Here is a 57,058-nt window from a genome sequence, read left to right as displayed (position 1 = left end):
AACTTCAACAAAGGCAAGTGCAGGGTCCTGCACTTGGGGAGGAATGACCCCAGGCACCAGTACAGGCTGGGGCCTGAGCTGCTGGAAAGCAGGTCTGCAGAGAAGGACCTGGGAGTCCTGGTGGACAACAAGCTGACCATGAGCCAGCAGTGTGTCTTTGTGGCCAAGAAGGCCAATGGCATCCTGGGCTGCATTAGGAAGAGCATTGCCAGCAGGTTGAGGGAGGTGATCCTCCCTCTCTACTCAGCCCTGGTGAGGCCACATCTGGAGTACTGTGTCTAGTTCTGGTCTCCCCAGTAGAAGAGAGACATGGAGGTCCTGGAGCAAGTGCATTGAAGGGCTACGAAGATGATGAAGGGACTGGAGCATCTCTCCTATGAGGAAAGGCTGAGAGAGCTGGGCCTGTTCAGCCTGGAGAAGAGAAGGCTCAGGGGGGATCTCATCAACATGTATAAGTATCTGGAGGGAGGGTGTCAAGAGGATGGGGCCAGACTCGTCTCAGTGGTGTCCAGCGACAGGACAAGAGGCAATGGACACAAACTGAAACACAGGAAGTTCCATCTGAACATGAGGAAAAACTTCTTCACTGTGAGGGTGACAGAGCATTGGAACAGGTTGCCCAGAGAGGTAGTGGAGTCTCCTTCCCTGGAGATATTCAAAACCAGTCTGGATGTGATCCTGGGAAATATGCTCTAGAGGACTCTGCTTGAGCAGGGAGGTTGGACTAGATGATCTCCAGAGGTCCCTTCCAACCTAAACGATTCTGTGATTCTGTGATTCTGTGAAAAATAAAAACAAAAGGAGAGAGAGAGAAAAGGGAAAGGGAAAACTCTTCCCAGTGACTGGCTGGGAAGAGCAGTGACAGAGTCCTAGATGAGCATCCTTCCCTGGGGGCGCTCTCTCCAGTGCAGCAGGTGGCATCCATGAAGATGATGAGAGTGATGGTGACTTTCACCATGCTTTTCCTCTAGTGCTATATACTTTTTATTGGGACCTGCTCAGATCCCTATTGGCTGTTCCTGTTTATGATGCTATTAGCGCTGATTGGAGTATGCTAATTAGGTGCACGTCACACATTTTTGTTGTTAATCTTCTGTGCACATATATTATTGGATAATATTTATTGAGAATTAAAAAAAACTGTCTACTTTGTTGTGCACTGTTTGGGTATCTACAAAACAAAAGGTATGGAAAAAGGGAGGGGGAGGAAAGAGAGGCACTTCTCATGCCAGTGGTAGTTACGTCCCATGAGAACCCACCATAACAACACTATCAGGATTTGCAGGTGCAAGTCCATGAAATCAACAGCACCAGAATAACAGCATGAGAACAAGAAGGGAGAAATACTGCCACAGAGGCTCTAGAACACACTGCCTCAATGGCTTCAGGGAAAGGTTACAGAGCTGCAATAGCAGGCCCTTAGCATTACTGACGCTAAGGCACTCAGGTACCTAAGGCATCATGCAGCATCCCTGTCCAAGTCTGCTAGAGCCAGGTTGCTGCATTTCCATGTTCTCAGGTCTGGCCAGTAGTGACGCTGAGCAGTTATCCCTAATACACCTTTATTGTCTTGGTAAACTTGCATTTTTGCTGCTACTCCTCCCCCATGTATATATAGCTCTACTTCTGTAGGACATATCTGGTTTTGTCTGCATATGTACTTTTTGATAGAGCTTTTCTCTGAATATGCCTTCCTTTCCTTCAGTTAAAAACTGGTCTTTTTAATGGAGCTAGAATCTCAGAAGAGAACTACGCTGATAATCAGCAATTGCTTGCTGCTATGACTGTATGCAATAGACAACTAGCAGTTAAGGAAAATATATATTTTGTTGGTTTGATGTCTTCAAATTCCACCCTTTTAATATGCAAACAGATTGAAAGTTCCAGGTTGAAAGTTTTGACACTGTCTCCCATAGACAAGCTTGTGAAGTATGGACCAGCTAAGCAGTCAGTGAGGTGGACTGAAAACTGGCTGAACTGCTGGGCTCAGAGGGTTGTGATCAGCAGCATGAAGTCCAGCTGGAGGCCAGTCACTAGTGGTGTCCCCCAGGGGGTCGATCCTGGGGCCAATATTGTTTAACCTCTGCATTAATGACCTGGATGATGGGGCAGAGTGCACCCTCAGTAAGTTTGCAGATGATACTGATAGGCGCCACACAGGCAAGCGTGGGACTCAGGATGGTGCAGCCCGTAGAAGAGGGGTTTGCTCTGGGGTGCTCCCCAAGAGTTTAGGAACCCCGGGTGCACCACGGCCAGAGCCACCACACTGTGGGGTTGCCGTAGCCTCATGAGTGCAGAGCACGAGTGCAGAGCAAACCGAGTCAGCAAAGGAGAAGTGACACTGCAGACTCACACTGTAAGCATCTAGATACCTTGGAATTGCGTACTGATAGCTGTTGAATGTGCGTACTGATAGCTGCTGACTGTGCGCACTGATAGCTGTTAAACGTGCAACTGTTAAACATGTGCACTGATAGCTGCTGAATGTACTGATAAGCATCCTGTTGACCATCCTGTTGGCATCCATACTGTTATCACCTAAGACCATCTGTTCCATTGTCCAGCTATGGTCTGGCACTGATTAATGAACTAAGCCCGGGAAGGATAAAAGGAAGTAAGCTACATACCTCTGTGTGGACTCGGACTCACTGTCAGCTGGCCTGCGGACCCGACAACCCACCCATCAGCGGGGACGCCCCTGATGCCAACTGCCAGAGAGAACCTGAATCCTCTTGGCGCAGCTCGAGTGTGGTGAGAACAATCCGGGGAAAACTATACCGGAGGGGTGGCCCATAAGGACAAGGAAAGGGCGAGAGCGGTCATTATACCGTGCATCTGAGAGCAGTCATTGTACTGTGCTTCCATGGCTTAACCATAGAGCTCTGATATGTGTCTGTTTTTAATTCTTTACTATGCTTCTTAGCTTTGTTATACTTGTAGATTGTCTGCTGTTAATGGTTTAGTGTTGTCCAGTGTCCGTCATATGCGTAGAACCGCTTAGATCTAATAAATTCTTACATCTGACAAAGAATGATCTCTTGAGTTCAGTGCAACTAATCCCAGAATACGAAAGAATTCCAGACACCCCTCTAGTGGCGCGTCACAGATACAAAACTGGGAGGAGAGGCTGATAGATCAGATGGGTGTGCTGCTATTCAGAGGGATCTCGATAGGCTGGAGAAATGGGCAGAGAGGAACCTCAGGCAGTTCAACAAAGGGAAAAGCCAAGTCCTGTCCCTGGGGAGGAATAACCCCATGCACCAGTACAGGCTGGGGGCTGACTGGCTGGAGAGCAGCTTTGCAGAGAAGGACCTGGGGGTCCTGGTGGACAACAAGTTAAGCATGAGCCAGCAATGTGCCCTTGTGGCCAAGAAGGCCAATGGTATCCTGGCCTGCGTTAGCACAAGTGTTGCCACCAGGTCGAGGGAGGTTATCCTTCCCCTCTACTCAGCCCTGGGGAGGCCACATCTGGAGTCTTGTGTCCAGTTCTGGGCTCCCCAGTCCAAGAAAGACATGGGCCTACTGGAGCGAGTCCAGCGAAGGGCCAGGAAGATGATTAAGGGACTGGGGCATCTGTCATATGAGGAGAGGCTAAGAAAGCTGGGACTGTTTACCCTGGAGAAGAGAAGGCTTGGGAAGGGGATCTTATCAATGTGTATAAATACCTGATGGGAGGGAGTAAAGATGGAGCCAGACTCTTCCCAGTGACACCCATTGAAAGAGCAGGAGGCAATGGGCACAAATTGAAAAACTGGAAATTCCACTTGAACATAAGAAAAAACTTATTTACTGTGAGGGTGGTGAAACACTGGGTCAGGTGGCCCAGAGAGGTTGTGGAGTCGCCATTCTTGGAGATATTCAAAAACCTAACTGGACATGGCCCTGAGAAACCTGCTCTAGTTGACCCTGCTTTGATCAGGGGAGTTGGACTAGAGACCTCCGGAGGTCCCTTCCAACCTCAACTATTCTGTGAGCCTGTGAATTTGTAGTTGCTGTGATGAATGTGTTTATAAGACCGATAAATCAAGAGTTTTAAACTTTAAAACAAAACTTTGCTAGACTGACACTCATTAGCAACACACATGTTTTGGCAATGGTTAGTTCTTGTTCCTTATCACTACATATACAAAACTGTTATTCTTTTAATAATTATATGCTAAATTAGCTATGAGTAGTATACCATAGAGCTGATTCTTTATGGTTAGCACTGATGGCTATGGTTCTTGATAGTCTTAGTCACTGAGGTCAAGGTGATCAGGCCTGAGAGCTCTTGGATGAGGGAAGCCAGAACTGAAGAAAGCAACTTTGGTCTTCCCCATTTTTCCTCACTTTTATGTGTTTTTATGCTGTTTGCCCCCTCTCCTGCCCAAAAGTGGGGGGCCCATCTGCTCCTGAAGATACTTATCTATTTTCATTTTGCCAGTCATTCTTCCTGTGTATTCAGCAGAATGTCCTGCCTGTTTGCAGTTCCTTGTGCTTATCTTGTCCTTTGCTTTTTCCTTTTTGAATTCTGTCACTTGGGTCAATGTTTGCATGTTTTCCCAGTGCCTCCTATGTGCAACTACACACATCTTTCTTTGCCCTTTTGGTCACATTGCTCATATGCTTATGTAAAATGTTTATACGTTGTGTTTGATTTTGCCATCACAGTGTTACAAAATACTTTATATACTGGTTTGGTTACACTATTTTAGTACATTTATATTTGGGTTCAAGGCATGCAAATATTAATTATATCCTGATTAGTGCACTTACAAATTGTAGATGTCACAGGCCTCTGCTTTGGTACATAGTGTAGTTCTCCTTGGAAACAGTATTTTCCTTTCTTACATGGCCCAAAGGAGTTTCCTTGTTTAGTAGCTGAAGAACTTCAACCTAATTCATCCACAACATAGTAAATTCCTTGGATTCACATGACTATAAAGGCAAACCAGGAAGATAAGAGCACTGTGTTGTGGGGTTTTTTTTAATGGCTCAGGGTTATCATTGATACTATTTGCCTCTTGCTTTTCTTGAAGTTGAAAGCCTTTCCTGACATTTACCTTTTCAGACATGGTGAGAAATGAATTAGTCAGAACTCAGGTGGGTGACAATTCTATATTCCCAAAAAGGGGGCATGCACTTTGACTAACTAATCAGAAAACACTTTCTTGATGTGATGAAGGCATTGGATGTGCTGTTGGAGTCTAGTAAGCCTCAAGTTTATCTGCAAGATGAGGATGAAATAGCTTTTTTTTTTTAATTTGAGAAGAGCTGAGCAGATTTCCATCCAGTATCTGCAAGACTTGCTAAGGTTTAGGTAGTCTACCTGACAGGTTTGTGTGAGGACTGATTAATGTATTGTTTTTTAGGGATTAACTGCATGCATCTAATTAATAATGCATTTTAAAACATTGTTTTAATCTATACAGGGTGCTTGCTGTTGCTTAACAGTATATCAAAATGCTTGAATTGGTACTTTTATAAAAACGTCTTATATCCACTATAGAGCGAGTGATGACTCCCATGCACTTCTGATTTGCCAATGATACCACAGGAACTATCAAAAACATTGTTTTACAGTGGTATATTGCCTAATGTGGTCATTCTGTATTGGTGAAAGGATGCCTAATTCCAGTGAAGGTTGTATATAGTTAAACTACATTTAAATACTTTAAACTACTTCTCTCCATTTTCCCATGCTTTTTCTTCCTCCATCCACCTTGATACCTCCCTTTCTCTGCCCCAGTCTCCTCCCAAATAAACAACCTGCCTCTAATTACTTTTTCCCCAGTGGTCCCAGTTTTGCTACATCTGTACCCAAATTTGGTATTTCTGATGCCGTTCCCTAGGCACTCAGCCTTATATGCTATTAGGTTCCACTCCCCAAAAGGGCCCCAATGCTCCCTGCCAGGTATCTGTGAAGTCTGGCCATTTCTCACATCACTCCCCCTTAACCACCTGTGCCATCAGCCACACCCCCCCCCCCAGCGCTGCCTGTAACTTATATCAGCTTTTCACACTGTTATATGTCACGTCCAGCAATTTCTCATGTGACATCCAGTAGTTTTCCATGTCCTGTTCAGGTCGCTGAACCTCAGGCCAGGGCCTAGTCATCTGCCTGCATACCTTAAACCATCCTTTGATGTACTGTAGCATTACTAATCTGTGCAGGGTTATTCCTTTGGAGTTTTTATTTAGTTTTGGTTTCTAGTTGGTTACTTTTCATCATTCTTTCCATCTCTGTAGTTTCTCTGTAAGTCTATGAATCCCCTTTTCTTAAAAATCATGTGTTAGGTCCTGTAGTTCTTGCATATTTTGGCAGGCTCTAGTTTAAACAAGTGTCAAGATGATTTTGCTTTTAGATTTCATCAGGTTAATCTGACAGTTGCACAGTGGACCTTTTGTTCTTAGCTTTGTCACTAGCTCCATACAGAGGCAAACACCATTTTGTAACAAATTTAAATTAGTTGCTATTCAAAAGCAAATTATTTTTACTCTGCATGTTATTGCAATTATGTCTAAGGAGCTGATTGGTTGATTAATTCTGTCTTAAATGTGGTTTGGATGTGATGAAGGAAATCTGGCCAGTCCCCCTCAACAGTTTCTTAGACCTAAATATTGTTCAGAACAGGAAGAGATAAACGAGCTTCCCCCCCCTTTTCCTTTTTACATACGAAATTCTGTAGTTTCGTTCTAACTCTTGATTTTTTTTGGTGTGTGTGTATGGGGGAGGTGCTTTGCTTTTTTCCCCAAACTTTTGTCTTTTAACATCATCTTAAGTTATTTTTGTTGCCTTTATTTTTATCTGTTCTTTTTTTAATAAGTTTTGCCTGCCTCCTCCAAGGTATCTTGCCTGCTTTAATAGCTATGTACTGTTTTCTTTCATTATGAAATATCGTGACTTTCACATTTTAGCTTTGATCCTACCCTTTGACCTCCAGATCTGTATCTCCTTCCCTCTTCAAATATATCATAGGTGTTAGGTTGCCACATGTTTGTCAGTATTTGAAGCTCTTCCTTTCATACTTGTCAAGTCTTGTGCATTTAACTTGTGCTTTCCTTTCCCAAAGCATGGCATTGGTGTCTCATGCGTGCATAGCACAACACTGTGGCATCTGTTCTGCATTGGGCTATACCTGCAGCCAAGAGCCCCTAAAGCCATTGATGCTGCTGACAAGTTGATTCTCTGCCTTCCAAGGAGGCCTCGAGTCCTGCTGCAGCTCCTCTCCCCTCACATGACCGACCCCATGTGCCCATTTCTGAAGCCCAAGCATGCATGTCAGTCATATAACCTTGATGTGCTGAGATAGATTGGCTGTGATGACTGTAGAGTCCCCATCGTTGGAAGTCATTTAAGACCAAGCTAGACAAACGTTTGCCAGGAAGGATAAAGTTAAAGTTGATTCTGCCTTAGGACAGGGGGATAGCCTGGATGCTGCTGTTATAAGGGCCTTTGATTTCTCTGAAGCTTCTTCAAAATACAGTATCATTAGCCAATTTCACCTGCTGTCCTCTGTTTCCACAAATAAATGCAAACTAAACATGCCTGCTTTGACAGAAAATGTTTCAGCTATTCAAGATTGAAATTATGGTGTGTGGGGGGGAGATGAAAAAGTAACAGAATACTTTTACTTTTTTCAAAATGATTAGTGTTAATTAGGACCTTGTTTCCCTGTGTATTTATTATTTGGACACTGTAGGAATTCTGCTTTAGAGATATGTGTTCTGATTTTTGTTTTATTTCTAGATTATATCCAGTTACCATTAGTGCTGATGTTGATGCCAAATTCCAGTGTATGCTTTATGCATGCTGTACTTGGTGCTGTATTCCTTGGTTTCCTCTCTGTATACTCTTTCACTTTACCTTCTTAAAGTCTGCTGGGTTGTATTCTGTGGACCATGGGCCTTAGAGCTCTATTTACAGAATAAATTGCAACAGAAGTCCATCTAATGTGTTCAAGAGCATCACAGTGTACATGTGATCCTCTTGAGACATAGAGATGACATTAGGGTCTTATACCACTTGGCCCTCCTTGCTTCCTGAAAAGTAGAAGGGTTGAAGGAAGAAGGGACAGTGAAGTCAGTGTCATATTATGCCACGTGAGAGGCAGAACCACTCTTCTGAACCATATCTTCAGAAGTTCCAAACAAAGAAAAGAACTAAAGTAAAATCAAGATGCTAAATTCTTAAGAAATTAAGATGAATATTTATTTATCTATTAACTTAAGGGAGAATACTTACTTGAGGGAGAATAGTCGCTTTCATTGTCTGTCATCTATTCTGTATTCCATCTACAGTTCAAAGGTGTGACTGAAGCTCATGTAATCATACCCAAGGTAGCTTTAAATTAAGTTCCTTGGGTCCTGGTTTTAACACAGCTACTGTGGCACAGACTTTGGCCTGTTGTGAAGTTCCATGGGAGCCTGAGCTCCTGCATTTAAATTGCTGTTGGTGTCCAAGTGCAATTAGATTGCAACCTAGACTTACTCTGAGGTGGTACCACCTGTCTTCTGGGTCAGTTTGTTTGGGCATCTTTAGCCAGGCACAAAGAGACTCTGCAAGCAGGATATACACAACTTAAAGGTATAAAGCAAATATTTATTGGCTAACACACACAAAAGATAGCTAGGATTTAATGAGCTATACGCATTAGTATGCTTACCACCCCCAACATGGCCCTCGAAGAGGGGAAGGGGCAGCCTCCTTTGGGGGGGGGGGAAGAGAGAGAAAGAGAAAGAGAGAGAAAGAAAGAGAGAGAGTGAAAGAGTGAGACAGAGAGAGAGAGAGAAAGAGAGAGAGAGAGACACCAAGAGAGGAAATAGAATGGCATGACACAGTTATAGCAGAATGCCAGTTCTCCTACAGACAAAGATTTGAGAATCCCCGTTTTTCAAGGCTGATTCCAAAACCCACACAGTAGTTGCACAGCCCTGAAATTTGGAATGCTTCATAGGGTCACAAGAATAGATTAATATTCCAAGGCTGATGTTCAGCCCAGAGATCTGAAAAAACTCCTCCCCACCAACACCTCAGTATCAAACCAAAGTTTGAATTTTAACTCAAATGGTCTCAATCCCTTAACATTTATTCCACCTAGTGTATGATACTTAGCAACTCTTTGTGGAAGCAGAACTAATTAAAAAAAAAAATCTGGCTCCTTAGGGTGATGTGTGGCAGAGAAAACAAGAAAATTAGGAACAGGACAAGCACCAGCCCCCCACATTCGCTCCTAGATCTCTGGGTCATCTTTTAAGGAGGGGTATGCGAGGGTATGTCCCTCCCCTCCCATTTTGACAGGACACAGCTCTCCTACCTACTCCCCAGGCTCCCTCATATGAACTGAGACAACCTGTCTCTTTATCTAAGATCCTTTCCCAGTTCAGTCAGGATCTGTGACTCTGTGCTGCACCCCCAGGCGATCAGATCAGATACTGCAGCCCATACTACAAGGATCATACCCCATAGTACAGGGAAACAAGCTCTTCCACTTTCCATTCCCCCAGTATCCAAACTGCATCCACCAATAAAACAGAAACAACAAGCCCATTACCCAGTAAAATATAGAGGTAGGCTACAAGACTAGCTGCATTTTAAATAAACTGTTGTTTGGGGTTTGTTTGTGCTTTTTTTGGGCAGGAGGGCAGAATTTGACTTAAAGCTTATTAGATTTTTTTTTTCCATCAGACTCTAGACAACATTTATTTACTTCCTTAGCATGCTTGAGAAAACTACAAAGGAGGATTCAGTTATGTTGCAGAGCCTCAGGGAATGATATTGAAGATCTCTAGGTCAAGGTTTTCCCTCATCTCTTCTTCCCTAAACCTGGGGAGTAAAGGGGAAACACCCCAAAGTCAGTTAGGCGAAGACTAAAATTGTATGTGCCACTTGTAAGGATATGTGGAATGTAAAGACATTCAGTTTGTGAGGCTATCTGGTTAATGGCTCTTCAGCATAAAAGGCTAGGACAAGAGACAGGAGAGGTAATGAATTAAATGCCCAGATACGCAAACAGGAGGAACAGGCGATAACAGAGACAGTAACAAAGAGCAGAACTCTCAGGTCACACAGATTGACGGGACATTGAAGGAACCACTCAAAGCCTCAAGCAGGTTCAACCAGAACTTTGTAACTGATAGGAAGGAGGAAAATGAGATTATCATGGGTCTTCATGGGAAAGCGCAAACTTACTATGGGATATTTGAGGGGGCTTGTGGGATTGTGCAAAACTTTTAATGGGATGTTTTAAGGTGATTGTGGGAGTGTGTGAAACTTATCATGGGATGTTTAGGGGACAGGCCAAAGTCAGGGAAAGGGCAGGATCAAGGTGGATCAGGAAGGAATGAGCATGGGTAAATGGAGAGGAGGGGGGATAAAAGTGGCCAGTTGCACATAAACATGCTGCTGGTCAGTAGGCTTGTCCGGCCAAGCCTTGTGCCTGATCACCACAGTCTGTCCTATCTTATTAAACTTTATTCCTAACTATTTTCTGTGTGACCTTGCTCTCTGTTGTGTGTGCACATGCACACGTGCATGCATGTGGGTAAGTTTGTGATTTGCTAACAAACTTCAAGCTAGACTAACCAGTGAGTAAGAGACCAGAATGTGGAAAGGCCCAAGATCAGAGCTGGAGACTGCATAAGCAGGGCCCAGGGTCTGGACATGAATTCTGGATTGACTTATAGTCTGCTCTAGGGTTCAAGGGACCAGAACGTGAGAGTGACTGTGAGTCAAGAGGGTGAGGGTGGTGTGTGTATGCTCCTTAGTGAACTTCAGTCCTGATCAGTTGGAGAGGAAGAGCAGGATTGGGCTGTGTTGTTCATGTCTACGTGAGTGTTGTTGGTGTTTATGTGGGTGCCAATAAACACATTTCTTTGTGTTGCTCTGTTTGGCCAACCGTGTGTGCAGGCCTACTGGGCATACATGCTCAGCCTCACTACTGCCTGGACCTACAAATGAGAAGAGCAACAAACAGACTGGGGAGGAGAAATCCCCTGGGTCTTAAAGTACACCAGATCTGGCTTCTCTTAACACCACTCTCCTGCCCCTGACATTCCCAGTCCTGTTTCTGACCCAGGTAGAATAATCATATTTTAAACAAATAGAAAATGAGAGGCAGTGACAAGAGGAAAGGTGATCTTCAGGAAAACTTCCTGGTAGAAGGAAAAACAAGAGGAGGTCTGTTCTACCAAATCAGGGCTGAAAGCCTCCTCAATTAGCAAGTTAACTCTCATGCCTTCACATCAGTATTTTCACACAGTGTACAAAAAAAAAAAAAGACGATGACTATTATTCCTCAACAGACATAACTCAGAATAGCATAAGATGACATATTATGCATATACCCAGTGAGAGAAGACAGAATGTTTGGACTAAGTTATAATCCTTGTGGTTTTAGTGAGATACTTTTATGACCTGCCAGTCTCAAGTAGATCTAAAAGATAAGGAAGTAGCTGTGTTATTTCCATACCACTTTCTGCATTCCATATGCCAAACTGAAATTATGGGCATCTGGCTGCTTCTCAAATCCATACAGAACTGAACATATGGCTCTGCTTCTGGGCAACTAGTTCACATGAAGACTTCATAGCAAATGACACATGAAGACTACATAGCAAACGACTTAAGCATTTCTCAGGCATTCTATGCCTGCAAACATCTGCTCAGACAGCTCACTTCTGTTTTTTCCTGAAAGCAAGGAATTATCTGGGTTTCCCCAGAGCTTTTAAAGTGCCCCCTCCAAAGCTGACCAGGCCTGAGGTGAGTGTGCCAAGTATTCAGATGATTCTATAGAATGCTCTTCCATCACTGAAGAGATATATAAAACATATCAAAACCAGTCAACTTATTCTCTAGCCACAGAGATATATAATCAGTACCATGAGTTTCAGTGGTCTACTTACTGGTGGGTTTTAGGCATATTGCTACTCAGCTCCTAGACAACTACTACCAGCTGTTGGAATAGCCCTTCAGTTCACAATTTCTTGTCACATTCTGTTTTGTAACATGAGCCTGGAGTCTTTGGTATTCCATAGGGGTTGAAGAGGTCCAAGCACAGATGGAAGAGGAGATAACTAGGCAGGTGGTTACCAACATAACTCCTGGGTATTCAGAAGTATTACAACTGAGGGCAACACAATCATCTCATCCTCATCCACCAGAGCTATAATAAGGCTTGTATTTCTATAGACCGATTGCTCAGCCATATTCTTCATTTAGACTTAAGAGGGGCTACATCAGGCCCAGCACAGTGTCCACTCCTGTGCTAGGATGGCATATAGTATGACTGTTTTCTGAAGTGGTTATCAAAGTTCAATTAAAAAGTTAATCAAAGGGTAAGCTGCTAACTATTCTAAGAACAACAACTATGTCCTCTGACTGGATTCTTGAACAATCTTACTGAATTCTGATTGCGTGTCTCCTCATCATTTTGTAGTAATGCAGATGGCTTTGAGTTTACAGATTTGCTTGAACAAGGACAACTGTTTTATGGGCTTAGCATAGAAATGGGACTGGATATCTTTATCAGCAGCAGAATGGAAAACTCTTGGAAAACACCCTTTGTGATCTCCACACACCTCTTCCTCCCCCCAGGAGCAGACTGGCCTATCTGCTTCTATTGACATCAGCAGGAAAATTCCTGTCCCTGTAAAGTGGGAGCCAAGACAGCCAAAACTAAGCATTGCTGAAAATCCCATCTAATATACTTGTGGTACATCTTTTAGTTCTCTCAGTTGCCTTACACACCGTAGGAGGTATGTATAGGTAGAGTGCGTGGGTACGCATGGGTAGAGTGTCTTTCAATTAGTTCTTAGCCCTTTGAAAAAGATGCAAAAGTTAAAGATAGGAACTGCAGGTTTTCTTCAAGCACTTGCCTGTACTGCAAGGAGATTTGATTTTTTTTTTAATTTTTATTTTTTTAACAGAATATCAGCACATACTTTTTAGATCAGTAGGTATCACAGCAAGGACCAGTTCAATTACAAATTATTTTTGTGATTATTAGCAGTTTCTCCAGCCTATCAATGTGATGAGCATGAAAGTTTTTTTAATTTCCCCTCAAAAGCATTTGATGTGAATTTCTTGCTGACTATTGCCCAGACAACCCTCTGCTTTGCAGGAAAAACAACTGGCACAGTAGTGTGTTAAATTCTTGGACATCTCTAATCTTCCTTAGGATGTTGCTCACATTGGTTAGTGGAAGTTGACTGGCCATTCTAGTCATACCAGAATGCACAGTAGCTTTTAACATAACCGCTAATGGGTTGTTATTTTGGTGACAAGCATTTCCTTTGGCATGCCAAACTACTCTGGGCAGGCGCTATGCCACATTCAAGTATATAACCTTGCAAACAAAAGTAACAGACATTTTTTTTTAAGGTGCATCATCAAGAAACTACTTTTATGCATTTTGCATTAAAGCCACTGTGTAACTGCCTTCCTTTTATAATTTTTTTCTGCTGAAAACACAGACTAGGTATCTTGTTTCAACAATTATACCCTTAAATGTTTACTCCCTCCCAACCTAACATCCCCCTTTCCCTAACCTTTAATTCCTCTTGATCTTCATAGTCCAATGTTTTACTTTTACGCCTATAATCATAGGTATGTCAGTAAATTTTTCTGGAAGGCCTATTCTCCATGCTAATGAATAAGCAATGAAGGCAGGGCTAATGTTCCTCATGCTTACTGGCTATGAAACATTTTTTTCCTAAATTACTCCATCACTGCCATTCCTTTCACTTATGTGAGGCACTCATCCCTTGCTTTATTTACAGGCTTTGATATCCCAATCACTTTAACACTTGTGAATCCAACCCCAATTTTGAAATATCACCTTAGAGTTGCTACAGCAACTAAAGCTAGTTTACTACTTAATGAAACTATTCATACCAGTTTTGAAATAGTTTTGACTTATGCACACAAATTTCATATCTCAAACAGAGTCATCTTTGTTTTGAGTATCCACCCCAAACGGTTTTTGTTTACTGACATTCAGAAAGAGAAGTTGTTTCAGAATCACTGCAGAAGTTGAAAGTAGAGATCTTTCCTTGGACAAGAACAGTCTCAATGTTTTTGCATGTTGAACGTTATTTAAGATTAGCTTTGGTTTTTTAATTACTCACTGAACAAATTTGTTACCCTTATTTATTTGGCATCTAAAATGCTATGGCAGAACACGATTTCAAGAGTTAATTCCCTCTTAGTAGAACTTTTCCTATATTCCCAGCTTGCTCTGAATATAGCTGTTTGCTTGCCTACTTGTTTCAGGACAGACATATGGAATCGGACCAAATGCACACCTAGCTCAGTAGCCTTCTTCCAAATTTCACACACTGATGTTTTTGTATGCTCCCATCCTCTAGCCCCTTCCATGCTAATCTGCTTTATCTCATTTTCTGATCTTGCTAAGATTAGCCCACAATCCAAGCCTCCCTTTCCCACTTACTAGATTCTTAAAGTAAGAAGAGTCTTCCGTGCTGCTCCTCTTGTCAAGAAAAGAGAAGCCCCCCCCCCATAAAACACATTAATGCCACTGATGAATTCAGCTTCAAATTACCTTAAGATTCTGACACTGGGGGGTGGGGAGGGAGAAGTCCCTAAAAAGGTTGCTAAATGCTGTCTGCCAAGTTGACCAATATTGGCACCTTATCTCCTTCTACCTCCCCATCTGGCTGCATCCCTTTGTTGTGTCCCATCTTTTATTTAGATCCTAATCCATCTGCTCTGCATTTGTATGGCATCAATGCAGCAGAGTCCTGAGCCATAATTAGAGCTTCTAAACACCACAGGCAGACAAATAATAAGCTATTAACAAACATCAATACAACTAGCTTAATTCTAAGGAAAACACTAGACTAATGGTAAAAGTTACCTAATGGATTGAGCAAATCTTGTAGGACAGATACATCTGCTCTCAGAGCAGACAGCAGACAATAATTTGAGAGCAGATCTAAATCAGTATATTCTAGCTACATGAACCAAAGAGTGAATGACAGATCAGGTGGGTAAGTCACATCCATAAACCCATCTTTTCTTTTTTTTGGCCTTTACACAGATGCTTTTCCCTTAAGTGATATTTGCTAAGTGATATATACTTTCAATTTGCACAATGAATTCAACTTTTTCAACCATTTTCATCCATTTGCATGCAGAGTACAGAAATAAGTTACTCTAGCATTTAGCAAACTCATCTTTTAATTCAACAGATGTGCACAATGAAGTATGTGGAAGGACACTGAACTGATTTTGATCATCTGTCTTTATAGCAATGATATATATAACAGGAAACAGATTCTTAGAACTCTTTTGTGTTATTTATGTCAAAAGAGAAAGGTGTATCCAGTTATTTATAGCTGAAATACTTCAGACTACTTTTGCCAATTAAAAAAAAAGGGAAAAAATCACACATGCCATTTTGAATTACAGGACTAATCCCAGTTCTACTTTCTCATGATTGTCAGATGGAAGCTGTTTAAAGTGTGCTTTTATATCCTTATTATTACTCATGCTTTGTAACAAAGAAATGGACTATTTCAGTACCAGGCAGAAAACAATTACTTATTTCAAAGACCAAGATCCTACTACATCAAGTATCTTATTTTGGCTTTTTATGCCAAATATATTTCACCAAACAATTTATCCTTCCTATTCCTTCTTCTCTCCCCATGCCCCCAAAACACCAACAAAATGAAGAAAAAACACAGAATGTAGGACAACAGGTGGTTGCAACAGGCAGTCAGAGAATATTAAGAAAATAATAAAAAAAAAGCAAGCAAAAACATCTGCAGGTTGTATGATGCTGGCTGCAGTGATGGTGACAGTGATATAGCAGCGCAGCGGATAGTTGGAGAATGTGCATCAACCTACTACTTCTTAACCTGCGATATTTTTTGGAGTAAGAGTGATTCTATTTGAAAACAATTTATTGTAATTTTTTTTTTGTTTCTGTGCTTTGCTTTAGGTATCCTGCCAGTGTACCATAACATGTTTGCACTCATGAGTAAAACAGGGAGAATTTGGTATCCTCCAAATCGCATCTTCCATGTAGATGAAGCAACTACCGAATAAGGTAGTGTAACCTAAATGTGACCTTTTTTTCTCCCACAAAACTATATAAGAAAAAACAGTAAGGTATTGAGCTATAGCATCTCTAAAAACATGGATCATTGGAGAGCAGTCTATGAAAATGAATTGAAAAGGTTTGAATAATGGATTTTTGTCTGCTGCTTGAGCTACATACCATGGATTTTTATATTTACCATCTCAGGTTGAAGAAACCAAAAATAGATGCCTAAAGTGAAGACAGTTAAAATAAATATTTTTATTAGAAATGATTTATCTCAATAGATATGCTTGCTTCTGGGGGATTGCTAGGAGTTCTTAAATGCAAAATAATTTTTTTCCTGACTACACAGAACATCTGTAGTAGAACTGTGTGTGTATGTGTGTGTGTCTATCCAATGAACAATATAAACTGATTTCTGAAATTGGCCTTTTATAACTATATTCACAGTTTTCCTTACCAAAAAGACCTTTACTTCTTTAAATTGCATATTGTGGCCTGAGTATTAATTTGATAAATTAATTGCACATTGAGACACTCCCTCCCCTTCAGTGTTCTCAAAGTTTCTATGTTTCACTAGTATGCTACCATACATTTGTTGAAATTTCATAGACTTATACAAATCTTACAGAGGTCATCTTGTCACTAGCAGGACTGTCACTAACAGTAGGTCAGGTCAGCCATGGCTTTATAGAGCTGAGTCTTGAGAACCTCCAAGAAGAGAGATTCCACAGCCTCTCTGGGTATCCTATTCCAGAGCTGCACTACCCCCCTTCTGACCTATACATCTGTTAATTTGTCCAAATCTGTACATACAAATGAATTGTTAATTTTACAATACCGAGGAATTTTTACAAATATCTTTAGTAGTCTAAATGTGTCTTGTTTGATAATTTTGAAAGCAATGACTATATTTGCAGTGAAAAGAAAGTTATGGAAACAGTTCGACCCTAGGTTTCTGAGGGGCAGTCTTATGTACGTCTAGTAGTGAAATTATTTATTTATTTAAATGACCGTACAGCAAAGTAACAGCTCAAGCTGGGTGCCTCCGGGGAGGGACCCCGAACAAAGAAAATCTGGGGTAATTATATTCCTTACAGTCTTATTTCCCTGCCTGCCAGTGACAGTCTCTTCCAATCTTCTTTACCGAGTCGGTGGTCTCTTTCCTTTTGATTGGTTCACGTCTACATCCCAGGATGGTTGCTATGTTCCTGTTTCCTTATCTTATCCAAAGGTTAACCGTTACCTCTGTTCTTTCTGTTCTGTATCTTTGAGGGCTGGTTCTAGCTGGTTTTGCAGTCGCATACTCAGCAATGTCTTTTGAGCTCATTTACAATTCAGTCCTGCAGCCTGCAGGCTTCATCTACTTTAGGCACTAGTGCTAAGCTGGGCTAGAGCTAAATTAGCTCCCTTTTCTAATAAAAAAACGTGAAGAGCTCTGTAGAAGTGACTACCTTTACATTACTGATTCATTGTACTAATTCAAGTGAGAGCCAGGAGAGAGAGGGCTGCTTTTTTTGGCACTGTTGATTGATGGTTCACTTAATGAGGCATAATTTTGTCATTTTTGGGGCCTGGCTACAATAAACCAAGCTATCTTTTGTTTGATCTTCTCTGGAGTTTTACAGGGGACAAGATAACCCCCTTGAATCCTCTTCACAACTTCTCTGTTGTCAAGACTTTGTCACAGGTGTGGTTGTTTTTTCTGCTTAAACCTGTCTACATGGCTCTGTCAAAAGAAATCACAGGACAATAACACAAGATTCTCTATGGTCTGAGCAATGAATATTACTTCTGCAGAGCTGCTAGTTCTTGCCAGTCCAGCTCCTGATTCTCAGCCTAGTTTAATTTTAATGCTACCTTTAGACACCAAGAACTGGATCCAGAGCCTTCTATTGACTCAGTGGGCTGCAAATCAGCCCTCTAAGCCAGCTGGAATTGGTTTCAGGAAGCAGTGCTGCTAAGCATGATAGTAGCTGGTATCCAATAAGAATATGCACTGCTCTCTGGGGACAAAGGGATTTACTCAGAAGAATGCAGTCCTTTCAAAAAATTCTTTTTGAACAATACTATAACAGTTTTAATTTGATTTCTTGCATCCTTCTTTCTACAGTGGAGAGATGATTTTTGTGAATGGATGCGTATAGATGCCCATCACTCATGAAACACAAGAAGAATGTCTTGGAATGGCTGTTCTGGATATGATGAGAGTGGCCAAAGAAAAGGACCAAACTCCACTGGCTATTTACAATACAGTCAGGTAGTTCCTTACTTCAGAATTGCATCATACTTGTGTACATAGAAAGAATACTTTTGCACATTATTATCTGGATGGAGATGCACAACTGTTGGCAATCTATTTCTTCTAGATCAGAAATTCTATAAACTACCTTCTAGTGTAAATTGCAAATTAATAAACAGCTTTTCTCATGGTCATCATTCTTGAAGTTTGTGGGTACATTAATTTTGTCCTCTTTGTGAATGATGAGACAGCAGCTGCTTACATGGAAAAATGATATAAGGAATCATGGAATAATCTGGGTTGGAAGGGACCTCTGGAGGTCATCTGGTCCCACAACCAGCAGGGCCAACTTCGAAGTTAGAGCAGGTTGCTCAGGGCTTTGTCCAATTGAGCTCTGAATATCTCTACGAATGAAGATGCTACAACCTCGCTGGGCCCCGTTCCAGTATTTGACCACTCTCATGAGGGAAAAGTTCTTTATCTAACCAAAATCGCCTCTGTTGCAACTTGTCTCTGTTACCTTTTGTCTGTTTTCTGTGTGCCTCTGAAAGAGTCTGGCTACGTCTTCTCTATACCCTCCCATTAAGTAATTGTAGACAGCAATAAGATCCCTCCCCCCACCAGCTGTCTCTTCTCCAGGCTGAACAAACCCAGTTCTCTCAGCTTCTCCTTGTATATCACATGCTTCAGCACCCTGACCAGCTTGGTAGCCCTCTGCTGGGCTCGCTTAAGTCTTGTACCAGGGAGCCCCAAACTGGACACTACTCTAGATGCAGTCTCACAAATGCTGAATAGAGGGGCAGGCTCACTTCCCTTGACCTGCTGGCTACACACTCCTGATACAGCCCAGTGTGTGGTTTGGCTGCCTTTGCTGCAAGGGCACACTGCTGCCTCATGTTCAACTAGGATCCCCCCCCCTCAAGTTTCCTTTCTGCAAAGCTACTTTCTAGCCAGTTGGCTCCCAGCCTGTACTGGTGCAGGGAGTTATTCCAGCCCCAATGCAGGAGTTCTCATTTCCCTTTGTGGAATTGCATGAGGTTCCTGTCAGCCCATTTCTCCAGCCTGTTGAGGTCCCTCTGAACAGTAACCCTACTTTCCAGCATATCGACTACTACTCCCCCCATTAGTATTGTTCACAAACTTGCCGAGGGTGCATCTCATTGACCAGATTATTAATTAAAATGTTAACCAGTTTCAGCCCCAGTGTTGAACCCTGAGGAATGCCACTAGTAACCAGCTGCCAGTTGGACTTTGTATTGCAGATCACAACTCCTTGAGCCTGGCAGTCCAGCCAATTTTCCACCTGTCTTATTGTCCACTTATCCAGTCCTCCTTCTTGCCCTTCATGAAGATGAGTGTGATGTCTGTCTTTTTCTAGTCATCAGGAACTGCCCCTGATTGCCACGGCCTTTCAAAGATGATAGAGAGCAGCACTGCAGTGATATCAGCCTGCTCCCTCAGTACCTTCAAATGAATCCCATCTGGTCCTATGAACTTGGGTATGTCCAATTGGTTTAAGTGGTCCCTAACTCAATCTTCTGCAACTTACTCCCCCAGACTCTGCCACTAGGGATCTATCTGGGACGCCTGAGAGCAGATCTTAATTGTAAAGACTGAGTCAAAGAAAGCATTGAGTACCTCAGCCTCAGTCTTCCTTTTGCTACCAATGTACCTTTGAAGAAGTCTTTCTTGTTGCCCTTTACATCCCTCACCAATATCAACTCCAACTGAACTTTGGCTTTCCTAGTTTCATCCCTGCTTGGTAATTAATTAATCTTATGTGTCTGTTAATGAACCTTAACAGAAAGAAATAGAGGAGGAACCAGCAAATTGACCAGCTGTTTGCACTGGTCAACCTAAAAATAAGTTGTATTTTTATAATGAGATATGATCATTTGAAATATATGCATGAGAAGGTTTTCTATTAAAATTATGTTTTCATTTCTTGCTTTTAAACTAACAGCAACCTGTTTACATACCTGGATTTTCTGAACTTGTACTTTTTTGAATAGTTGTAGACTGAACTCAGGTTTGGCTAACTGGCTCATAGTTGTTATATGTCAGCCCTCTACATCTGCTAACTTGACTCTTAAGTGCTAGTTGCACTAGCAGGAGCTAATGCAAATGTCAAATTTTGCAAGTTGCTCATTTGGCATCTTTGAACCATGTTTTTATGAAGCAATTTAAACTTTCTATATACAAAATCTTGTGCATGTTAATTGATTTTTTTTTTGCATGCAAACCAAGCTTTAAATACAAATAGTATTTCTGATTATAATTTTTCATGTAGAGTTTTCAAAATTATTTTTCATGATGGATAAGCATTTTCCACATTTACAGACAAGGATATGATGTATGCTGCATATATTTGCACAAATACAGAAACTGTATAAATGGTATATATAAAAGCTTAATAATGGAAAAAAGTTGTTTGCAAATGTGGTCATAATTCCTTTTTCGACAAACAAGACTTACAAAAATAATCAGACATTGGATTGGGACAAGATTTTTATTTTGTAGAAGGTGGAAACATAGTGCTTGGGATAGGTGGGGAAAAAATGTTGTTTTGCTGTTGCAGGTTATCAACAGCCATATATTAATGAGAGTTTCAGGGACTTTAATGCATGTGTGCTGATTTATGCTAGCAAATAATCATGGTTTTAAGTACATTTTATACCTCTTCATATATTAGGATATGCTTGCAGAAAGGTTGCAGTCATAAGAAAGTAGACATTTTTACTTGAACAATTGCTTTTTTTTTAAAGAATAATGTTTCGTGTGTGTATCTATCCATCTATATAAAATTATACTTAGTATCTAAAGTTCTACAGCCAACAAAACAAAACAGCTCTTGATCTCTATGACATTTTAATTTGATTTAGCTTTACCCATTTCATGAAAGACTAAGGGAAATGACATGGAAATTTTTAAAATGGCATTATCAAAAATTCCCTGAATTTGCGCTTGAAGGAAAGTGTGTCTATGATTTCGTAACTGATTAGGATTTATGCTTTCAGTTACCTAGTCAGTGGTTATCATGAGTTGCAGGGAGAACCTTTTTTTTAGTCTCTTTCTTATTCCTATTACACCTCCCTTTTTGGGAGCAGATTTTGCTGCTTGCAGCCCTCTGAGTGGAGCCATGTAAATATAGATTGTTAGCAGGTTCTCTAGACCTCTTCTCTTTGGGAATCTATTTTGTGAGCTGATTAAAGTGATCAAAAAATGGAATAATCAAAACACGTCACTATTTTTTTCTCACAAAATACTACTCTATAGAGAAAAAAAAATTTTAAAGCAAAATCCCTTATATGGTTCTGGGTTCTTGTGCTTTTTTTTTTCTTGAAGTTTCTAGTGTAGTTCCTATCAACGCCAAGTCCCTTTCGCCCATATATCAGCATGTTCAAGGTTTTAGGAGCCTTTTTGTTGCTAGGCTCATGTTTGGGAAATGTTAACTTGGCTGAGTTAAAACTGGCATATTTCCCAAACAGCAACACTATTTCTACAAAAAGCATTGGTATATATGGATGCACATATATTTCCACATAAAAATCATCAGCAACACTAGGATTATTTGATTCCTTCTATTTTGAATTCCTTTGTACAATGTTAATATGATAGCAATATTAATTTAGTTATAGGAATTCTAGTGTTGAATTGCAATTTACTTTGTTATATTACTGATTATTTAACCATTATTTATTGCAGAATTTGCAAACATACTGTGATTTTCCTGATATCATTGATGTCAGCATTAAACAAGCTAGCCAAGAAGGCTCCAGTGACGGTAGAATTGTCACCATTCACAAACAAGACAGCAAAAATCTGGTCTGTTTACTTTCCTTACCATTTGTTCAAATGGATGTTGGTTGTTGTTTGAGCCTACAGTGTAATTGCTGTGGTAGTAATGGCATTGTATTGAATTACTGAATGCTAATTAAGTAGGAGGTGAAACTATATTTTAACACTAAAAGCAATATATCAGAATGTAGAGGACCCTGTGCATTTAAAGACCTGTGCATTAATTGAAATAGAAATAGACATTTAAAATTGAGGCTAATGTGTTATATGTCAATTATTCCTTCACCATTTTGACCAAAAGCTTTAACTTGTGACCAACAGATTGAAAGAGAGAGACTTCAGAATGCTCTGAAGGGATGATGATATATAGAAATGGAATATATGGACAAAGGGTGCAAAATGAAAGTTACTGCACTTATAATTTTAAACACTTCAAAGCACAAAATACTTTTCTGAACTCTTTTTTCCAAAAAAAAACAACAAAAACCCTGAATGGAGTTTCCATTTCAACTCTAGCATTGCACTTAAAACAGCCTTTCCAACAGACATAACAGTTATGTAGCTGTTTCTTCTTTTATTTTTGACTGATCTGTATGGCTTCAGGATTCCCTTCTCAGACATTTGCATAATTGGAGAGATTCCTTGTGTGTGTGTCAGCAAGCTGTAGATGTACAGTTTAAGCAGTTCCCCTTTCTACACAAAGAAAAACTCCAACAACATTTCAATGAAAATGAACTCATTTTCTTATCTTTCTCATGCTACCTTTGGGGGAAAATGTCATATTGTTTGCTTTGATTTACAGTAGAATTGGCATTGGCTAGCTATTTTCATGGATTTGATGCACTGATGTTACAGAATGACTAACTTGTTAAGACTGAAATTTTTTTGAGGTTTACTTATTGAAAGGTCAAAGTAGCTGGCATATCTGCGATTTTTGTATACCTGATGATGAGAATATACATTTTTCAAATGGATGAGGCTTTCTTAACCTTGAGTCCTTAAAATTCTCTTGGGTCTTAAAAAACTCTCAGCAGTGATAGAGTTACGTTCTTTAATACAATGCTTCTGAGGACAAAATTTCCTTTTGAAGACCTTATCTAAACACAGCTACTGTAGAAAAAGCTAGAGTAGGAATTTGAAGTGCAATAGCTGCTGTTTCACACACACTTCCTGTGTAGACGCACTAAAATTTGCTATTTGTGGTTTAGTTTACTGTCACACAAGTAGTAGAAACCCTTTTAAAAAGGTTCTTCAAGCAGTTGCTTTAGGATACATTGATTAGACCTCTAGGAAGTTTAGATCTCCGTCAGTTGTGTGGATCTCCTGATTGAATTGAAACAATGGGAAATATAGTTATTACCAGGTCCTCTTTTAATAAAGAATTTGAAGACCCTTAACAAGCTGTTGGCACTTGATCAAAGAGCACCAGTTGTTGTCTGGTAAAAAAAAGTTGTCATGGAGCCATGTTCAGCCTCTAAGTATGTTCCGAGTGCTGGACAAATTTATATAGCATACACAGAAGCCTGCTCTGTTTGACTGCACTGCTAGATGAAATCTACTTTGACTTTGTACAAGATGCAGTCACATTTCTCATTTGAAGGAGAGGGAGAGGGAGAGGGAGAGGGAGAGGGAGAGGGAGAGAGGCTTTAATGCTTTCATACACCTGTCAAAACACTGAAAAAAATTATGTAGGCAATCGAAGCAAAATAGAATCTATTTTTAAAAATTGGAAGTAATAAATATGCTGTTATAGGTCAGATCGATGCAATCTTGCTCTGCTTCTATCCATTCAAAACACTTCTGCAAAGACCATTTTCCTAGCCTGTTTTCCTTTGACTACATCGTTTTCCTCCCTACTTCTCTCCACTGTACCTCTTCTCTCTTGGTCAATAGACAGAGGTCAACTTCTATCTGTGATCCAGCTCAGGACACCAGTTTTCAGTTGTTCCTTATTATACTTTTCAGACAAGCACTTTTCTAGGGATTTTTCTTTGCTAACGAAAGTGGAGAACCATAAATCTTTGAAAAGGAAAAACTTTTTGGCTGTGATGCTAGTGAAACAACTATTTGCCATGCTAAATAGTATTAACTCATTTTTCCCTTTCTACTCTGCTATTTCATACCTTTAGATTGTAAATTCTTTATAACAATTTGTTTGTTTTATTTTCTTTTGAACACTGAAAGTTGCTCCCAAGTTTTGGATACCTGGAAGTTAGGACTATGCAAATAATAAAATAATCTGGGTCTATCTAATCCATGCATATATTTATATTTTATACTATTACCATGCATAAGAATTTTGTATGGCCTATTATAAATGGAAGTTCTCTCTCTTTTCATTCCCTGCAAATTCACAGGAGACTGAGTTTCAGTCATTAACAGAAGCACTCTCTTTTGTGTCATTAATTGATGGATATTATAGACTAACCGCAGATGCCTACTATTACCTCTGTAAAGAAGTAGCACCACCATCAGTGCTTGAAAATATCAAAAGCAACTGCCATGGACCAATTTTGTAAACAATGATGTTCTAGTAACACAGCAAAGTGTTTTTATTACTGAAGAATGAGCTTTAGCCAGGTGTGAAACATGATGGACAGCTTGAAACGTATACTTATTACATTTATTTATATAAGATAAAAACACTTCATGTTTTTCTTCATAAAAAATACAAGAGGATTAATGATAGATTTTACAGACTTTAAACTTCTTACATATTGGATTTCAACTAAGAATTGTCCCCTTTGAATACAGTTTGAAACAATTCTTATCTCAGTAGCCTAATCTAGACTGGGTGTAATCGTTTGATTATTACAAAACAATGTCACAGAGAGAAAAATCCATATATGAATAAAATAAGATTTTTGTTTGGTTGGTGGATCCTGAATGCCACTTTCTAAGATATACTTAAAATTGGTGAGAAAGAAAACACCCTAGTTTTCCTACAACATATTCAGGGGAATATTTCTCTCCATCTCCTCATTTTTCATCCTACTTTTTAGCTCTTATGCAGTCACATAATTGTATTATATAAAGTGCAGGGAGAATAAGTTGGGGAAAATATCAGAAGAAAGCTAGAGATACCCTCAAAAATCATATGTCATTTCTTCATTTTTCATGCCTTAAATTTCCTTTTTCCCCTTTTAATCCTCCACCCAAGCTCTTTTCACTTCCTACAATTTTCTTTTTCACCCTACTAAGTAATCCACCTTATTTTTTTCTTTTGCTTTTTTTTTTACTTAAATGACCAAAAGGGGAAAGAGAATCAGTAGTCATTCAACCAAATTAGAAGCAGAACTGTTATCAGACACACTCAGTGAGTCAACTTCCAAGTAATGTAACAAAAAGCTACAGCAGCACATCTTATGGAGACTTCTTGTGGCATGAAGAAAGCACCTACCACAAACAGTTCTTGCATTACTTAAGAAAGACAAGGCATTATAAAATAGTAACTCCATATTAAATAACTGGAAAAATAGGAAGGGAAACAATGAGAAAGCAGGCCATTTTCCTCAAGTGAAGGCATAAAATGGCAGCAAAATTAGACAGGATTGTGAACCCCTCTGGCAAGGATAAAGACTTACACTAAAGCACAAAGTGAGATCAGGTAGAATACTTTACAGAATCACGTAATGGTTGAGGTTGGAAGGAATGTCTGGAGATCATCTGGTCCAACCCCCCCTGCTCAAGCAGGATCAGCTAGAGCAGGTTGCCAGAATGGGTCCCATTTGGGTGTTAAACATCTCCAAGGATGGAGCCTCTACAACCTCTCTGGGCAACCTGCCCCAGTGTTCGACCACCCTCACAGTGAAGAAGTGTTTTATTGTGTTTAAATGCAATTTCCCGTGTTTCCATTTGTGCTTGTTTCTTCTCGTCCTGTCACTGAGCACCACTGAGAAGATTCTGGCCCTGTCTTCCTTACACCCTCCCATCAGATATTTATACACATTGATAAGATACGCCCTGAGCCTTCTCTTCTACAGGCTAAAAAGTCCCAGCTCTCTCAGCCTCACCTCCTATGACAGATGCTCCAGTCCCTTAATCATCTTTGGGGCCCTTCGCTGGACTTGCTCCAGCACATCCATGTCTTTCCTCTCCTGGGGAGCCCAGAACTGAACACAGGACTCCAGATGTGGCCTCACTAGTGCTGAGTAGAGGGGAAGAATCACCTCCCTCGACCTGCTGGCAACACTTTTCCTAATGCCACCCAGGATGCTGCTGGCGTTCTTTGCCACAAGGGCACATTGTTGGCCCATGATCGACTTGTCCACCAGGACCCAGGTGGTCTGGTGGACAACAAGTCTACCAGGTTCTCTGGTGTCTCTAAGCCCACCAAGTTCTCTGCAAAGCTGCTTTCCAGCCAGTCAGTCCCCAGCCTGTATTGGTGCATGGGGTTATTCCTCCCCAGGGACAGGACTTGGCTTTTCCCTTTATTGAACTGCCTGAGGTTCCATTCCCTGCCCATTTCTCTAGCCTGTTGAGGTCCCTCTGAAGGGCAGCACACCCATCTGATCTATCAGCCTCTCCTCCCAGTTTTGTATCATCTGCAAACTTGCTGAGGGTGCACTCTGCCCCATCATCCAGGTCATTAATGCAGAGGTTAAACAATATTGGCCCCAGGATCAACCCCTGGGGGACATAACTAGTGATTGGCCTCCAGCTGGACTTCATGCTGCTGACCACAACCCTCTGAGCCCAGCAGTTCAGCCAGTTTTCAGTCCACTTCATTGACCAGCAATCCTCATCCTCATACTGGGTCCAGTCTTGTTCAACTTATTCATCGATGACCTGGCTGATGGGACAGAGTGCACCTCCAGCAAGTTTGCTGATGATACTAAACGGGGAGGAGTGGCTGACACACCAGAAGGCTGTGCTGCCATTCAGAGGGACCTGGACAGGCTGGAAAGCTGGGCAAGAGAGGAACCTCATGAAGTTCCACAAAGGCAAGTGCAGGGTCCTGCACCTGGGGAGGAACAACCCCATGCACCAGGACAGGCTGGGGGTTGACCTGTTGGAAGGTAGCTCTGCAGAGAAGGACCTGGGAGTCCTGGTGGACAACAAGTTAAGCATGAGGCAGCAGTGTGCCCTTGTGGCCAAGAAGGCCAATGGGATCCTGGGGTGCATTAGGCAGAGTGTTGCCAGCAGGTCGAGGGAGGTGATCTTGCCCCTCTACTCAGCCCTGGGGAGGCCTCACCTGGAGTCCTGTGTCCAGTTCTGGGCTCCCCAGTACAAGAGAGACATGGCACTACTGGAGAGAGTCCAGCAGAGGGCTACCAAGATGATGAAGGGACTGGAGCATCTCTCCTATGAAGAAAGGCTGAGAGAGCTGGGCCTGTTCAGCCTGGAGAAGAGAAGACTGAGAGGGGATCTCATCAATGTGTACAAGTATCTGAAGGGGGAGTGTCAAGAGGATGAGGCCAGCCTCTTCTCCGCGGTGCCCAGTGACAGGACAAGAGGCAACGGGCACAAACTAAAACACAGGAAGTTCCATCTGAACCTGAGAAAAAACTTCTTCACTGTGAGGGTGACAGAGCATTGGAACAGGTTGCCCAGAGAGGTGGTGGAGTCTCCTTCGCTGGAGATATTCAAAACCCGTCTGGATGTGATCCTGGGCAATATGCTCTAGGTGACCCTGCTTGAACAGGGAGATTGGACTAGATGATCTCCAGAGGTCCCTTCCAACCTAAACGATTCTGTGATTCTGTGATTCTGTGAAATCAGAGGGATATTTGTCTTATAGGCAGGTCATTCTACTTGTCTATTCAAGAATATTTGTACTTTCTTAAAAAAAATTTGCTTTCTAGTAATGGTTAACCTGGTAGAAAGAAACCTAGGACTGACTTTATCAGATCAAATGAGCTGTTCACTTGGTACCCCAAATAATACACAGGGTTTGAGACTCTGTCAATGAAAATCAGGCATCTCCTCCTATGTTCAGTACCGCACAGCCAGAGAGGTTCAAAGTGAAGGGAGGGAGGTATCACCTCCCCCCAATCCCAGCATCAGTCAGGTATGGCTGATTGTCAGAAACAAGACACCAAACTTAAAGGACTATGGTCTGACTCAATACAACTCTCCATGTGCCACCAGCACCCACACACCCATGATAGATACAACATACTCTGCAGAGCAACATATCATCCAGTAAAGCACCTATTTCTATTACCAAATAAAACAGACTACATCTTCCAGCAGAAGTTTTGTTTCCATAGGTAGATAGGTCTACCTTACAGAGTAATCTGCAAAAATCTCACATTCAGAAATTCAAAAAAAAAAACCTCTTTGTTTACCTTCTGATCAAGAAATCACATCTGAAATAAGTTAGAGAAATATAAATATAAGCCTGAGCCAAAGTGTTGACTAAAAACTTGCTAGTCTTAGTCATGTTAGTTATTTGATTGGGCCTACGCTGAGAGCCCTGTGGGTGGACATATGACTTCACATGGAACCCACTGAAATCAGTGAACAATCAGGGTCAGAGGCTTTGAAATAACATTTTATTTAAAAAAATGGAAAAAATATAACCCTGATTTGCATACAAGCCCTGGTTTAAAAAAAAAGGGGGGGAGGGAAGGTGCTTATAACAAAAATGCTTGTGCATTCATAGCATAGTAACACTACTAGAACACTTAAAAAGAATGCCATAAGTCTTTGGTTTGCCTTTTTTTTTTTTGGTACCATTTTTTTTTCCAAAATCTAGTTAAAGCAAAAATATTTTTTAGTGTTCCATGTTTCCTTAAATAGCATGATGACATTTAAAGCTTTACATTTTGACAGCAGTCTTATTTATCCATAAGTAGCACCATTTAATTCAAATATGTCAATTGTTTAATATTATTACATTTCTGAATTTTGTTAATTTCCTTCTTAAGGTTCTGTTTTAACCAGAATACTACAATTATTTCCTTTGACTGCAAGAATAATCACTTAGCTTTTTGTTTACATAAGGTCATACTGTAAAAATGCATGAGGCAGAGATATCAGTGACCTGCATGCACACCATCAGAAAAGAAAGGCCTTCCATGCTCACTTAGAATACTTCACATTCCTGTCTCGCCTCGGAAAGGAAGTCTATTGTGTTTGGGGGGATTTGTTTTTATGTCTTTTCACACCCACCTAAAATCTCCCCAAGAGCAAGGAGAGGCCCTGCGAGGGCTCCAGAGATACATCCCACCTGTATCAGTATTTCATTGGGTCAGTCCTGCCTGGATATCCCCTACTCAGTCAACACATCAAGAGATCCAGCCAGGGGCAGAAATAAAGGAGAATGAGGATGACGATGACAATGACTTTTGAGCTCAGGCTATGAAGTTCCTTGTCACTGGAATAAAAAAAAAAATGCAAGAAATAATAACAAGTAATAATAAATCCGACTACCGCCTCCTTCCCTGTGCTTGTCACGACTAGGAGGTTGTAGCCATGCCAGAGGGTAGGTGCGGAGGTGAGTTGTGCCAGAGGGTAGGTGCGAAGCTGGTAACTCACCTCGCAGTGGCTCCTTAGACGCGTGCACCCAGACAAGTTCCCAGTCTCTCTCTATGCAAACTGCAGGACACTACGAGGAACTGTCAGAACTCCACTCTACCGAACAACTTAGCCTTATCCCCACCTCCTCCAGACAGGAAAAGGAGAAAAAGGAACGCTCTCGCGTGAGCTCAGAACAGGGACAAAGCACAGGACTCAATAGGTCTATACCTTGAGGCCCCCACATCAATCTCCTGCAAACTGCAGTGACATCATGCAGCAGCTGGGAAATACTTCAGCTAGAGGCAGAGCTAATGGTTGCAGTAGCTGCTGCTTTCCTTCCTTTTCCCTCCTCCCTCCCAAGGGATGGGGGTTGCTCATCTTTGTTCCACACCCCAGACAGACCCCCTCTAGCTCCATACTTTACGATGAGGAGAGGGCCTTTCTCTGCCTGTACCCCTGCTCAAAGACTGAGCAGGAGGGAGGAAAGGAGGGCTAGGTGCCTCCTTGTCATAGAAGAAAGCACAGGAGGAGGCAGAGAGGATTAAGTCCCAGCAGGCTCTCCTCCGCTTGTGCTTACTCTGCAAATCCCTCCGAGTCCCACAGTGAAAATTTCTTCCCCTTGTGGTCATCTTTATTCACCTGCCTCCTACAAGTAGTCCGCACAGCCTCAGAGACAGTGAGTCCCTGGGGGCAACCCCTCCCTCTACCTTCAAGCCAATTGCAACATGACTGGAGACTCTCTCTTCTGCCTCAGGAACTGACGAGGGCACCAGAGATGTGTAAACAGATGGACAACTACTTCCTTCCCCTGTCGGTGCAGAAGGAACAAGGGCTTTGTGTCTCACACTTTCCATCAGTCTGTACCAGTGGAAGCCTCCCTGAGGTAAAAAACACAGTGAAGTGCTGTGAAATCACAGCAGCACTTCGGTTATACCCCTAGAGAAGTCAATGAAGGTTAAGCCCAGGCAAAAGTGGAAGGACAGACCTTGCCTTGTTCACCCATGGTAAACAAAAATGCTGCATCTTCACTGTGGTCTCATTTCACAATAGCTTGAGTGTGTTAGGCCAAAAGAAAAATGCACCTATGGTGCATGCTAGTTTGGACCTAGCTCACTAGGTTTATCACAGAATTCTAAGCCTAAAAATGTACTTTTTTCTTTAAGTTTTTATGTGATATGTTTTCTCTTTATGTTCTAGTCTGTTCTGAATAAACATGCTTTATTTAAAAGATCTGGAATTAGTGGTCTAGATTGTTGGTTTTGGGATAAGCAAAGAGAGAAAGGGCTTGACTGCTGACCTATGGAGAGGTCAAGTTAAGGAGAGAATGCTACAGACAGAGGACTTGACCTCCAAGTATGTACTGTGGAGTCCTTTACATAAAAAACAATCAAGAGAAGGATGGAGGGAAAGGGAAAAGGAAGAATTAAAAATCTGAAAGTTATTTGAGTTTGGTATGAACAAGGAGTCCCAAACTACCAAAGGACTCATGCTCATAGTTTTCATTGGTTTCAAAGTAAGCTGTACCTGTCTGCTAACAGAATTTGGTTCTGTCAAATTAAAATATAGCTCTTTAAGGACAAGCTTATTGCTACCATCTTAACATTGGTATTCATGGTTTGTTATTGCCTTTATGCAAAAGAAAAAGTTGACCATATCCCATAATGTCATTTTATAGAAAAGGAGACCTAGGTCACTTCAGAACTAGAATTTAACTCAGTGTATAAAATGCTTTACAGATTTGGTTTGCTTGATATATACAATTTAATATCTACACTATGATATTTGAAACCTAGTCAATTAAATCATGCTTTCTTGTAGTATATCTAGTCCCTGATCTTGCTGCAAATTTTTGTGGTTTTACGGCCCTAATAGTTTAATTTTTAATATCTTTATCTCTTCCAGGCTGCTGTGTGGAAAATTCACGCAGGCATGGAAAACATACTGCTGTGAAACTGAAAAGTTCTGACACATAGAAAGGAAACAAACTGCAAAATAACAACATCTAAATCCTTTCCAAATATAATCACCCAAGATGCCATTTTTAGCCAAACCACTTAAAAAATTAGGGGAGTAGTATATTTAATATGTTGCTAGAGCCTTATTGAACATCTAAAGCCCTGTTCATCAAAATCTCTGTGGACAAAACACTGCAAATACATATAATTGCACCTGATTGATTGATGGAGACTGTGAGATTCTTGTCTACATTAGGACTCCCAATATTGCAGCTTAACTAATGATACCAAGCATTTTAAAATGTTTGCCTATTTATTATAATTAAACACATTTTGCAGCAGTTATCATTATTCTCTTATGAGATATCCACTTTCCTTAGCCCATTCAAGGTTGTTAATTACTTTCAATAAACAGTATTTCTACTTCTCCCTGTACAATATAATGAGTTCTTTCCAAGGCATATACACCCCAAAATTCTCCACATCTCAGATTTGCATCTTATTTCCAATTATTTAACCAATCCTCTTGCCTCTACTTTTGTCCTTGCTAAATGACCATATACTGTCTGTATATATTTCCATGTTAATACACTTGACCGGAAGTATCAAGTTGAAACAACCAGTGGCAAAGAGCAACTTGTTTTAAAAAGACAGGATTTATATTTTATCTTCATTCTCTTTTAATTTATTTCACATTATGCAAAATACAAATATGTTTAAGGTGAACTATCACAGGGATAACCACAATATCTTAAACTAAAATGGAAGTGAGACTGAACCTAATGAAACGTATCCCAAAATAATGGACAAAAACACCATTATTCATACATGAAATATGTGTGATTTTACAAATGTTTTAATAATTTTTCTTCAGAGTTAGTTTACTTCTTTTAGCAAGTTACAAAACCTGTCACCTTTCAAAGAGTTAGTTTTACTTTTTGATACTTTTATGTTTCAAATTTTGAGGTCAAAATATAGAGGAATCATAAATATTAACCAGTTTTTTGCATTCTTCCTCAAAAAATTTCATCTTTGGGTTTACATTCATCATTTTAAGCTGAAATGAAAATCAAATCACGATCTGTATTAGGGAGCAGGTGGGGGACTATTTGCAAATATTTCCCTAATAAATTAAAATCTCCTTTAACCTTTTCCTTAAGTCAAATCTATAAAGTTGGGACCTTTCTTATAGAATATTGATGCACATGCATGTATTTCTCTTTTTGGAGCATTTCGGGATGTACAGTTCTTATAGAAAATGATCAAGCTGAAAACTATATATATGAAAACTATATATATGAACACTATATATGAAAACTAAGTTTTCATATATTTCTTTATTCTTTATTTCACATGAAAGGGTGCCCTGGTAACAAAGGATACAGAGAAGGCAGAGTTGCTGAATGCTGCCTTTGCTTCAGTCTTCACTGCTAAGGCCAGCCCTGGGGAATTCCAGACCCTGGGGACAAGAGAGGAAGGCTGGAGAAAGGAAGACTCTCCCTTGGTCGAGGAGGATCAGGTTAGAGATCTTTTGTCCAAACTTGACATCCATAAATCCATGGGCCCTGACGGGATGCATCCACGAGTGCTGAGGGAGCTGGCGGATGTCATTGCTAGGCCACTCTCCATCATCTTTGAAAGGTCCTGAAGAACAAGAGAGGTGCCTGAGGACTGGAAGAAAGCCAGTGTCACCCTAGTCTTCAGAAAGGGCAAGAAGGAGGAGCCAGGAAATTACAGGCCTGTCAGCCTCACCTCCATCCCTGGAAAGGTGATGGAACAGCTCATCCTGGAGGTCATCAGTAAGCATCTGGAGGACAAGAAGGTGATCAGGAGTAGTCAGCATGGATTCACCAAAGGGAAATCATGCTTGACCAACCTGATAGCCTTCCAGGATGGAATGACTGGCTGGGTGGATGAGGACAGAGCAGTGGATGTTGTCTTCCTGAACTTCAGCAAGGCTTTTGATGCTGTCTCCCATCACATCCTCATAGGTAAACTCAGGAAGTGTGGGCTGGATGAGTGGACGGTGAGGTGGATTGAGAACTGGCTGGATGGCAGAGCTCAGAGGGTTGTGGTCAGTGGTGCAGAGTCTAGTTGGAGGCCTGTAGCTAGTGGTGTCCCCCAGGGGTCAGTCCTGGGTCCAGTCTTGTTCAATGTATTCCTCAGTGACCTGGAGGAAGGGACAGAGTGCACTCTCAGCAAGTCTGCTGATGATACTAAACTGGGAGGAGTGGCTGACACACCAGAAGGCTGTGCTGCCATTCAGAGGGACCTGGACAGGCTGGAGAGTTGGGCGGAGAGGAACCTCACGAAGTTCAACAAAGGCAAGTGCAGGGTCCTGCACCTGGGGAGGAATAACCCCAGGCACCAGTACAGGCTGGGGGCTGACCTGCTGGAAAGCAGCTCTGCAGAGAAGGACCTGGGAGTCCTGGTGGACAACAAGTTAAGCATGAGGCAGCAGTGTGCCCTTGTGGCCAAGAAGGCCAATGGGATCCTGGGGCTGCATTAGGCAGAGTGTTGCCAGCAGGTGGAGGGAGGTGATCCTCCCCCTCTACTCAGCCCTGGGGAGGCCACATCTGGAGTCCTGTGCCCAGTGCTGGGATCCCCAGTACAGGAGAGACATGGCACTACTGGAGAGAGTCCAGCGGAGGGCTACAAAGATGATGAGGGGACTGGAGCATCTCTCCTATGAAGAAAGGCTGAGAGAGCTGGGCCTGTTCAGCCTGGAGAAGAGAAGACTGAGAGGGGATCTCATCAACATGTACAAGTATCTGAAGGGGGAGTGTCAAGAGGATGAGGCCAGCCTCTTCTCCGTGGTGCCCAGTGACAGGACAAGAGGCAATGGGCAGAAACTGAACCACAGGAAGTTCCATCTAAACCTGAGAAAAAACTTCTTTCCTGTGAGGGTGACTGAGCCCTGGAACAGGCTGCCCAGAGAGGTAGCGGAGTCTCCTTCCCTGGAGATATTCAAAACCCGTCTGGATGTGATCCTGGGCAATATGCTCTAGGTGACCCTGCTTGAGCAGGGAGGTTGGACTAGATGATCTCCAGAGGTCCCTTCCAACCTAAACGATTCTGTGATTCTGTGATGACCATACACTACTCAGAGCAGGATATCTTCTGTGTTTAACTGGTGCCTAAACACAATGCGATTCTGATTTGATTGGGGCCTTCAGGTATACTGTTATACAAATAGGATGTATTTATAAGGAAAGAAAAATTCTTACAAAGAGCGAGCAAAATTGTGCCAAAGTGGGCCTACCTATCACAGCAAAAAGGTATTACAAATTCCATAAAGTAATCTTATTTCAAAATACCTCAGAAATAGGGAAGTCTACTATCTGGAAAATCCTCAGATTTAAACTCATACAAGTTCTGTGTGTGTTGTGTTTTTTTAATTTTTTTTTATTATTAAATTTGAGCAAAATCACCTCAACTGTTTATACATTAGTCAAACATGGAAAGCAACCCACCTCCCTCATATGTGCAAATTGTGGGTTTTGCATTCAGCATTGAAATTTCCTCAACATTTAGAGCCATTCAGAAATGGACCAGTATTCCAACATAGACAAAACTAAAAGCTTCTGACTCAGATCCCACCTCCAGGACTTTATCATGCATATTGCTGACTCCAATGAGACTGGGATCAGTGTGTGGGAAATAAGTTCACTATTTGAAATAGATATTTTTACACAAATATATACATTACAATTTTCTCTTCTGTTTCAAGACATCTAAGCAGATAAAGATATGGATGTCCATGTTAAGGAACCTTTTAAGTTAATGTTTCTAGAAGTTAAATAAATACTGATTAAAGATACCTGGTTTTAAAACATAATGAATAGCGTCTCTGTCAAAGCTGTTTTTCTTTGGATTATTATTCAAAGTGACTGTTGCTGAACTTGTTTGGCAGCACTGAGCTATCTGTGAAAGTCAGGAAGCTTCAAAAGTTAAGGTTTCTGTAGCTTCATTTCAGTCATATGACACTTCCTCTCTCTTTTTTTTTTTGTTAAATTTAACCTTAGAGTATTCTTGTTATTTGTTCTGTCTTAGGCAGTGTAACAGAACATGAATACGATAAAACAAACAATTAAAAAAACAAAAGAAAAGAAAGCATTTCTTGGTGAGAGTGATTAGCTAAATCCTCTTAAGATTAGCTGTTGAAATTTTGGAATTTTCTGATTTTTACGGGCTGATTTCCTCAACCTTAATGATATTTTTGTACCAGTTTTTGCACTTTGTATGTATGGGTAAGATACAATTACTAAACTATTTGAATGCAACAGGAAAACTAATATCATAATATTGAATCCATATGTTCCAAACTGCCTATAGTATCCCCATTAACCACCAGAGAGCTTGAAGAGCAGAAGTCTTTAATACAAACTATATACACAGATAAGAACCCTTTAGAAACCATTTGTTTCTAAATTTCTTTGAATTACTTGCAGTGAAAGAAAAGCTAGAGCATTTCATTTATTTATAGCAAATTAGATTTTCCTATTTTCTTCAGCTTAACCTTAAGACAGTGAATTTAAGCTGCTCAATTTCACTTTTGTTTCTACTCAGTTTTACTTTTGAGCCCTAGTACAAAGTAATAGAAAATTATGTTTGGGCTCAGAGTTTAATTTAGGAACATAATGGTGTTTCAAAGTAAAATATAAAAATATGCATCAGTCTGATTTTTCAGAAGTGCCTAGTGCTGGCTACTCCAACTAGAGTATTTGGGAGATACTTTGGGTTATCAGCATTTATGAAAGATTTAGTTACTTCAGTGGGTGTCTAAACATCAATATAGGTATCAAATGTATACTTTGGCACAACTATGATGTCAATTTACTTTTAATTCAAAATACTTACATTTAGATTAAATGCTTAAAATTAAGTTTACAATGTAATCTAAAATGTTCCCATATTTACAACATCACTATTTTGCTTTTGAAGCTTTTGGCCAATTTCAATCAAATTTGGCAGAAGCATAGGGGTTTCACAAATAAATAAATTTCCTACAAGTTTTGTGGAGGCAAGTGAAAGGGGAGAAGAGAGGATCAACATAAGAGAATGTTGTATTGTGATCCCTCCTATTATTGGACACCATAGAGGCTACATGGGAAAGGCAGGAAGAGAAAGGAGAGAACAAATGGGAAGACAGATGCCTTATAAACATCCTAGCTAAATGAAATGTTTTAGTTAAATTTTAGAGAGATAAGTCTGAAGTCTGTAGAGCTTTATTAGTCCTGATGCGTCTAAGAAAAAAGCTTGTTACAGCCAAATTGTATAGACAGGTCGCTGGCTGACAATAGGGGACACCATCAATCTTTATCATAATTGAAAGAACTCAGGGCCAGATCTTCAAGGTTACTGAGACACCTAAATGCTTCTGAGGATCTGGACCTTATAATCGATTCAGAACTATCCACTATTTTTAAAATATGGGCTGCCTGCCAATTTAGGAGCACATTCATTGGCTAGTGTCTGGAGTCAAAAAGATACACTGCTAAGCACCTGTGCAAGCTGACTAAAAAATATTCATGATAGTTGAGTGCTAGAGAGATTTGTCCCACAGGCCATCACTTGGGTGGCACTGGCCTAATTAACATTTGGGTCAGAATCTACATATTTTACTTCTGAAGTGACTAATGACTTCAACACTGTTGCTCTGGGATTAAGTTGGTAAAACCAACATCAAGCTGGAACCGCTCTCTCTTCTTTTCCTCCTCCTTTCTTTTTAAACTCAGGTTACATAGATTATGTCTTTGCTTTGTAATTCAAATAATAAATCAACATTCAGCTGGTTTCATTTCTCATTTTCACAGAAAGGCACCTGACAGTTATTACATTTAAGAACATTGATTCCTCATTCTGCAATTTGTAGCATAAGGTAAATAAAAACACACATTCAAGGAGAGCATTTTAGGGTCTAGAAATAGCTTCCACAAACCCTTCTCCCCGGAGGAGAAATTCTTATAAAAAAAAAAAAAAACAAAAAACACACACCTATGAGCAGTTCTAGCAAGAACTTCCTGACACTAGGACTAACATACAAAATAAAGCATGAGTGTTCTCCCTTGGGGAAAAAAGGATGGATCATCAACTATCATGTTTCATAACCTACCTTCTGTGGGCTTATAAATGATATTGCTAAGGTAGTTGCCTATGAGATGTAGACAGAAACAGTACAGCCAAGTGAGTTTGATCATTGCAGGGAATATTTTCAGAATATGACTGTTACCCCAAGATTAAATTTGCAAAGAAGGGAACCTATTACAAATGTTTACTTAATTGCTCAAAAGGGTACAACCAGCCCTGACAAAAAAAAAAAGGGGGGGAGGGGGGCAGCACAGCAGGGGGAAAACAGACAAGTAGGTTATTTTTGTTTGTACTTCAAAGCTCCTCATCAGCTTTAACATGCAGTTTGTTCAGACCTGCACTCTCCCTCTCTCGTATACACTATAAAATTCCTTTTTGCTCTCCAAGGCCACTCATGCTTCTAGTGAGGCTTCCCTTTTGCTCTCCTTCACATGCCCCCTGCTTCATACCTTGCCTGCCTCCAATTCACTTATATGCAGAAAAGACTGTCCTGAAACACTTGTCTATATTTAAGTCAGTCTCCATGATTTTAAGAGTACTTCTGTGCAAAATTCAGTGGTGGTGGCAGCACAGCCATCATTCCACATAGAACTTTAAGCTTGGCTTCACAGGGGCATTTACTTCTATGAAATTTGGAATAGAAACTGGAAAGAGATAATCCAGATGGCTATAGGCCAGTAGGCCTTTTCTCCAGACCCAGCATCACTTCGGAAAGCCTTGCTCATAACATTGAGCTAGCAGGGGCAAAGGAGATTCTCTCATGCAAATGAGAAATTCAACTTGGAACACTTATCCTCATTCTGATGGACATATTCCAAAGTATCATATCCCTTCACAGCACTATAATCCACCAGCTGAACTGTTGCTTGATTACTGCATTGTGCTAGACAGGGAGATCAATCTTGTGTATATGGTTTATAAGTAGCTTCAGATTCTGCAGATTAAAGGTGTTAAATGCAGAGATGTCATAGCCTCAATTAGAGAGGAGGGAGGGGCTGATGCAACACTATCATGTTACATTTCATTATAATTGTTTAAAAATCCGCTCCCCCCCCGTCTTCAATCCCCACATTGCAGCAGCGACCCCAGGAGTAAAAATAGATGCCGCGATAATCTCTTCTGGGTTCCAGAAGGTAAAATCATCTCTACAATCTTTTTGAAAAAGATGTGTAGATCGTCTAGTGCGACTTCGTCGTTTTTGTAGAATCATTGTAGAATCGGGCAGATACATTCCCAGTGTTCCTACGGTACAGGGACCACCCACGATGTGAGATGGGATTCCCTGCCAGGCACGATTGCCGCATATTAAAAACAACCCTTGTGGTAATTTCAAAGGGTCGTTACTGGATTTAGAAATGCTCCTACTAGTTACATTACACCATAAAGTTGTGTTGCGATAAACAGCTAAGGTAGCATTAACAACAGTGATTTCCCTTCGGGAGGAGCTTCGTCCTGCATAATGGAAATATATACACTGATCCATTTGTACAGAACCTAACAACTCTATTTCTTGTGGTTCCCCAGGTAACACCGGTAGGTAGGGCATCCAACCATCCCAAACATCGCTCCACCGACTACAGCCCATTAGGGCGGCCAGGGTACCATTACAAACTTGATATACTTTTCCGTCTGTCGGAAGACCCACCAGACAAGTTTGAAAAGGGTTAGCAGCCGAAGCCACAGACAGGCAAACAGTGTCCTGTCCTGTGGCATTGGCTATAGTTACCCAAAGATTAGGTCGTTCGGAGACAGAGGGCCACATCCCTCTGCCTACGTCTATTGCTCCTCCAGATATAACACAAAAGCATGTTATCGCGAAAAGTAACATATCGTCTCTCAGAATTACACCAGGACTTCTTCAGATTCTTCGCCACGAAATTGGCGTCGTACTTCATAGGGCTTAACACACCGAGTAGGGAACCAACGAGGCTGGGTACCTGTAGAAACACAAGCATAACCCCTCCCCCAAGTTATCAGAGAAAAAGGTCCTTTCCATTGGCCGGAGTCCAGATCACGGACCATAACCTGTGCTTGTCCTGAGGGAAGAAGGCGTGAAAAAGAGTTAAAATGGGAGGCAACAGGGGTCTGCTCATCACGGACCCGATTCAAAAAGTTAAGGATATAGGAGTCCCATACTCCTCGGTTCCCCCTTTTTGTTTAGGGAGCATCTGTTTCAAAGTACTATGGGCACGTTCAATCAAAGCTCGTCCAGTAGGGTTGTGGGGGATACCAGTTAGATGTTGGATTCCCCAGGCTTGAAGAAAAGAGTGAATTTTCGCAGAGACATATGCGGGCCCATTATCAGTCTTAATGGTACGAGGCACACCCATAAAAGCAAAAGCTCGCGTCCAGTGAGCGCAGACATCTCGAGCGCGCTCTCCGCGATGAACACTGGCAAACAGTAAATTAGAATAGGTATCCAGAGAAACATGGACAAAGCGAAAAACACCAAAGCCTGCGATGTGAGTAACGTCTGTCTGCCATAAATCTTGAGAGAGTAGACCTCGAGGGTTAGTACCGTACAAGGGCTGTAAAAAATGATTTTGACAAGAAGAACAGGACCGAACAAGAGAGCGAGCCTGCTCTTGCGTAAGGTGAAATTGGCACTGTAACACCGTGGCATTCTGATGATAAAAATCATGTGAAAGTTGGGCCTGCTGTAAAGTATTAGGCGTTAGTGCCGGCGCTGTTAAGGCGTCAGCCCGTTGATTGCCTTCAACAAGAGGGCCCGGCAATGAAGTATGGGCCCGCAAATGCATGATAAAATATGAATGTTTGCGCCCCGACAAGAAATTGAGTAAAGAGGAGAAAAGGGAGTATATACGAGAATTGATTGTCTCCTTAAGGATAGCATGCTCGGCACGTTGAACGAGGCCGACCGCATATTGACTGTCAGACACAATATTTAATTCTTGTGAGGGCCATAAAGAAAAAGCACGTACTACAGCAGACAGCTCAACTATTTGAGTCGAGCCTTCAACATGATGCACATCAGAATGCCACTGTGCATTGTCCTGCCACACAACAACAGCCTTGCCGGTCTTCCCCGAGCCGTCTGTAAAGACCATTAAGGCGTGTGGTAACGGCGTTAGACTGAGTAGTGGTTGTTGTAGAAGGGATACAGAATCAAAAAAACTGCAAAAGGACATTTTTAGGCCAGTGTAATTGAATTTGGCCTGTAAAACCTGCCAAAGCACCAGCAAAGGCATCACTGAACTGTAACAAATGTTGTAAATATACGGTAGTCGTGCATAAGTAAATTCTGTCAGGATCCTGACCCAATAGTCGTCGGGTACGGACACGACCTTTCCCTATGAGCAGAGCTAATTGTTCATCCAATGGGAGAAGGGTTTTTGTAGCATTATGCGGGAGAAATATCCATTCGAGTTTACACTGTTGATTCCCTGCCAACTGGCCAATAAGAGCAGTAAAGGGTTTCTGTTTAGTGAAAACAAAAAACAAAATTGGCGAATTTAATACGAAGCGATCGACAGTGTTTACCTGGAGCTTTGCTGTAACCAATTGTAAGGATTTATAAGCTTCGTCTGTCAACTTTCGTGTGGACGCAGAGTTGGGATCACCTTTTAACAATTTAAACAATGGACTTAGATCTGCAGTAGAGATTCCTAAAGCCGGGCGTACCCAGTTAATCGTGCCTAACAAACACTGTAAATCATGTAAAGTATTAATATTGGTTTTGAGGCTAACAGGTTGAGGCCTAGCAGTAGTGTTCTCCACGATCCACCCCAAATAGTGCCACGGACTTACTATTTGTATTTTCTCTGGAGCAATAACCAAAGAGTGTTCTGCTAGACTTTTTTTGAACCTGTTGAGACAATAAACGCAAAAGAGTAACATTTGAAGCTGCCAATAAAATATCATCCATGTAATGATAAATAAAGGAGTTGCCAAATTTCTTTCTTACCGGGGCAAGGGCCCGAGCTACATACCACTGACAGATTGTGGGACTATTTTTCATACCCTGTGGCAAAACTGTCCAATGAAACCTCTGGCTAGGTTCGCTCATATTGAGGGAAGGGACAGAAAAAGCGAAATGAGCCGCATTGGCAGGATGGGTTGGAATGGTAAAAAAAACAGTCTTTTAAAATCCATAACCATTAAAGGCCATTCTCTTGGAACGGTCGCAGGGGAAGGGACACCTTGTTGTAAAGGTCCCATATCTTCTAATACAGCATTAATAGCCCGTAAATCCTGGAGTAGATGCCATTTACCTGATTTCTTTTTTATCACAAACACCGGGGTATTCCAGGGGCTATGAGAAGGGCCTAACCGTAATTGCTCATCAACCAATTCTTTTAAATGGTGCAGCTTTTCCCGTGTTAGGGGCCACTGATCCACCCAAACTGGAGATGTCGTGAGCCGTGTCATCTGTAGGATAAGCTGCTGGTCAACGGCCCCTAAATAAAATTTTGCAAAACCATTCCCCATTGTGTTAAAACATCCCGACCCCATAGTGTAATTGGTGCAGGTAACACATAAGGTTTGACATTTGCCGTTCTCTGTTCGGGGCCGGATATAGTGACAAATTCGGTACTCTGCTGTGGGGTTATCGGGCCGCCGACACCAGTTACCGTCATTACCGTAGGAGACAACGTCCAGTCAGTAGGCCAATCGGTTTCCGCAATAATAGTAACGTCCGCCCCTGTGTCAAGTAGACCTTGGATAGAAGTCACTTGCTGTGTAGATGAATGCTGTATCTGACACTGAATTATCGGCCGTCGAGATGTTATAGTAGAAGCCCAGAAAATTTGAGGAAGTCCAGTGTATCCAAAGCCTGCTGTTCCCCGATCTTTTTTAGTGAGCTCGTGCCTTGCCGAATTATAAATGGTGGGAAAAAACACTAATTGAGCAATGCGGGTTTTTTCAGGGATAAAACAAGGAGGATTAGGGGTCCACATTATAATTTTAATCTCCCCTGTATAATCAGCATCAATAACCCCTGGCAAGACAAAAACTCCCATCAGGGTAGTGGATGATCACCCTAAAAGAAGAGCATTCCCTTCTGGTAAAGGACCACACACCCCGCCAGAGAAACCGCTACAGGTTTTGTGTCTATGAGGTAAACGGATTGGGAGGTTGCCAAGTCCCAGCCGGCGCTCCCGCTTGTGCCGGCTCGCAAGGCGGAGCGAAGACATTGCTGTTGCCGACCCAGGTTCCCGGTGCTGAGGAGGGATTTACTGTCGGAGCGCCCCTGCCCCTGGCGCTCCTTTTCCCGTTTCCCGATCGCTGTGGAGTTCCAAGTGGCATGCCGTTTTTATCATATTTAGATCGACACTGATTAACTTAATGTCAGCCCTTCTTACATCGAGGGCAGTTTAGAGGATTTTGGGGGCAAATTTTTCTCATATGTCCAACATTACCACGTGAAAAACACCTAATCCCAGCATTCAGCGCTGCAAAGGCGGTAGACAAAGCTGACAGTTGGTAAGTCTGTGTTCCCACAACATTACACGCTTCTACCATTTCTGGAATTCCTGCAGTGGGTTTCGCTGCTATCAGAGCATCAAGCACTTTCTTGCAATCTACATTAGCATTTGCAATTGCCATTTGTTTTAAGAGAATTGCACGAGCCTCTGAATTGTCCACTTGCCTTTCTAATGCAGTACTAAGGCGGTCCACGAACTGCACGTAGCTTTCAGTAGCGCCCTGCTTGACCGTCACAAATGACTTAAATCCTTTCCCATTTTCATCAGGGAGGTTTAACAAGGCTCTTAATGCCTCTCCTTGGCTTTGTGCCAACGCCTCTGAGCAAGACGCAGCTGCACTGTCTGTTCCCAATAGGGGCCTTCCCCCAGAAGTACCACGGTGCCTACTCCATACAGTGGATCCCCTTGTTGCTGATCTAAATTAGCTGTAGCCACTTGATCGCAATTATTCCGCCACTCCTGTTGCCATAACATATACTGCGTTGGGGGGGGGGGGGGTCAACAAAAGCTGAGCCAGCGTACAACAGTCATTAGGTGTTAAAAAATCATATCATTAAAAACCTATTGTATCAAGCCTCGCACATAGGGAGCGTTAAGTCCAGAGTCCTTGATACTTTTTCGAAGTTCCTTTATTAAACTAAAATTAAAACCTTCCCAGGTGGGGGCTTGACCTCCTCGTAGGAGGACAGGCATTGTGAGGGCTTGAAGGCATTCAAGGTCTCCTTCTGCCAATGCCTGGGCTCGTACTTCTTTCCACCGATCTACTGGAGGTACAGGCGTAACAACCGGCATTGTTATAACAGGTCCGGGAGTTTGCGGAGGGCATAAATCTGGCTTTGTTTCAGAGTCTACAGAGCCAGGGTTAAATGAGTCCGCAGATTTACTGCTCTGCACAGGAGGAGCAGAAGGTGTCTCAGCCACCTTCTGCATACCTTCCTGTTGATTCTAATGCATTAAAAATAAGTTGCCAGGTCGTTAACAAGGAAGGGGCGACGGGATCATCTGAGGTTGCGGCGTTCCACAAACACACCCCAATGGTATCCCAAGTCTCCTTACTGTATATGTTACTTGTATTAGCTTCTTTAACATGCGCGGAGACCCAAATTAAAAGCTCCTTCAATTTCTCTGCCTTTACGGCTACGTGCCGCTTTTCTAAACAGCTCTGCATAACCTTGTAGACAGATTTATATTCTGCTGATACAGAATTCCCCATGTTCCCAGCTGCTTACCTTCCGTGAAGGCAATTGAAAAACTTGCTGCAGCCTCTTTCGAGTTCAGCTGGGCTCCCCACCGGATTTCTCTCTTCAAGTCCTGATTCTCTCTTCAGGTCCCTGTTTACTCTTCAAGTCCCTGTTCGGGCACCATTTGTGGGGATTGAAGACACAAACCTTGCATGTAGTGAAGCAAGATGGTTTATTTTATATTCCATCCTCTCTTATATACCTTATTGTGTGAGAACATACAACTATATTCTCACATGATAAGGTGTGTTTACAGATTAAAGTTACTTGTTATTTTGCTACATTGCTACAAGCCGCACTCTGCATCGAGAGTCTCTTCTCTCTCTCACGTCCTTGCCCAGCTCACGCGCCCCCGTCTGTCTTGGCACTGACTCAAGTCTTCAGTGCACTTTCCCAGGGCTTGTGGCACCGAGAAAATACTATGCTGCTGCGCTCCCAGTCGTCTTCTGGTACACATCGCCCCCGACACCCCCCAACTTGGGCACCTGCAGGAGCCAGATTTCCCAAACCGTAACCGGCTGCAGCAGAGATAGAGAGAAGTGGCAGGGAGAGTTACACAATCTCATAGGATGCAAGCTGCTTTAGAAGATTTCTTCTGACCCTCATTCCCTGCTGTGCCCCTCCAGCATAGGGATAGCAAACCCATACTCATTTAGCATCAACCTGCTTGCAAAATAAAGTCAGCCAAGTGTTCACTCTACAAATGTCTAGTATTGAAAATAAAATGAAACCTCAACTTGCTTCACACTCTTAAATATGCACTTCAAACTGATATCAACTATTTCTAAGCATTTCATATAGATACTTACCTTTCAAGGAATTACTTAACCTCCTGTGGGTCATGGGCAAGACAGTAAAGAACCCATACTGGATCTGGGTACTGGGGTTTATTTAAGAATCAATATTAGAGCTTTTACCCTACTTGATTCTGCACACTTACTTGCTTCACCCCCTCACATTCAACCAGTCTCAACTTCCCATCAGGGATATTGCTGCTAGTCCAAGAAGGTCAGGTAGAAAGCTATGTCAGTTTTGTGCTGTGCAGATACTTGCAGTCTCAGCTTTTACCAGCCAAGGTCCCCGAGTGTCCCCCAGCATTTGTCTCTATGGATCTCCCCCATTTCCCAGATCTTCCCCCATGCAGCTGCTTTCCCCCTATCTAAAGGGTCTATGTGCAAAAGTGCAACATGTGATCAGCCTCCGAATTGGTGGTTCTAACTCATGTCTCTCTATTAATTGGAGGTTTCAGGACATGCCACTTTTGTTCAGTCCAGATGTTAGTAGCAAGTGGTATAGGGTTAATTGTGAATTTTGATAACAAGTAGCAGACTTGTGCTTGAGAGTTCAAAAGTTCAGTTTTGGACATTCATCTACACACACAATTATCTACTGCCTGCCAGCATTCACAGTCTAAGCTTTTTTTTGCCTACTGCACTGTGCAAAAGGAGGCTTCACTATGTCCCCCTCAAAGTCTGATGGATGTTGTTTCCAAGGTCTCAGGTGCTCAGTAGCAGCTGGGCAGTTTCTAGCTCACGTGATGGCACCACCATTCTTCAGTTATCACAGTACTGTACCTTTCACATATACAGCACCAGTACCATGATAACTGGAAAAGGACAGTTCACAATCTCATTGTTTGACACCACTGCCAAATAACCACGCTCCTCCCTTTTTCCTTGAAGGGGCAACAATTCAGATTCTAGCAACAACTGTGGACAATTGCTTGTCAGTTCGAGCAAACAAAATGGTTTGAAACAGGATGCCTTTCATTCTGACCTCCTCTAAACTACCAGCCACAGAAAAGCCTTTAGTAAAAATTGAGGCAAAAAGAAAGAAGATAGTTCAATGCACAACAGGGCTAAAGCTCTGTGATTGCAGATATCTCTATGAATTGTATTCTTGAGCCACTTCCCTTGGACAGTGGCATCTTCAGCATTTGGCTAGCCATTCAAAACATGTTCCGCTTACTGCCACAGCTAGAGAGATCATTACAAAAGGCAACAGAAAACTGATGTACATATAATCCAACAATAAACCCATCTCTGTAACTTTACTTCGGAATCCAGAAGAATATAGAATGGTAAGGAAATCATCTTCCTGTATGTAAAACTAAATGCTAGGTAACTTCCATCTGTCTCATTCAGAGACCAGTACAAGTAGTCCTGTTCATAGCTTAACTAGTATTTGTACATGGAAGACTGTGTGGCTATATAATTAGAAAATAAAAAAAGGGGAGGGGTTAATTAAGCTGAAAGAAACAACTTATATGGAAACAGCGGTCCTAACAGGACTTTGGAAACATGACCCTTGCACAGGAGGATGAGGAGCAGAACAAGGCCCTGTGAAGTCCGAAAGCAGATTCCTACTACGAGACTTGATGCTAAATGCTCTGAACAGGGCCTCTGAAATAAGCAAAAAATAGAAGTTACCCTTTAAAAAAAACAACCTGTGTAATCATGCACGAGGGTTACTATCATTCAGTCCTGCAGCAGCCTGCCATCATTTTAAGAGATTTTAATCACCACATGGAGATATGGAAGGAAGAGTGAAATGAGCTTAGGAATACATAAAAAAGACCACACCAAAACACAATGATGGAACAACTTCAGTGCTGAGTGCATTTACTGAGACAGAGAACAGAAAGGAAGACCTTTTGAAGAAGGGTTACTGAAAGGTTGGTTTTCAATATGATATCATTTCAGTGCTACAAGTCTCAGTTTTGCCCTTCTAAATACACTCTGCACTCCATGTAACGTAGGATATATCACAATGAAGGAGACACCTTCATTACATACCAGTTCCACTGTGAACTAGTTCCTGATAACATCCCTGTCTCTGACAGCAGGTCCTCTAGTTTTAATTGCATGAACCTACCATACTGGGTCATGTATGTATTCAACAGTGTCTTCTAAGGGGCTGATAAAAATCTTACTTTGTCTTAAGTGAAGAAAATAACTGCAAAATTTGTTGGTGCAATCTGGAGCGATAGTTCTTATTATCATATGCATCAGCAAGTTCCTTGAATGGGTTTCAGACAAATGGGACTTTGGGTAGTAAGTATTCCAACTACAGGACTTGCTATGTTTATAGTCAGTTAAACGCTCAAATTGTTCTTTAAAACTTGGGTGAAGATGGTTTCTTTTTGGATTGGCTTAAGAAAACATGAAAAATGTCATAAAGTATTGGTTTTTATGACAACAGCATACAAAGGCCTCAGTCAGAACAGAGATGACCATGTCCTATATAATACACAGATGCAGCAAAGCGTGGTACATCTATCTTAACTACTTATATAGTCTCTCTCACTGTAGGGAGTCAGTCATCCCACCTGTTGTGCATTAGCATTGTATTGTTTCTAGATAAACAGGTGAGATACAGGGAGACTAAGCAACTTCCCTGTAATCACATCAAACAAAATCCAGGCAAATGCCAATTCCAAGATGACCAGCCTTTCTCTCATTCCATCTGCCATGTACTCAAGAGGCTAAAAGCAAAACAGGATCCACCCATCTCATTTCTAGTGGGAGAAGTATTGGCAGTACTTCCAATACAACCACCACTCGTTGTCAACACAGGATGCAGCATCTACCCTGTATTATTCCTGTTTATGGCAGCTTCTCCATTATTGTTTCCATTGACAAATTCAGCAAATGATTAGAAACACAGACCATTTAAAAATCCTGCCCATCTTGAAATAGGATAACATGACAAAAAAAAAAAAACAATCTAACTGCTGTGCCAACACACAGACAAGAATAATTCCAGATACTAGGTAACACTGCTTCTGAGATTATTCTAAGCCAGACCCTAAGTTTGGCTTAGTTTTAGGTACATTTTGGCATATGACCATCCCCTCGCTTGCTTATGTACACATACTTGCATGCCTTAAGATACTTAAAATCACAAAATAGCCGAGGTTGGAAGGGACCTCTGGAGGTTTCTAGTCCAAATCCCCTGCTCAAAGCACAGTCATCTAGAAAAAGTTTCTCAAGGCTGCGTCCAGTCAGGTTTTGAATGTCTGGAAAGATGGAGCCTACGCAACCTCTCACCCCATCACTGGGCACCACTGAACAAAGTGTGGCTCCAGCCTCTTTACACTCTCCCTTCAGATATTTAAACATATAAGATTCTCCCCCCCCTCATTCTTCTCTTCTCCAGGCTAAACAGTCCCAGCTCTCTCAGCCTTTCCTCTTATGAGAGATGCTCTAGTCCCTTAATCATCTTTGGGGCCTTTTGCTGGACTCACTCCAGTAGTTCCATGTCTCACTTGGACTGGGGATCCCAGAACTGGGCACAGGACTCCATGTGGGGCCTCCCCAGGGCTGAGTAGAGGGGCAGGATCACCTCCCTCAACCTGCTGGCAACACTCTGCCTAATGCAGGCCAGAATGCTGTTGGCCTTAGCCATAAGGGCACGTTGCTGGCTCATGTTCATCTTGCCCACCAGGACCCCCAGGCCCTTCCCCGCAGAGCTACTTTCCAGCAGGTCAGCCCTCAGCCTGTACTGGTGCATGAGGTTATTCCTCCCCAGGGGCAGGACTTGGCTTTTCCCTTTGTTGAACTGCCTGAGGTTCCTCTCTGCCCATCTCTCCAGCCTGTTGAGGTCCCTCTGAAGTGCAGTGCAGCCCTCTGATCTATCAGCCACTCCTCCCAGTTTTGTATGAACTGCAAACTTGCTGGGGGCACACTCTGTCCCGTCATCCAGGTCACTGATGACTAAGTTAACCAGTATTGGCCCCAGGATCGACCCCTGGGGGACAACACTAGTGACTGGCCTCCAGCTGGAATTTCATGCTGCTGATCACAACCCTTTGATAACTGGCTGAACTGTCAGGCTTAATCCACCTCACTGTCCACTTATCTAACTTGTGCTTCATCAGCTTGTCTATGAGAATTTAATGGGAGATAGCATTAAAACCCTTACTAAAGTCAAGGTAGACAGCATCCACTGCTCTCCCCTAGTCCACCATGCCAGGCATCTCATCCTAGAAGGCTATCAAGCTGGTCAGGTATGATTTCCCCTTCAGAAATCCTTGCTGACTACTCCCGATTGCTTTCTTGTCCTTCACATATCTGGAAATAGTATTCAGGACTAGTTCCCTTTCCAGGGATCTAGATCCCTTTCCAGGGATCAAGGTGAGGCTGATAGGCCTGGAGTTCCCCAGCTCTTCCTTCTGGCCCTTCAGGAAGATAGAAGGGGCATTTGCTTTCTTCCAGTCCTCAGGAACCTCCTCCGATCACCATGACCTTTCAAAGATAATCAAGTGTCTTTGCAGTGACATCAGCCAGCTCTCTCAGCACTCTTGGAGGCATCCCATCAGGTCCCATGGACTTCTGTATGTCCAGTTTAATTGTTCCCTAACCTGATCCCCCTCTACTGAGGGGGAGCCTTCCTTGCTCCAGACCTACCCTCTAGTCTCAGGGACCTGGGATTCCTGAGGGCAAATTTTACTGAGTGCCTTCTTCACTTTTTTTTTTTTTTTTAAAAATACTTGCATCTGCCTTTTCTGTCTGCCTCATTTAGCAGCAGGCTCATGTTTTTGCTAGTCTTCCTTTTCCTGCCAATATACCCATAGAAGCCCTTCCTGTTGCCCTTCACATCCTTGCCAGATTAAACTCCAGATGGGCTTTGGCTTTCCTAACCCCATCCCTGCATGCTCAGACAATGTCTCTATATTCATCCTGGGTCACCTGACCTTGCTTCCACCTCCTGTATACTTCCTTTAAGTGTTTGAGTTCAGTCAGGAGCAACTCATGCATCCATGCAGGCCTCCTGCTACCTTTGCTTGATTTCCTGCTTGTTGGGATGGACCATTTTTGATATCCAAGGATCACCTCCTCCAAGCTCAACCAGCTCTCCTGGACCCTTCTTCTCTCCAGGGCTGTCTCCCATGGGATTCTTCCAAACAGATCCCTGAAGAGGCCAAAGTTAGCTCTCCTCAAGTCCAGGGTTGTGATCCTGCTTTTTGCCCTGCTCCCTCCTCTCAGGATCCTCAACTCCACCACCTCATGGTCACTGCAGCTAAGGCTGTCCCCAACCTTCACATCCCTGACCAGCCCTTCCTTGTTTGTAAGTATGAGCTCCAGCAGAGTGCATCTCCTCTTTGGCTCCTCCATCACCTGTGTCAGGAAGTTGTCATCAATGCTCTCCAGAAACCTCCTGGACTGCTTGTGCCCTGCTGTGTTGTCCCTCCAGCAGATATCAGGGTAGTTCGAGTCCCCCTTGAGGGCCAGGGCCTGTGAATGTGAGGCTTCTTCCAGTTGTCTGAAGAAGGCCTCCTCTACTTCTTCCTGATCAGGCAGTCTATAGCAGACCTTAGCTGGCTCCTCGCCTGTCCCTAGGCAGAGCTCCATGCATTTCAGCTTGCTCTCTCATGTAAAGGGCAACTCTCCCTCCTTGCTTTCCTGGCCTGCCCTTCCTAAAGGACCTGTATCCATCCATTGCAGCACTCTAGTCATGCAAGCTATCCCACCACATCTCCAATGAGGTCATAGCCCTGTAATTGCACACAGACTTTTAATTCCTCCTGTTTATTCCCCATGCAGTAGCGTAGAAACACTTCAGAGAGGCACCCCAGAGTACTGATTTCCCAGAAAGGGCATGAGAGCTTTCATCATAATGCTGTCCCATAGACACTTCCTTGTTTACATGCATACACTTAGGGCTGAAGTGGGATCACCCCGTTTTGTTGAATATGAGGTCCCATTTGTTCACATCACTCCAGACACTTTGCTCGCCAACCCCATCCACTGCTTCCTTACTTGATTGTTGATCATTCTCTCCCTCCCTCATCATTCCTAGTTTAAAGCTTGCCAGGTTGGTCAGCCTTTTGGCAAATATACTTTTGCCTCACTTAGTCCAGTGGATTCTCATCTCTTCCAAGCAGTCATCAATCCCCAGAGTGGGTCCCATGGTCATGGGAACCAAAACTTCGTTGCCAACATCAGCTGCACAACCAATTGTTGACCTGCAGGATCCATCCAGTCCTTCTCAAGCCCTTCCCCCTCACTGGCAGGATCAAGGAGGGCACCACCTGGGTGATCTCAGTAGATAAACAGTAGTAGAAGTAGATAAACTCTTAGTGTTAGTAGTGGGAGTCTCCCACTACTACTAGTCACCGCTTCCTCCTGGTGCTTCCTGGGTGGCTCAGATGCTCCATTTGACACACCCCCAGCTCCTCATCAGCTACAAGGACAATGAACCTATTCCCTAGTTGCAAGATTTCAGGTAGAGCAGGAGCCCTCCTCCTGGTGCCAGAGGTTATCCACTTCCAGCCTTTGCCATCATGGGGGTTTCCACTTTCTGGTCTGATAGGCATTGGCTATACCTATTCATCCACTACCATTGCAGTTTCATTCTACTGAAGCTGCCAGGTCTCAGAGAAGAGTCAGTTGATCTCTTTCCCATCCTCTCTGATATTGCACAGTCTGCTGATCTCCTCCCACAGCTCCTTCACTTGGGGGTACAGCTCTTCAACAACTACACACCTCCTGAAGGCAAAAAGACCATCTGTCCCAGCCTCAGCAAGACACCTCAGGTGCTCCCTGCAGTCTAAGACTTGTAGGGCTACATCTTCCTTCTGAAGCTCCATTTGGGTCAAAGTCTCTAACATTGCAGGAAACAATTGCTCCAATAGCTGTCATAGACCATAGCACATCACCACCATAACAAAGGATGCATATGTTGGTCTGAGCAGTGCTGCTAAGCCTATCTTTGTGCCCTGCTACACAAACTGCTGTATCTGTTGATTATGCTCTGGGCCTAGCTCTTATATAGGTCTCTCCCTAGCACTAGCTAAAAGGGTGCTTGACCCTCCCTAATCAGGGGTCAGCTGGAACAAAGGTCCCAACACCCTTTGCTTAAGGACAGCTGTCAGAGCTCATTAACAGCTGCTACAGCTTCTCAGAAGTCAAGGCCTCCTGTGGCTATCCTTACCTGGCAGCAGTAGGCACCCTCAAGTTCCTCAGAGGGTTCCCAGGAGTCCCTTAACAATCTCAAGCAAAGTCCCCAGAAGAGCAAGATCTTGAAGCAGAACCCTCTGCTCACCTGGATCAAGACACTAGCACAGCTACAAATTACTTCTTTGGCCAGATGTGAGCCAGTTTAGGGGTACCCCCAAATCACCTATTCCCATACCTAGACATCAACAGAAGCAGCTAAGAGAGACATAATAGTTGTCACAGCAGTTTCCAGGCTTCTTTTTCTTCAGAGATCATTTTCTAGGAACTTCTTGCAGCTGCTGCTACTGGTGAGGGTTAGCTCCTGGAGGCTTTTGTTTTTGTCAGCTCTAACAATCAGCTTCTGTTAGCTGTTTCCTGATTAGGGACTGCCTACAGCTATTGTCTTCAATGACTGCTGATAGGGAGTGTCACACACCTATTCAGCTGGTGCTGGGGGAGCTGCTATATAACTGGTACACCAGAGCACTACTTATAGAATGCAGCAGAGATAGCTAACAGAACTAAAGCAATTGTCACAGCAGTTAGCAAAACAGGGGTGCAGAAGAGCCCAGAAACTCTGCTCAAGGCTGCATGGGGCTCCTTGAAAACTGTGCAATGATGGTCTCAACATGCAGCAGGGCATGTTCTCCAGCATCAACTGGTGCAAATGCCCTTGGCATATCAGAGGCCTTAACACAGAGAGGGAGGATGCTGCTGTCCAGGTCTGGAGCTGCAGGGAATACCTAGGATCTCTCCCTGGGGCTGGGGGTAGCAGTGGCCTTGTCTGTGGGAGGTGTGCTCTAGTTGAGATGCTGAGTTACCAGGTGAGGCAGATGCAGGAATTGGTGAGTAGGCTGCAAATCATCAAGGAGGAGAAAGAGGAGATTGACAGCATCTTTACAGAAACTCTACAGAGACAAAAACCTGAGCCACATGCACCAAGGAAGGAGAGACAGCTGGAGACTATAGTCAAGCAGGTAATGGAGGGAGGCTTTCAATATGGAGAAGGCTAGAAGTTTGTGACTTCTGGCAACAGGAGAAAGGCTTCTGCTCCACCTGCAGATCTGCAACTTGAGAATAGGTATAGTGCCCTGGGCACTGGTGAGGACAGACAAGACCTGTCAGGGTATGCATTAGAGCCAGCTGAGCCTGAAACTAGTGTCTGCACAAAGGGGAAAAGGCAAGTGATAGTCATCAGAGACTCCCTCCTGTAGCGGATGGAGGCACCTGTCTGTCAACCTGATGTCTTGAAGAAATTTGTTGCTTTCCCAGGGCCAAGATCTGAGATGTTGTAAGGAGACTGCCAAGGCTCGTGCAGTCCTTGGACTATGTTACCCTTTGCTACTCTTCTATGCAGGCACCAATGATACTGCCACAGGGCTCTTCAATCCTTTGTGTCTTTGCAAACAGGCTTACTAACCTAGCAAGGAGAGCTTTGAGCTAGGTATCCCAAGGGAGAGGGTTAACATAAGCTGAAGAGAAGCAAAGGCACAGGGGCAGAGTGGATTCACCTAAGGGTGCAGCAGGACAGGGGAGGCTTTCACACTTCCCCTGTAAAAATAGCACCATTTAGGGCCCATCTCAAATGCCTCTACACAAATATGCATAGCATAGGGAACAAACAAGAGGAATTAGAAGTTCATGCACAGTTGCAGAGCTATAACTTCATGGGGATTACAGAGACACAATGGGATAGCTCCCCTGATTGGAGTGCTGCAATGGAGGGATGCAAGCTCTACAGGAAAGATAGGGTGGGCAGGTGAGGAGGAGGAAGGGTTGTGCTCTATGCAAAGGAGTGGCTTGAATGCATGGAGCTTTACCTTAGGGCAGGTGATGAGCCAGTAAAGAGCTTGTGGGTAAAGATTAGAGGGCAGACCAGCACAGGTGGTGTTGTAGTAGGTGTCTGCTACAGACCTCCTGATCAAGTGGAGGAGGTAGATGAAGCCTTCTTTAGGCAGCTGGAGAAAGCCTCACAGGCCTTAGTACTCAAGAAACTTATTACTTATATCTTGAAACCCAGGCTTGGTTTGGAGTGGGACTAGTCCTTGCTGGTATTATTCACCACTAAACAGAGACAGCATTGGAAGCAACAGGACAATACTGCTTTTCTTCTCTGTCCTGCCAACACACACGCAAGCACATGGAACCAGGCAATGCAAAACATCACCAAAGTGGCAAAAGATTAGTATCAGATATGTTGCAATCATATCAGTACCATATTCACATAGAATGTGATCATAGGGCAGTATCAGCAAGTTATCCAGCAGCAACCTGATGAGATGGGAGTTCAGTGTCTCTCTATTCCATTCCTTGCTCCCTGCAAAGGCTATACATGCAAGTACCAGATGTAATGGTGCAACATGGAGCTGTTTTCATTCAGTTTATAAAAACACCCTACCGGAGCTACCAACAAAAGACAACCCTATCCTAGAAGAGAAAGGATTCAAAATCTTAACTATTAAATATGGAAGAAGAACAGAAGTGGGGATGGAGAGAAAAGTTTATAGTCAACAATTTAGACTTGTGATCATAACATTCTCTTTAGGGTAACATTTCAAACAGCATTTATAGTAATTTTTAATTAACTCCTTTAATCTACTCAGAGGAAAGAAGGCAGTCTCCAGTCACCATTCAAAAGATAAACAGCAGTATTCTTCTCTAAGAGTCATTAGAGAAAAAAAGGGAAAAAAAAAAATCAACAAAAGCACTACCCCAAATCATTACCTCAGCATTTTAACTCTATGGCTCATTCTTATAACAAGACTGTTAAAATGAAAAACTGTAAATCATCACTAATGGGATTCATGGCAACCATGGCTAATTTCATATAGTAATTTGATATAGCATGTCCTTCTTCTGCAAGCTGTTTGTAAGCAGAAGGCAGCTAAGTTACAGTACTTCTGCAATTTAATTACCACACATGAATTTCATTTGCAATGTATAGAAGGCTTTGTGTTAACATTGGTATACTTGTATTCAACAAGAACAATAACAAAAAAACTCCTCAGAGAGACTCCTTCCCCCAAATTGTATTTACTATAAGAGGAGGAAATTTTTTGAAAAGTAAAATCATCAATCCATCTAATTAAGATAATAGGAGAAGGAAACCAATGGCAAGGCCTCACACAGAGTCCAGGGGGAGTTTAGAGGGAAGAAAAGAGAAGCATCACAGAACTCAAACTGGATTACAAACTACAGTTTAGTGCATGATGCAAAGAGGGATATTCAAAAGATGCCTTGTTGATTCAGAGTCCACTAACTGACAATAATATTAGATATGCCACACTGAAAATGCAATAAGTTTTGAGAAGGGTTTGGGTTTTTTTTTAATTTTTGTTTAATAGAGACAATGAAGAAGAAAAAGACATCCTCTGGTACTCTCTCTCCCCTGCTACCTCTTCCCCTTTTCTCCCTTGCTCCCTCTCCCTCCCCACCCCCTCTCTCCCCTTGTCTCTCACTCTCCCTCACCTGCTCTCCCTCCCCCTCTCCCATGCACCTCTCGCCCCTCTCTCTCCCCCTCACTCTACCCCCCTCCCTCCCCTTCTCTCTCCCACCCCTTGTTCCTCCCCCTCCCTTCCCCCTTCCTCTCACTCTCTCGCTCCCTCTCCCTCCCTCTATCCCTGCCCCTCTCTGACTCTCCCATCCCTCTTCCCCACCCCTCTTCCTCCCCCTCTCCCTGCTTCTCTCCTACTCCCTCCCTAACTCTCCCTCACTCTCCAGCTCCCTCTCCCTCTGACTCACCTACTCACTCTCACTCCCCCCTCCCCCTACCACCCTATTTCCCTCTTCCTCCCCCTTCTCTCCCTCCATCTCTGCTCCCCTCGACTCTTCCCCTCTCCTTCCCCCCTCACAGTCCCCCTCCCTCCCCTTTCCCCTCTCCCTTCCCCTTCATCCCCCTTCCTTCCCTCTCCCTGCCTCACTGCCCCCCTCCAGCCTCTCTCACCCCCTCCCTCTCTCTCCCTCCCCCCTCTCCTTTCCTTTCTCCACTTCCCTCTCTCTCCCCCTCCCTCTCTCCCCTGCCTCTCCCTCCTTCTCCCCCTCCCTCCTTCTCCCCCTCCCTCCTTCTCCCCCCTCCCTCTCTGACTCTCCCACTCACTTGCACAGAATCACAGAATGGTTGAGGTTGGAAGGGACCTCTGGAGATCATCTAGTCCAACCCCCCTGCTCAAGCAGGGTCCTCTAGAGCACGTTGCACAGGATCACATCCAAGTAGGTTCTGAATATCTCCAGGGAAGGAGACTCTACAACCTCTCTGGGCAACCTGTGCCAGTGCTCTGTCACCCTCACAGGAAAGAAGTTTTTCCTCATGCTCAGATGGAACTGCCTGTGGTTCAGTTTGTGCCCATTGCCTCTTGTCCTGTCGCTGGGCACCATGGAGAAGAGTCTGGCCCCATCCTCTTGGGCACCCTCCCTTCAGATACTTAAACACATTGATCAGATAGATCCCCCCTCAGTCTTCTCTTCTACAGGCTGGTGTCTCAGCTCTCTCAGCCTTTCTTCATAGGAGAGATGCTCCAGTCCCTTAATCATCTTTGGGGCCTTTTACTGGACTAGCTCCAGGAGCTCCATGTCTCTCTTGTACTGGGGAGCCCAGAACTGGACACAGGACTCCAGGTGAGGCCTCCCCAGGGCTGAGTAGAGGGGCAGGATCACCTCCCTCCACCTGCTGGCAACTCTTCCTAATACAGCCCAGGATGCTGTTGGCTTTCTTGGCCACAAGGGCACATTGCTGGCTCATGGTCAGCTTGTTGTCCACAACTCCCAGGTCCTTCTCCTCAGAGCTACTCCCTCCTCCCTTCCTCTCTCTCCCCCCCCCCCCCGGACTCTCCCATTGG

General features: G+C 42.7%; 1 protein-coding gene across 5 annotated transcripts; it reads left to right on the top strand.

Annotated features, from left to right (window-relative positions):
• Positions 1-2,591: 2,591 nt before the first annotated feature.
• LOC138064066 (tyrosine-protein kinase JAK2-like) lies at positions 2,592-32,818 on the top strand. Of its 5 annotated transcripts, XR_011137300.1 has the most exons (7): positions 2,617-2,751; positions 15,945-16,052; positions 18,160-18,306; positions 19,667-19,787; positions 21,994-22,113; positions 30,305-30,433; positions 31,453-32,190. XR_011137300.1 is itself a non-coding variant. In XM_068924872.1 (6 exons), the coding sequence occupies exons 3-6, from the start codon at positions 18,223-18,225 to the stop codon at positions 31,498-31,500; spliced, it is 381 nt and encodes a 126-aa protein (XP_068780973.1). In that variant the 5' UTR covers positions 2,617-2,751; positions 15,945-16,052; positions 18,160-18,222; the 3' UTR covers positions 31,501-32,818. The 5 variants fall into 5 exon arrangements, 3 of the variants coding, with proteins under 3 accessions (XP_068780974.1, XP_068780973.1, XP_068780975.1); XM_068924872.1 differs by lacking the exon at positions 19,667-19,787 and having other exon boundaries at positions 31,453-32,818; XR_011137301.1 differs by lacking the exon at positions 15,945-16,052 and having other exon boundaries at positions 2,634-2,751; positions 31,453-32,177.
• Positions 32,819-57,058: the final 24,240 nt, after the last annotated feature.

The sequence above is a fragment of the Struthio camelus genome, chromosome W (genome assembly GCF_040807025.1).
Source record: "Struthio camelus isolate bStrCam1 chromosome W, bStrCam1.hap1, whole genome shotgun sequence".
Taxonomy (NCBI): Eukaryota; Metazoa; Chordata; class Aves; order Struthioniformes; family Struthionidae; genus Struthio; species Struthio camelus.
This window is presented reverse-complemented; position numbering and strand designations above follow the sequence as displayed.

What these genes read in the sequence shown, in the direction of transcription:
- LOC138064066 (XM_068924872.1), top strand. Translation starts at nt 18,223, where the DNA reads ATGTCTTGGAATGGCTGTTCTGGATATGATGAGAGTGGCCAAAGAAAA. An exon ending in GCTATTTACAATACAGTCAG is followed by an intron (nt 18,307 to 21,993) that starts GTAGTTCCTTAC and finishes TATTTATTGCAG; the next exon opens with AATTTGCAAACATACTGTGA. An exon ending in AACAAGACAGCAAAAATCTG is followed by an intron (nt 22,114 to 30,304) that starts GTCTGTTTACTT and finishes CTTCTGCCTCAG; the next exon opens with GAACTGACGAGGGCACCAGA.